Below are 72089 nucleotides of genomic sequence, written 5' to 3' on the forward strand. Positions count from 1 at the left end.
AGAATAATCCTAGAAATTAATGTAAAATAGTAAATGAGGTGAACTTTTTAGCGCGGTTCCGATGGTGTACTTATTTCTGTCGTGGGATGTATGTATCAAAATTTGTAAAAATTTGTAACCTTAACTGGTGAGATTGGTACTAGCATAACCGGGGGGGGGGGGGGGGGGTTAAAAAAATGGCTCTGAGCACTATGGAACTTAACTACTGTGGTCATCAGTCCCCTAGAACTTAGAACTACTTAAACCTAACTAACCTAAGGACATCACACACATCCATGCCCGAGGCAGGATTCGAACCTGCGACCGTAGCAGTCGCGCGGTTCCGGACTGCGCGCCTAGAACCGCTAGACCACCGCGGCCGGCCGGGGGGGGGGGGGGGGGGGTGGATATCCTAGCTTATAAGAGCGAACGGCCATCTTGGCCAGGGGTGAGTCGTTGGTCAGTCGTTTTGGAGGGTGGGTGGCGAGCAAGCCCCACTTGAGGGTGGCCTATGTGGTCTTTTGAGAATTCTTTTTCGTCCTGTTTTATTTCGACAAAGGGTATTGTTTAATAGTGTAAGTGTTGAAGCAAATATTTAGTGAACTGGAAGTGCTACGATTATTTGTGTGAGTGCGATTTACGAGGTATATATACATCGTCGTAAGTGAACATGTGGCGAACTGTGATTTCGCGCCAAAACTGTTAGAACAAAGAGGACAGCGGAACTTGTGATTCTGTTCGAACTATTTGAATAATTTTCGTTTTTAGCAGCCTGCATTACTGCTGTTGGGGGCTCGGAGTCACATTATAATTAAAGTAGAACAGTAAACCGTCTCACTAGTGCTAATTTCATTTTGTGAAAGAAAAGAACAACGCCAATAAATAGTGATTGAACTGTGTCGTGAAAAACTGATTTTAGTATAATAATCGCCTAATTCTTGTTCCCTAGCATAAACTTTACTTATGTCTGAGTGAATAATTAATTCAAAAACAATAACAAATGCGCGGGTGTGGAAGTGTACTAATGCACCAAGTGTGGAAATTATCCCCTGAGACTTACGTGAGAGCCAAAATTTGCAATAATATTTTTAACCAGCATTTGTATATGCACTTCTTCTTTATTATTTACCGCCCTGTCGCAACATTTGTATTTTTTGGTTAAATGTGTGTAACGATTTTGTAATTGTAATTGACGCATGCGATAGTACAAAGCGCCAAGTGGGCCAAGAGTAGAATATCGACAGCAGCGTCGTTTCTTGCATGTGCAGAAGATTCTAGGCGATAGATGGATCTACCGCAATTGTAGACCAATACCGAAGCGTGTGTGTGAAAGAGATGCAAATCATCTTCCCACATCCTACTGAAAGAAGAAATGGCAAACAACGTATGCTGACCTAGACTGTGGTAAAAATGTGGATTTGGCTGTATGTTAATAAACTGATGCCCTCATCTTCTGTCTTCCACTCATACTGTCTCCCACACATCATCATATTCACAAACTGGAATCATAAATGATGCAAGTGTAAGTCACAGAAAGAGTTTTATTGAACTAGAAAATTTACATTTTAGAACATTTTATTACAAAACTGTACTTTCCCAACTTCTTTATGCATTTATTTCTTTGACTGCTGGATTTGTTTTACAAATGCGTGGAATGCTTCCATTTGATCCGCATACTTACTGTTAGAACTTTCAAGACGAGTAAGCCACTGCTTGATATTACAGTATTTGTTCGGATCAAGTCCGGATTCTGGATTTAACTGAAAGAAAAAAGAAACAAGATTAGTGTCAATGTGTCAGTGGTTTGGTACCACAGAACAAAATAGACACACCAACAAATACCAGCACAGCAAGAAAGTTGAATTTCACTAAATAAGGCCTACCAGACCCTTTTAAGTGATACAAGCACTATGTGTGTGGTGCATTTGTAAAATTTGTGACTAAAGCTCTACTATTTATAACATGGAATTAGTAAACTCTGGCTGAAATCTGTATAACTTTTTTTGAGGCCTTTCAGCTGTTCATTATCTATTTCAATAGAAGTCAGTTTCCTTACGGCCGTACTTTTTTATTTATATTCTGATGTTTATCTCATGTACGTACAATTGATTTCAAAACAGTGTGGCCTCGTCAGGTACATGTTAGGCGTACTTCATGAATTGCATGCCGTTACTACTGTAACTGATCTTCTATCAAGGTAGGCGGCCGTAATGCGTCTTCCACACAGTTCGATAATTAGTGTCAGTGTATCACTCAGCTCCCACTCGATTTCGACTCATGAAACCCACTTAACAGGTACCTGAAGATGAGACAATTTTAAAATATTACGTCACAATTGACTGTATGTACATGAGACCATCATCAAAATTAAATTTAATAAATACAGCTTTAAGGAAACAGACTATCGCAGGAATAAATTGTGTAACTTTATTTTGAGACTAAGATTATTACAGATTTTTTCCTGTCTGATACTGTATTTCACATAAATACGGACGTGACTCTTTTCTATATTTTAAGTTTTGAAGTACTTAGCCCATGAGGTATCTTCATGAAATTTCGTCAAGCGGAATGATAGATAATACATGTGATACGCCTCTGAAGACATGCCACACACGTCGTCCCCGTGCGAATTTGCTAATATATCCACGTTGGAGAAGAACGATAATTTTATTTGTTACTGGGAGACTGCCACTTTACATATATGGATACGGCCGGCTTCAAGTTGTACTGCCTTAAGATAAGTTACTGAAGAATGAATTGGTCGTAGATGTGTTGCATGTATATATGACTACAACAGAAAATACTTAGAAAATGTACAACAATTAACACGGCTGCACTCCAGTTGGATCCAATGAAATGCAGTTGTTCCCTTTTTCCGTTGATGTGTCAGCTGAGAATTATAACAGTAAGGCAACATGGTAGACACGTTAGAGTACGGAAATCCTAAATAGCGTTCACAAGATAAATCGAAGCTATCGAGAGAGACGTTGTCGAACGAAGATGTGAACAGTGTCATTGTTGTGGATCATGTAGCCACTGACAGGGTTACTGCCCACCATTTGTTTCCACTTTGTTCGCATAGCTGTAAATGTCCTACAGAGTAACGCATGAACATGTAATTCCGTCCGGAATTATTTCTTGAATTGGGCAGGTTCATCAAAGAATGTCATCATTCTTATTTATCTACGTTTTGGATAGACACTCCAGCAAAACAGTCATCCCCAGGAAACAGAACGCTAATACCGTGTAACAACTCCTCATGTCTTGATAATGCTATCCGTTCGAGGATGAAGAGAGTCCATTCGCTGTTCCACACAGTCTCACACATTCTCTGTTGGGTTAAGATCGGAAGATCTAGCGGGCCAGTCGAGGTCCGTTATGGTGCCTAAGCATTCGTCAAAACAGCAAGGTATGCGCGCAGCCCTCTGAACATTGTTGTCGTCTTGGAAACGGGAGAGAGAGGACAGCATAGTCTTGAAGATGTAGAAGAAAGGGCAAAGCACAATTGGTTGAGAGTGTAGAAATAATCAGCCTGGTTCGTATTTACGGGAGTGAATGGATCATACATAGTCTTGATACGAAAACCTCGCCCACAACATCACAGAATCACTTCTGGCCTGAACTACGCCCGTCATCCCCAGTGTACCCAGCGCCTAATTGGGCCGCCGTTACAAGTGACTACTTCCACAATTTGAAGAGAGGAAGAAATCCACGAATCATCGAAACACACTACGTGAGTCCAGAGAGCTACTGTCTAGCTTCTTATTCAGGGGTTCCTCTTTATGTATTACAGAGAGCAATGGCCTTTTGTGAGTAACGTGACTCCGAATGCCCATTGGATGCAGCTCCCTTCACAATGTTCGTTCGGAAACTACTTGAGATACACCTATTGGGTTGGTGCAAACGTTCGTAGTGTTTTCCACAATTTTAATGAACACAATAGACACCCATAACAGAGACTTTAGCCACCTGTAATACGTTCTTCTTGACTATTTGCAACAGTCTGCTTACGGTGGGCTAACTTTTCGATTCCAAGACTGTAGAAATCACGTGGACTGAGGCGAAGAACTCGTCCAGCCATGTTCGGAGTGCGTTTTCATCCGGAAAGGAAATTCCTTGAAGGTTGTCGATAGAGAGCGGAAAAGGTGAACACTTCAGGGAGCAAGATCAGATGAATAAGGTGATTGCCGAATTACTTCCCATTCCAACTCCCGCATAGTGTTTTTTGTCAATCTAGCGGACTGCGGGTGGGCGTTATCGTGGACTAGCATTACTTCACCCAGTCTTCCTGGTCGTTGTTCTTGGATTGCGTCTGCAACACGTGTGAGTTGTTGACAATAGATGTCAGCAGTGATGGTTACACCTCGACGAAGCAATTCGTAGTACACCACACCATCGCGGTTTCACCAGATGCTTAAAATTATCTTTTATGGGTGAGCGCAGCTCTTTGTATAGGGAGTTCCTGCTTCTGTGGGCTCAACCATTCCTTTACTTTCCTTATTTTAACAAAAAGATACCATCTCTCGTCACCAGTACAATACAGGGTAGGAATGGTCGATGTTGTTCACGAGCCAACTGATGACGAGCAAGCAGAGATGTACATATGGCCACTAGCTGATTTTTGTGATTTTGGCTTAGAGCACGAGCTACCCATGCATCCCCCTTGTTTGCAAATGTCGCACGATGGTGGAGTGATCACAGTTCATCACATTTGCCAGTTCTGTAGTACTGTGACGTGGATAATTGTGGATTAATGTGTTTAAACGATCTCCATCAAACCCTGAAGGTCTTCTTGAATATGGAGAGAGAAAATCATTTTACTGCCATACTCCGTCCAATGGGCAAATGTTTCCAGCTGCCTCCGCTGCTGCCACCTCTCCGTTGAACTCAAACAGAAGAATATATCGAAAATGTTCCTATCTTTCCACTTGCCACTCCATTTTGTAGTATCCACAGCTCCGCTCACTGTCTCCAAATCGCGAAATGGCATTATGTAAAAACTTAAATAGCAACAGTGAGCTAGAGACAAAAAATTACAATCGATAAATAAACCCATGGCGATAGAATACCACCATGCAAAACAAAAACGCCACAAACTTTTACACCAGCCCAATACGTTCACCAACAGCAAAGATTCCTGTCGAATTTGAAACCAATTGCCACCGCGAAGGGGCGACAGTCGTCTCCAATCCCTGTGGGTTAGGATCCTTTTGCGACCAACATTCATACCCGGGTTATGTTGCTGCTAGTGGTACATCATACCTCGCACGATAAATTGGGAAGTCCACGCTGATACATCCAAAAATCGGGCATCTTCATTCACAGTGTGCATGGAAACGAGTAAATACCGGATGGATATAACTAAAGTGCAACTAATCACAGAGGTACATTGTGGGCTGTAATTGTCGTATTGAGGCAAAACTTCATAGATTTTCTAATGCGTTAACGCGGAACCGATGTACACTGGGGAAAAGAAATGGTTCCATATTTGGCCACCAAGTGCAAATTTAGCACTGTGAATAGAAGAAAGACGCATAGACATATTTTGATATCTAGTGGATTAAGAACAGGTCGTGGGCAAAAAAGGTCAAAAAAGTGGGAAGGGCATAAAGTTGATTCCGCTATTAACCACCGCTTGCACAATTTGTTCAACATGAACACCGGAGACGTCGAATGATGCTGTACAGCGCCAGATTTGCACCTAGTGGCCAAATTAGGAACTATTTTTTTCAGCGTAAACCTGTTCCGCATTAACGCATTAGCATATCTACCAAATTTCGCCACCATAAGGTAACTGCAGTCCACATTGGACCTCTGTGGGTAGCTTCATTTTAATTATAACCACCCGGAACAACAGCTCGATTCTGCAATTCTACCACGCCTCCAAGTCGACCCATCTTATTGAGCTGCTTCCTTATAGCCTACTAGTGCTTACACAGTATTTCACGGCCATTACTTACGTCAGTGGTGGACCGTCATTCTACCTATTCACATGATATAGTCTACTTTGCACATTATTTCATATGCCAGTGGAAGACCCACAGGCTGCCATGGTCGATGTTTAGGAATGAATTACTGCACATCTTATTTTAAATTACAGTCAATCACTCAGACGTTTGTCCGAAAAAGCATCACCAGAATCAACAACAGATGAAGTCTGCAGTGACATGATGTACACGTAAAGATGGCGCTCGCACGTCGTGATCAGGTAGGTCAGCGATTTATTGAGATGATTCGGCAGAAAAGAAGTGTTAATCTGTAAGTAATTGACAGAATGCTTCGTTGCGTCATATCAACGTTTGAATGAGCTCTAACTAGGTGGAATGGGAAATGGGTTCACCTTATCGTGAAATTTACGTACTCACAGGGCGTGCTGCCCCCATAGTGATCCTTATATGGAAACAATGTAAAGAAGAGGGCTGTACGAAGCATCTAGCATGCACAGAATTAATTATGTGACCGCAGTATTGAGCGACCGGCCACACACCAACATGGGTGAAGAGAATAGCACTGGTTTGGCGTAGGTCGTCTGTAACGGGTCGAACTCATTGACACGTAGGCCTATATTATTCAAAAACCTCAGAGAGCAACAGGTAGCTCAGCAGCATCATTCGTCTGTTGAGTGGCCAAGTGTAGTGTTTTAAGACTACTACCACTTCAAACTGTCCTAAAGGGATGGCTGCCAACGCGATAACACACTAACTTGTCGCCCACGATCTGACATTCAGCATTGTTGAGTAGCATCCCAGACAGAGCCTACAGTACCGAGTACTTCTTGATGATGACAATCTGAACATCCGACACTGCTTGAGGGAAGTTTTTAGAGGCCAAGTTACTGTGATCTTTAAGGGAACTTCACGTACTGTAATGGAATACGACAATGCTCTGACACGAGTCATGAGGAATGTGCAAACTTTCTTCGAAGAACAACGGGCCACATTCACCTGACATGTCTCCTGTCGAAATAATTTGCGATTTATATGAATATCCGAAAGAACAGACACCCTGCATTCACTTAACTGATTCGCCCCGATGGGCAATGAATCCACAACCTTCAGTGCGGTTGCACATTAACGTCTGAACTCCTGCGGGAATCTCCGAGTAGCGAGCATGAAGGACATGGACAGCGACTGTGGACAGGTGGCGCTGGCTGGGAATGTGGATCGACAGGGGAGCGTACCGAGATCTTCCACACATCTGCACTGAGCGCTGTGTCCGGGTGGTGTAGTGGTTAACGCAACTCCTTAGTGAGCAGGAAATCCTGTCTTCGAGTCTCGGTATGGCACAGATTTTCACTCGCCGCCGCTGATTCCGTAAAAAGTCCCAATGCAACTGATATCATCAGTTCATTCCCTTTGCTTTCGTTTCTCACCCCCCCCCCCCCTCCCAACCACCTTCAGATTACATAATACCTGCGATTTGTTTGTCATTATCCTATAGCAACCACAATCGGTGCAGCTTGACTTCCCAGAAACACGACGTATTTGAGCACCTACCGTGATATTTAGGGATTCTAATTTCAGCACATGGGATCTGGTGCTGTCTAGCCAGTAGCCATCTACCTGTATCAACTTCAGAACATTAGTTGCTCCTCTGCAATGTTTTGTGTCCTTCACTCTACAGCGTGACGTGTGTGAATATTAATTCGTTGATCAGCCCCATTACCTTCTTCTTTTTAACATGTGACAATCCAAGTTAGCCGCTTAAAGTTTTCGACTCTCTGGTTCCTCGGTATGACCATACGGGTCATAGTAATGACTCAGTTGTGTACAATTTGTTTTTGAAAGGCACGCGTCACGCACTTGATGTTCGATGTACAGCGCTTTCGCGTTAGATTTGGCAGTTCGTGCTGTGTAATACATATTTTTCTGCAACTGTACACGTTATAATTAAGAACTTACAAAGACCAGTACGCGTTTCTTGTGTTAAATATCCCCTTACCTCTAGCGACGTTACAGAATTAGCAACACAATAGTCTGCGAGGGTGACGTTGTCTCCAGCCAGCCACTGTTTACCGTCCAGCATTCTGTTCAGAGTCTCCAGACCATCCTTCGCTTTTTCGATGTCACTGGCTTCTACTTCTTTGCCATGAAATTTTGGCAGCTGTGAACAAAAAAGTTGGTTGAAACCTAGATTAAAATTCTGATCTTCCAACTGAAAAGTAATTGGTAAACACAAAATGGGCTATAAATCTGATTATGAACAACAACGGTGGAGAAACGCATAAGACAAAACATGTAATTTCAATGAAACCCTTACACAGCACAAAAATTAACTGTGGGTTATTGTCCTAACCAGGTAACTAAATATTAGGTGTCAAGTAGTTGTAGAGCTGAAATTAAATTCCACTACTTCAAAATTAAATCTGATTCTGCAGTAGGACAAATATGTGATGGGAAGAGCCTCACTGAAAATTCCATTGTTCTTGCATGAAGCTACGCGTTAACACGGTCTCGAAATTTGGCATGCAATTTAAAGGGATCCTGGTCGTATGCAAATTGTACCATGCAATCAATACCTTCACAGCACGATAGAAATGGTAACTTTACCAGTAATAGCGCTACTAAAGCAGTTACTAAACAAGCTTTTTTCTGAAATTCCTTCATCAAAAAAGAACCAATAAATTTTCGAAAATATCAGCTAAGAAGATTTGAGAATAAATTCAAAGAGGGGCTAAGGGAAATTAATGCAGTTTAATGAATGTAAAAGTTAAAGATATTAACGTACGGTGAGAAATGGGATGCATTTGTTAAATATTGCCGAAAGAACAACAGGCGCTAGGAGCAGAGTGGAAGTCTCTTAGATGCTAAATAGCTGTCTGGCAACATACATAAAGGGACATTGATGTGGGAAAAATAGGTGATCAAAAAGTGAAATGACAAAACAATGAATTGTTTGAGCGCAACAAAGTCACTGGGAGTTGAAGAGGTGCTACTGGAATTGCTGAAGTTGTCAGTCGATGATTTGATGTGCTACTGAAATTGTATGAACCGAGAGGTGTTCCATTGTACTGAAAGAAATTCGATAGACTTACTTTATCGAAAAAGGGTCTGTCGAAAAAATGAGAGTTACCGAATGAAAAGCCAGATGTTTTGCACTTAAAGCTGATTGAGTCTTACAGTATAACTGGGCGTAGAACTGAAGACACAAGATGTAAGTCACTTTGGTTTCACAAAAATATATTTGACGTAGAAGCATCTTATAAATTCAGTTTACTGATGAATAAAGTCAAGCTGGATTCCATTGATAACCGTTGTGCTCATACCCAAACCTCCAGATGTCAGACGCTAAGAATGGTAACAAACGTTGTAAGTCGATAGAGTATCAACCAAAACTCCGATTTAGTTGTATTATGTGCTATTGTCCAGCAGAACGGGCGTAAACGTTAATTAAAAGTAACACCAGAACTATGGAGCACAGGAAAATGACAACTGCGAGTAAGTATCCTGTATAGCTTCCGTAGAGAAGTTGTCAGAGTGTAAGATAGTCGTACCAGGGGTGCTGGGTTCAAACTTCAATGATAATTTTTTTTACTGTATTATGCGTGAAAGTGTTATATGGGACAACATGTACATGACATGTAAAAGGGCTGTTTGGAGTTTACAGCAATGTTCGTTTGGCAGTCTGCTTTCGCTTCGTTTGTTTGAAAGCAGTAAACCTCTGGCGTTCATTTAAGTTTGAGCGAATACACAGTCAGAACAGAAAAATAACGAAACAGTTGCATCACACATGTGGAAGAAATGGTAATAATAATAATAGTAATAATAATAATAATAATAATAATAATAATAGTAATAATAAAACTAATAGTAGTAATAATAAATAAACAAAACAGTAAGATCAATAATTAGTACATAAAACATTTAAAAATCAATGCAAATACAATCAGACACAAAGACACACACACACACACACACACACACACACACACACACACAGAAACAGTGTCATTCATTGAGGAACAAAGGCTTCACAATAATGGTTGCATACGAATAAGTGTGTGTAACAAATTACATATAACAGTTTCACGTGTAAACAGTTTAAAAAAAAAGAAATATTGTCATCAGTGGGGTTTCAACGCTCTACCAAATCACCCACACAAGATCTACGAACAATTACTCACAGATAAGCGTTTCCTGTGCTTCGTAGTTCTGGTACTTTTAATACAGATTTTAATACCATTTACGTATGTTCTACTGGACGATAGCAGACAGCACTAACTAAATCGGTGATTTGGTTGATACTCTATCGACATACAACTTTTGGCACTGATGTGGGTGTCTGACATCTGGAGGTTTGGGTGTCAGTTACTGTGAAGTGATTACGATCTGGGATGAACACAGCAAAAAGTCGAGTATTAACAAGCATTTTATTGCAGGTCTAGCTAGATTTCAACTACAAATATGGTTCAAATGGCTCTGAGCACTATGGGACTTAACATCTGAGGTCATCAGCCCCCTAGAACTTAGAACTACTTAAACCTAACTAACCTAGGGACATCGCACACACCCATGCCCGAGGCAGGATTCGAACCTGCGACCGTAGCGGTCGCGCGGTTACAGACTGAAGCACCTGGAACTGCTCAGCCACCGCGACCGGCTTTCAGCCACTGTACAACCATCATCAGTGTGTTTAGTTGAGAGTCATATATACACAGGTAATTTTACGAATGCTTTCTAGGTCTATATGATTCGCTACTAGACACACTGATGATGGCTGTACAGTAACTGAAATCCAGCAAGATCTGCAATAAAAAACAGATTGATATGCAACTCTTTTGCTGTGTTCATGTCTGACTATAATGGATCAAGTAATAAAAGCCAGGACCAATTCATCCCAATTTTGAATCTATAGACACTTCCCTAAAAAGTACAATGGATAAAATGTTCTGATCTTAACAAGGATGGAGATAAAATCACAGTAATGGCCTAGTAATCCAAAGAAAAGAAGTGGAAGCAATACAATTAAAAAAAATCAAGGAATATGACATCGTATTACGAGGATGTTCTGCTCAGTTACAACCTACCATCATTATCGTTCAACTGTTTATCGAAGACGTGGTAACGGAAGGAAGACACTGTTTTATAGGAAGCAGGAGGACAGGTAGAAGTGCTAGGGTCTGTAGATTCCATAGCGTAATTCGCAGAAATTAAGAAGAAATTTTAAGCAGAACGGATGGTATTTTCAGTATCGACAAAGTAGAAAAACCGTCAGAGGTTAGTGAAAGCAGAAAAACCTTTTTCAAAAATAGAAGCCAACAAATATCAAATATGGGCAAAAAATGAAAATTTAGAAACTTTATGTGGAGCACTGCAAGTAAAATGCCGACTGTGGAAGAAGATGGGAAGAAGTAACTGGTAGTATATTAAATGATGTTTTTGATGAATTTCAAACATTAAGTAGATTGATATAGTGTGACGTGAAGAGTTCAGAGCAGGTGATGAAAGAAATCAGTGGCAAAACCACTACTGCGAAAACTTGATTATGCGGAAAAATTTTAGTTGGTGCTAATTAACTGTATTTTTTTTGAATCATCAGTCTTCTGACTGGCTTGATGCGGCCTTCCACGAATTCCTCCCTGATCCAATTTCTTCATCTCTGAGTAACACTTGCATCCAACGTCTTCAGTTATTTGCTGGATGTATTGAAGCTGTATTATTCTACAGTTTTTACCCTCTGAAGCTCCCTCTAGCACTATGGAAGTTATGTCCTGATGCCTTGAACACACGTCCTATCGCCCTGTCCCTCCTTCTTGTTAGTGTTTTCCATATCTTCCTTTCTTCGCCAACTTGCGGAGAACCTCCTCATTTCTTATCAGACCACCTAATTTTAACATTGGTGTGCAGTACCATCCCTCAAACGCTTCGATACTCTTCTTCACCGGTTTTAACGAAGTCCATGACTCACTATCATACAAAACCGTGCTCCAAACTCACATTCTCAGAAATTTGTTCCTCAAATTAAGGCCTATATTTGATATTAATAGATGTCTTTTGGCCTGGAACGCTTTCTTTGCATGTGCTAGTCTACTTTTCATGTCCTCCTTGCTTAGTCCATCGTGGGTTATTTTGCTTCCAAGATAGCAGAATTACGTAACTTCGTTTACTTCGTGATCACCAATTCTAATGTTAAGCTTCTCGCTATTCTCATTTTTGCTTCGTGTCATAACTTTTGCCTTGTTTCAATTTACTGTCAATGCATTATTAGACTGTTCATTCCAATCAAAAAATCCTGTGATTCTTGTTTTCCTTCATTGAGGATAGCAATATGATCATACAATTGATATCAAATGGTTCAAATGGCTTTGAGCACTATGCGACTTAACTTCTGAGGTCATCAGTCGCCTAGAACTCAGAACTAATTAAACCTAACTAACCTAAAGACATCACACACATCAATGCCCGAGGCAGGATTCGAACCTGTGACCGTAGCGGTCGCTCGGTTCCAGATTGTAGCGCCTAGAACCGCACGGCCACTCCGGCCGGCAATTGATATCATTTCACTCTGAGTTCATATCCCGCACTTGAACCTTCCTTTTGTTTCCGTAGTGCTTCTTCTATGCATGGATTGAACAGTACGGACGAATGCATCCCTGCCGTACACTCTTTCTAATTGGAGAATTTCGTTCTCGGTCCTCCAATCTAATCGCCCCCTCTTTGTTCTTGTATATATTATACATTACACGTTGTTCTATGTAGCTTACTCCTATTGATGTTAGAATCTGGAACACCCTTGCACCATTTAAATTGTTGAACGCTTTTTACAGATCAACAAACCCATTGAACGTGTCTTTATTTTCCTTCAGTCTTGATTCCCTCATGAAGTGCACTGTCAGAACTGCCTCCCTGGTGCCTTTTTACCTTTCCTGAATCCAAACTGGTCGTCATCTAACAGATCCTCAATTTTCTTTTCCATTGTGCTGTATATTATTGTCAATAACTTGGTTGCATGAACTGTTAAGCTGATTATGCGATGATAGTTCTCCCACTTACCTGCTTTTGCTATCTTAGGAATTGTGTGGTTGATATTTTTTCGAATGTCTGATGGTATATCGCCTGTTTAATGGATTATACACAAAAAGACAAGTATCGGTTGGTTGCCGCTTCCTGCAGCGATCTTAGAAATTCCAATGGAATTTTATCTGTGCCTTCTGCCTTCTTTGATTTCAAGCCTACAATAGTGCTTTTACACCCTGACTAATACTGGATTCCATATGTCTTCTATATCAACTTTCCATCACGTAATCAGATAATTCCTCTTCTTAACACAGACCATGAATGTACTCTTTCCACCTTTCCAATCTCGCCTCTGCGTTTAACTGTGGAATACTCATGCACTCGTAATGTTACCACTGTTACTTTTGATTTCATCGAAGTTTGTTCTGACTTTCCTATGTACTGAATAAGTCCTTCAGATGATCTTTTCATTTTCGATTTCTTCACACTTTCCCTACAGCCCTTTATCATTGATTTCCCTGTATTTTCTACTTATCGCATTCCTAAGTGATTTTTATTTCTGTGTCACTGTCTTTCTCTGTATAGTTTTGAACTTTCTTTTCTCATCGACTAATTGAAATATTTTTCCTGTTACTCAAGGTTTCCTCGCAATTACTTTGCTGTAACTTAGGTTTGTTTGTCGAACATCTGTGACTGTTGTTTTTAGAGACTTGCACTCCTCTTCAAAGGAACTGCCTACCTTGCGCTTTCCTTCTCGCAGTATCCACATCTTTAACCAGCTTCGAACGCTTCTCGTAATTCCTCAGTAGTTCACTAGTTCACTATCCCACTTCCCTCCACAATGGTTCTTTTGAACTATTCTCCATTGCTAAATTGTGATCTGAGCTTATATCCGTTGCTGGGTGCGCCTTACAGTCCAATATCTGATTTAGAAACGCTGTTAGTAGTTAAAAACTTCATCGAATAACAACTGAAGCATGGTATTCCGCGATGTGTGTATGCTCTTAAATATGAGAGCATCATATTAAATAACTTCTTCTCTGGTGGGCCCGCAGCTTGCCTAGGGCCCTAATATGACATATTCTTCATACTTTTGACAAAATTAGCTGCAAATTATTTATTTCTCGATCATTACATAAGTTCGCAGCAAGCTTGTTTCGGCGTCTGTGCCGTTATCAAGTGTTCGTGTTGACATTACATTTATACATCATTTTATCTACGTCTATTCTACGTGCTATAAGATTTTATTTTACGTTGTACTTACGTGTGGGTGGAATGACGTCCATAAGTCATCTTGGAACGTAAGTTGGTTTATGTACTATGTTTTTAACATTTTACATTGAAGAATAATAGTGAAATTTGTGTTATTTGTTGACAGTTTTTGCAGATAACTTTGTAAAAAAGTATAAAGGAGATGAGACTGTCAGTTACGTTCTACCTAATGCAAAGTACCGGTCACCTATTAGTGGACTCTAATATGGGGTGTGTCCAACCTTCGCGTTTATGTCGGCTTGAACTCTGCTTGCGATGCTTTCAACAAGTTGTCCGAATGTCTCTGGAGAGATGTTAGCCCACTCTTCTGCAAAAGCCGAAACCAGAGAAGGTTGGACGTCGTGGTCAGGAGCGAAGTAGATGCTCTAACCCATCCAAGAGGTGTTCTGTTGGGTTAGGGTCGGAACTCTGGGCAGGCCAGTCCATCTCGTAAATGTTACTGTCCACAAACCATTGCCACACAGATGCTGATTTATGACAGCTGGTGTTGTCATCACACAAACGGTCAGCGTCTCCGAACTGCTCTTCTACTGTTCGCAGCATACGCCTTAAAATGTGTTCTTGTCCTTCCGCATTTAGCATTTTCATAAATGAAGCAGGAAGATCGCATTCTAACCACGAAAAACATCTCAGTGCTGTAACACCATCTCCTCCGCATTTCATTGTTGACACTACACACGACGGCACGTAACGTTCTTCAGGCAGTCTCCAACCCCAAACGCTTCCAAAGGACTGCTACAGGGCGTAGCGTGATTCATCACTCCAAATTATTCGTTTCCAGTTATCCACTGTGCAGTGGTGTCGCTCTTTATGCCACTTCAAGCTTGGTTGGTTGATCTGGGGTAGGGGGCCAAACAGCGAGGTCATCGGCCCCATCGGATTAGGGAAGGAAGTAGGCCGTGTCCTTTCAAAGGAAACATCCCGGCATTGGCCTGAAGCGACGTAGGAAATCACGGAAAAGCTACATCTGGATGGCCGGACACTGGTTTGAATCGTCCTCCCGAATGCTTGTGTTAACCACCGTGTCAACTCGCTCTGTTCACTTCGAGTTTCAACCTTCGTTTAGTTTTGACTACGGGAACGTGTGGCTTATGACGAGCTGCTGGACTGTTGTATCTCATTATTTCCAAATATTTATGCACAGTCATTGTGGTAGCCAGACTGGTAATATCACTTACGAACTCATGATTCATTCCTGCCACTGATTTCAAGTGATTTTTGGTAACCACTCCCAACTCCCCGCAATGCTCGACGGCTCCTACCCATCAGTAGATTAGGTCTGATCTTGGTTTAGCTGTGCCTGCTTCTTCGTCTTTCCAACTCACAGTCGTATCACCAAAAGTTGACTTGAGCAGTTTCAGAAGAGTTGAAATGTCCCTGACGGATCTGTTACTCAGATGACATCCAGTGACATAAGTCGCCGAACTCTTCTGACCGATCCATTCTGCTGTTACTGATTCTCCATGGACAACACTCAACTCCTCCTTTTAAACTATCAGCTCGACCTGTCGTGACGTCTAGTGGTCAGTACCACATTACAGAGGGATGTCCGAATACCTTTGATCAGACAGAATATGTGTTGCACAAAACGATTTTTATTTTGCAGACATGAAACTTAACGTAGAACGTGACTTCTGGAATGAGATCATGGGTAATACCAAAGATAGCGAGTGAAACTTGTAGTGAGAAACTGCAGGTACTGTTATGTCGTAATCCAGATAAATTTACACTCTTAACACCTGGAATGTTTGAATTCTGAAACATGCAAAGGAACGAGATACTGTTAGTGAAATGATATTAAAATAGGTACTTACGAATACTTTCAAAAATCTGGCGTATAGATCCTGGTCAAAAAACAGCCTTTGGTCAACGAGAGCACGTTTGCTCACGTCCTTAGGGTAGAGAGAGTCATCTTTTGCATACTTGGAGACGAGGTACATGGCGATGGCACGACTATTAAAAAAAAAAGAAAATATTGTTAGTAATCCTTTTACTCAACTTAATAACTTAAAGATCTACTTCTTGTCATTGTTACTACAGAAAATTCAGGAAAAATCTTGTGGAAACAAGTTTATATAATGTGTATTTTGCGTGACCTATGAATAGTGGAAACCTTGCCATAAGGCAACGTCAGCAGTGTAACTCCAAAAAGTATGGGATGGTAAATCCAAAAAGAAAAAATAATGACACAAAGAGGACAGTGGAGAGGCTAGTTAGTGTGAAAGAATAGAGCATTCAGTCTTGACACAGTAACGGAACAATTAATGATTTATCAAGGACAGATGAGGAGATCGCTGTGACTCGGGGGAGATGAGGTGGTTCTGACTTCAGTTATTAATTGCTTTAGAGCAACTGCAGTTTGATTTTGACGACCGGAGTCATCACAGGGAAACGACGGGACATTCTAGCCACTTACGGAGCAGAAATGAGACGAGAGCGGGTTTCATCGCAATAGACAGCTCTATGAAGCAGCTCATCAGATATAACAAAAATAGCCCTTCAAAGCAGCTCACCACAGGAAAATAACAGACGTCCAGCAGACAGTACATCCACTGGATTACGGCTGAACTCCCTCTTAGAGTTAGTTGAGCAGAGGTGTGATTTTTTACAGGACTCATTAATTCAAATAATTACTTAATTAAAATAGTACCAAGGACATATCAGTCAATCTGTTTATTGCTGGTAATCTAACGAGACGTTGTATCTGTTATAGATTACGGTAGTCCATGCTGATATGTTGCGTCAAGTGCAGGAAGCTACGAGTATTTTGTGCGTACTGCTCACATTATGGACCAGTGGCGGTGGTACGTATAATATACGAGATTACATGAAAACGGTCTACTGAATTGGAACAGTGGCTAAGAAAGTCGACTAGTATTCTAGAGCAGAGAGGTTTAAATATTGGTTGAGCCATTCAGATTCAGGTGTTTCAGGTTCCTTTGAGTTTTACAAGTTCCCCTAAATTATTTCAGGCAAATTCCACTTCAACGAGGCTATGGCAAATGTACTGGGTGGTTATAATTGAAGCGTAGCTACTCACAGAGGTTCAGCGTGGGCTGTAATTATCGCTTGGCAGCGAAACTTGTTAGATATTCTAATGCTTTAAAGTGAAAAAATTAGTTCCGGTTTTGGCCACCAGGTGCAAATCTGGCGCTGCGGTGGTCCATGTGCAATGGATTAGCAACGGCACGTGGGCAGGAAATGTCAAACAGATGATAAAGGCATTATGTTGATTTTATTTTTAACCGCCGCCTACACAATTCGCCGAATATGAGCACCGGAGACGAGTTGTTGCATCCGTAAAACGACGTCATCAACAGTTGCTCGTAGCACTTCCGGTGGAATCTGAGCGATGTATTCCTGTATACTGGCGTTCAGATAAAATAGAGACCGAACGTGTCCCTGGCAAACGCTTTATTTTAGATATCCCAAGAGCCAAAAGTCACGTGAATTCAGATCAGGTCATGTTGTAGACCATTCATCGGAATAGCCTTAGGAGATAACATGTTGGTGGCATGTTGCATTAAGCCGATCTTTCAATGGGCGAGTGACATGAGGAGCTGTCTCATCTTGCAAGAAGACAGTGATTTCCACACAGATGCGCTCTTCCAAAGCAAGAAGCACATGCTGTACAAGGAGATCTCGATAACGTGCAAACAGGGCCTCAGGGCGTATTCTCTTCAAAGAAGAGCCGAATGAGAATAACGGTGCTTCTGATTCCACAGCAGACAGTCACTTACGGCGTGTGCAATGCCTCTTTGTGCACAACAAGTGTTTTAACAGTACCCCAAATACGACAGTTCTGTGTATTCAGTGCTCCTTGTAGTGTAAAATGTGCCTTGTCGCTCCATAGAATATTGTCCGGCCACATGTCATCAGCTTCGATGCGTACCAGAAACGATGAGTAAATTCAGATTGTTGCTGCGGATCATGAGATTCAGCTGCTCCACCGTCTCGACTTGGGAACCTGTGTAAAATAGACCTCAAAACTTTTGTGCTGTTGACCATGGGATGAAGAGTGCTCACGACACTGCACGAGCAATAGCTCTACTCTGGATACGTGCTGCATGGCCAGTTACTAGCGACAGATACCTCGTCAACAGCTTCCATTGGGATAAGACGCCTTCCTCTTCCGGGTGTCACACCAAACTCACCCGTGTTTTCGAATTCCGTTATCTTCTTAAAACCACGTTATGACATCGGGCCTCTCCTCAGATTTTTCAGTCGGTGATTCTCCCTCAACGCAGTGGTTTAATAGCTGGCGGAAATACGAAACAGTTTCACTACAAGCGCACGGAATCTCCTCTCGATAGCGATACTCTTCATTCACGTTATGGCTTGTCAAATGACGGCACTGATGTCATACCATCATAAAAGCAGTGTACAGCGAAGATTTGCACCTGGTGGCTGAAATGGTAACTAATTTTTTCAGCTTCAATCGGTTCCACACTAATGCATTAGCATATCTACCAAGTTTCGCTGTCACACGATAGTTAGAACCCAGTCTGGACCTCCATATAATAACAGTAATGTCGTGTGACGAGGGCCTCCCGTCGGGTAGATCGTTCGCCTGGTGCAAGTCTTTCGCGTGGACGCCACTTCGGCGACTTGCGCGTCGCTGGGGATGAAATGATGGTGATTAGGACAACACAACACCCAGTCCCTGAGCGGAGAAAATCTCCGACCCAGCCGGGAATCGAACCCGGGCCCGTAGAATTGACAGTCCGTCGCGCTGACCACTTTTTTTTTTGTTAATCTCATTTTGTTCTACAGTGTACGTTGACTTTGTTCGTGGCGGACGTCTTATGACACTTGTTCTAGTTGTTCATTGATCCGTTCACTCAATTTTTTTTTTTTATTACAGAGGATAGCTAAACCCTCTGACCGAGCACACTGAGCTACCGTGCCGGCATCACTCAGCTACCGGGGGCGGACTGGACCTCCGTGAGTTGCTGCAACTTAGTTATAACCACGCGGTACTTCTCTACCCGTGCCTATTTGACATAATAATCTGTCTCTAAAGGCATTCAAGTGATCTGGACGTTCAGTACTAACCTGTCTCTGCTGGTGCTAGAGAAAATGACGGTTTCCCCTCAAAGTGATCTTCTTCCAAAAAAATGGTTCAAATGGCTCTGAGCACTATGGGACTTAACTTCTGTGGTCATCAGTCCCCTAGAACTTAGAACTACTTAAACCTAACTAACCTAAGGACATCACACACATCCATGCCCGAGGCAGGATTCGAACCTGCGACCGTAGCGGTCACGCGGTTCCAGACTGAAGCGCCTTTAACCGCACGGCCACACCGGCCGGCGATCTTCTTCCAAACAGCGTACATCTAACAGTGTTGTATTTCTTCTGAAATGGCCGTGACATCTTCCAACACAGCGAAGCACCGAACAGGAAGGATGAGTGTGATCCAAAGAAAGGTGAGAGTGTTAAGATCTACTGGTTAACTGCCGAAATATTCGCAAATTGACAGAGTTTGTTAGAGCTCCAAAACATCACTGAAGCTCACATAATACTAGGCATAGAAACCTGGCTAAAACCTGAGGCTGGCAGCAGAAGATCTTTAAGAAGAATTTAAGCGTGTGCCGAAAGTCTGAACGGAGGTGCACAAATATTCAGTCAGATTTTGATGAGATTTCATAGTTGTGCAAAGATTGGCAACTTGCTTTAAATGTTCAGTAATGTAAAACTGTGCACTTCAAAAACGATCAAACATGGTATTCTGTGAATATAATATGAATGAACCACAGCTGGAATCAAACACCCGGGAGTAACACTTAGTAGGGACATAAAATGGACCTATCACATAAGCCTAGTGGTGGGTAAAGCATGTGGCAGACTTTGGTTTATTTGTACGATATTAGAGAAATTCAATTAAGATAAAAAGGAGACTGCTGGAAAATCACTCGTGCTACTCGAACTAAAATACGCTCAAGTGTATGGGACTAGTGCCAAACAGGACTAACAGGGGATGTTGAACGTATACAGTGTAACCTCCCCACCGCAATTTTTAATAAGAAAGAAAATATGACAATACTTAATAGAAATGGGAGCCAAGTGTAACCTCCCCACAAAAATTTAGAAGTAATGAACAATATTTAATTATGAATGCTAATGGACACTGCTCTAAGCGCAACCTGCCCACAATCAAATGTACTGACAATGGCAACAAAATGTGAAATACGCAATCTGACTCAAATATAAATTCCTCATGAAAAATTAAAGTCCATTCAGTGATAAGAAAATTTAATTAAACCGAAATATCGGTCTTTGGCCCTGTGTAAAACAATCAGAATTAAAGTCTTACCTCAGAATAAATCGATGTCACATATCTGCTCTTGTTGTTGCGCACCGCTTGGAGGAACTGCATTGCAAATAATAATATTCTCTTTTTTTTTTGTGATTTTAGTGGAATTTTTCTTCAAAAAGAAGTGGAATGAAATGGTAAGTGCAACGAGATCTTTAGTTCAAAAAATTAAACTTTTGAGAAAATGCTTTTGAAATAAAAATTATTATTGGGAGACTTGTTGGAGATTAATTACAATAAATAAAATTTTTCATTATCTAATGATTATATTAATTAACAGTATACCTTATTCCTCATCTTGACCAGTGTTGCCGACCGCCTACATCACACAACCGCACTGGGCTGCTACTACTGACCGACCGCTCTGCATGGCGACTACAGACTGAGTACTGCTCTCAACTAGACAGAGCTACAGACTCGCAACGACTACTGTATTGCACTGGCCTACAGCTACTAACAGACTGAGCACCGCTCGCAACACTCGCGCGGTCAAGCGCATACTCTCTGGTCACAGATGCTACAATGCCTCGCCATCGCTGCTGCGTTACATACGTGTTTCATAACCCTCCACTGGGGGGGCAAAAATTTGGCAGCGATGGTGAGTCATTTGGACTTGCCAATCGCGGCAAAATTTTTCTTTAATTAACAAAATCCTACAACTTACAGAATATTTAAATGTTGTGCACACGCACTAAGTACAAAATATATCAGACAAAGACAAAATGTGAATACTAAACATAGTAGCAAATCAGAAAAAAAAGTATGTACAAATTTTTTGACAGATAAAGTGCACAGGCACTGAAAAAATTCTTTAGCATATGCAGAACAAATAAACAGACTGGCAAGAATAATTAGATGTAGTACATAAAGTAAATGTTGTGCACACGCACTAAGTACAAAATATATCAGACAAAGACAAAGTGTGAGTACAAAACATAGTAGCAAATCAGAAAAGTATATACAAAATATTTGACAGATAATAAAGTGCACAGGCACTGAAAAAATTCTTTAGCATATTCAGAACAAATAAACAGACTGGCAAAAAATATTATGTTGACAAGTGTACATGCACTGAAAAATGTCTTTAGCATTTTCACAACAAATAAACATAATGGCAAAAAAAAAAAATTCATGTCCAAAGTGCACATGCACTGAAAAATGTCTTTAGTATTTTCACAACAAATAAACATAATGGCAAAAAAAAAAAAATTCATGTCCAAAGTGCACATGCACTGAAAAATGTCTTTAGTATTTTCACAACAAATAAACATAATGGCAAACATCATGTCGACCAGTGACATAAGTGTACTCACACTGGAGTTTAGCGAATCGAAAAAATGTATAACCTATGAACATAAATGATGTTACCAAAAAAAATTTTTTCTTTATGTGACAAGAATCAGGATAGGAAAGGGAAGGATTGCATCATGGTTGTAGCACTTTAGATTGCACACAGCTGCTCTGAAAGTCCATATCTTTCCACAGTAGTACAACACCAAGTGACACAACTTGAAGTTCTTTTCCCATCAGAATTTATCAGTGTAGCCAAGACACTGAACTGTCGTAGTAATGTTCCATGTTTTCATTTTGGCAGTACATTAGGTACACCAAACAGTGGGACCATAATAATGTCTTCATCGCTCATGGTGGTGGACAGCATGTCGTGTCAACACCACACTCTTACAAGGCACACCAACGTAGAATTAGTGCAAAACCAAATATAGTGCTCCATGATCACTGGGATAAACAGGACAAATGGACATTGCAGTAATTCAGGGTAGTCAGCTTATGAGGTGAAGGACATCAAGTCACATAATATTGACAATTACAGTCTTCATTGATAGTTCGTGGCATTCATAGCCCAGTTATTGAACATTTCTGTACCAAGTATGTAGTATTACAGAAAAATGTTCATTAATTGTTTTACATAGAATCAGTAGCCTTCTTTTCCTGGTTACAAAATATTATGAAATAATCGCATTCTTTTCAGTTACAGAGTATAATTAAGAATCATTAACCTTCTCCTAATTACAGTTAATTATTCATTTGTCATTAATTAATCATTTGTCTAATTACAGTTAATTAATCATTTGTATAATTACAGTTAATTAATCATTTGTCGTTAATTAATCATTTGTCTAATTACAGTTAATTAATTAATCATTTGTAGCCTTAATTAATTACAAAGCATTATTAAACAGTACCATAGTTAATTAATTATGTGTCATTCCAATCTATTAAGAATCATTAGTCTTTTCCTAATTACAAAGCATTATGAAACAGTCACATTCATTTCAAATTACAAAGTATCAACATTGGAAACAAGAGCTAATCAATGGCATAATTAATAACAATTCGTGGAGTGACATTAATTATTGGCACTCAGTGGCCATCAAGTATTGAATAGAATAAAACATAGTTCATCATTCAGTATTATTCAGATCATTACAAAGTCATTATTAAAAATCAGTTAATTACAGTCAAATCATTAGTAATCACAGGCATTACAATAAACAGTGGCAGTTATTAGCTAGTGACAAAGCATTATTTTGAATATAGTCTCATTAAGAGGTCATTACTCGAGTGACATGCTATTCAGAGTTGATCAGTATTATTCAGAATTATCATAAACTAGTGACATTATGTGGGACTGGTAATACATTTTTTTTTTTTGGTAGCAATGCATTGCGTTGGGATCGATAATTAATTGCTGAGGCATAATACTTTTTGCTTTTGACCTATTGCTGCAAATGAGGATAGGTAACGTCATTCGTCATGAGTCAGCTGTAGCAAGATTATGTAACAAGGCAGTACATGTGATCACATTTATAAATGATAAACACAAATGGGTAAAAAATATAAAAATGCAAGTACTAGAACAGGTATAATAAGTAACAGGTTTAGTAAGTGTCATGAAAAACTTCTCCTGGAAAAAAATACAAAAACGGATTATTGACCTGAAAGAAGAAACGCACACTATGCTGAAAAGTAGTGAACTTCGAATTAACAAGTAGTGAAATGTGTATAAAATGTGTTCCATAGCTGTCCTTTCCAAAACTTTCCGTCATCCTACTATGCAATGTAACACCTGCTGTCAAAGCAAACTGCAACAAATACTTAAATAACTACGTAGCATAAATACATTACTTCAACATTATCCTCATCTGTAAAGAAAAAAAAACTTCATTATCCATATCATCATAACTTCACCATTATCATCACCTGTAAAGAAAAACTTCATTATTCATAATACCATTTCCTTCATCATTATTCATCAGTATTCATTATCATCTGCAAAAAATCACTTCATTACTCATTACATAATTATTCCTTATCACTAGCATATTTCATCACTAAAACTAAGATGTGTAGTTCAGTCTGACAGCCTGCATCAATCACCTTGTATTCTGAAAGAAAAAATTAGTTAAGACTGCTATTCTATGATGAGTATAGTATATTCTTGTTAATGTTTGTTAATCCTGATCCATTTACTCTTCCTCATAAAGTTATTGCATCTCCTTTCGTTTATTCCGAAGGTGAAATTCCCATTTATGTTAAATTTATTTCTTAGAATCATCATTCCTTTCTGAAATCGATGAACAAAGATTAATGTCTTGCATTTAAATCCTATACCCACTAAATAATGACTGGTTTATGGTGACACAATTAACCATACAGCATAACATGACAGAAAACGTAATATGTCCAAGACATTGACAGTGTTCGGATGCGAAAAAATGTACACAGAATAATACAATGCAGTAGCAAAAAAAAATGTGAAACAGTCACAATGTTGAGATGTCATAAGGCAAAAAAAATGTCAAAGTCGACTGGTGTGTGTTATATCTTAACTATTTCATAGTGCATACAAACAAAACTGGAGTACAGTCATATACACAAAAAAAATGGAAAATGTGCACGGTCTGATGTGTAACGACAAGAAAAGCGACCTGCTAACCTTACCTTGCCGGGCACTTGCCAAGAAAAAAATACGATAATCATCAATAATTAGTCACGTGAAATAATTGCATTAGTAAATGGCATCATAGTGTGTTGAATCATACAGTGGTTTCACTCAATAAACGGTTTAATGTTTGAGATATGGTGATTGCCTTTCGATTTTCTGGTTCTCAAAGTTTCGACGTGTACAACATTGGGGTGAGGGATGCTGCGAATCCGATACGGACCTGCGTATAGAAGTTCAAATTTACTGCACTTACCTTTTAATTTGCTGGATAAATAGTGTGTACGTACTAATATCTTCTGTCCAACGTGAAAGTCGCGGCGTGTACAAACCTGTTTTTGCTGTCTTCTCCGGCGCTCTGCGGCACGTTTGATGTTGTTCAGCGCAATGTCAATTATTTCGTGGTGTCGTAGGCGACGTTTTTTGGGGAATTCTATTAATTCTTTAATTTTGTTCGGTGGTTCAACGTTTTTCAGTATAACAGTCGGAGATAGCATAGTGGATTCATTTGGAATGGAATTAATTACATCTTGGAATGAGAGTATGTGTGTATCCCAATCAATATGTCTTTTGTGGCAGTATATTCTGCACAGCTTACCAATTTCCTTCATTAATCTTTCACAAGGGTTCGAAGAAGCGTGGTACTTGGATATATAGATCGGAGAAATGTTTCTAGCTCGTAACATGCGTGTCCATACACTACTACGAAATTGAGATCCATTATCAGAAATTACTTTCATTACATACCCTACATGAAATAGAAAATGTTTTACAAATGCTTTCGAAACAGTTTTAGCAGTAGCTTTGCGTAACGGAGTGAAAGTAACAAATTTTGAAGTGAGCTCAACAGCGACAAAAATGTAGCAAAAACCTCTGTTAGTTCTCGGAATCGGACCAAAAATATCTACTGCGGCCATGTGTCTTAATTTCACAGGTATAATGGGATATAAAGGAGGAATATGTGAAGTGGTGTCTGATTTAGCTTTCTGGCAAATTTTACAAGACGCTAAAACTCGTCGTATACGTTTTTCCATGTTGGTAAAATAACAGTTCTGTCTCAGTATAAGAAAACATTTTCGAGCTCCGTAATGTGCGTAACTTAAATGAGTGTACCAAATTAGTTTGTTAACCAGTTCGTCAGGAATGCATAATAACCAATTGTTGCTGTCAGGATGAGAGCGGCGAAACAGAATGTCATTGCGTACAGTGTAGTGGTTTCTAATCGTAACATTATTCTTATCTTGCGAAAGCTGTTTAATTTCTTTCCACACATTGTCTTTGTTTTGTTCTTGTGCTATGTCCTGCAATGACGATGAAATAAAATTTTCAAATGCAACTTGCTGAATGTACATGACACTGAAATTTGCTTTGCAGAAGTGGGTTGCTACGTCTTGCTGATTGTTGCTGAGAGAACGCGATAGTGCGTCTGCTACAACATTTTGTGTGCCGGGAATGTGAACAATCGTAAAATTAAATTCCTGTAAATACAGCTTCCATCTACTTAATCTATCGTGAGTGAATTTGGCTGAAAGCAAAAATTGTATGGCTCTATGGTCAGTGTAAACGGTGGTGTGTCTGCCATAAAGAAAATGCCTAAATCTCGTGAAAGCCCATACAACACATAATGTTTCAAGTTCTGTAACAGAATAATTTCGCTCAGCAGGTGACAAAATGCGGCTTGCAAATGCGATGTTTTTGATTACTATTGAACCATCTTCTTCAATTTCCTGGAAAATATGTACGCCTAAGGCGGTGTTGGAACTGTCGGTGGCAATGGAAAAATTTCTAGTAAGATCTGGGTGCGATAAAAGTGGAGCATTCAACAGAGCATGTTTCAGGTTCATGAATTCAGAGTGTGCTTGCTTATCCCAAGACCAAATAGTGTTTTTACCCGTTAATTGGCATAGTCTAGGCGTGTCTAAAGCAGAATGGTGAATAAATTTACGAAAAAAGTTAATTAAGCCCAAAAAACTGCGTAGTTGTTTCTTCGTCGTAGGAACGGTAATGTCACGTAGAGCTTGAAGTTTTTCCGGATCAGGTGCAATGCCTTCTGCTGAAATTACGTGTCCAAGAAATTTTATAGAAGTTTTCCCAAAATGCGATTTACTGAGGTTAACTGTAAGTCCTTGTGCATGGAAAGTTTGTAACAGTTGTTCAAGAATCAGATTGTGTTCAGACCAGTTAGCTTCTGCGATAAGAATGTCGTCTACATACGTCGTAATTCTGTCTTTAAGTTCTGTCGGAAGTATTGTGTTCAAACCGCGAATAAAAGCTGCAGAAGAAATAGTTAAGCCGAATGGTAATTTGCAAAATTGATAACAGTCGCCGAAACAGAGAAAAGCTGTATATTTTCTGCAGTTCGGATGAAGTTGAATTTGCCAAAATCCCGATTTCAAATCTAGTGTAGAATAAATAGCTGTACCATGAAATTTCTGTAAAAGTTCCTCTAGTGTCTGTGGTCGATCTGTTTCATTAATAATAATGTCATTAATGTGACGTGAATCAAGTACAAGGCGAAGTGAGCCATCTTTTTTCTTAACAATATGTAGTGGGTTTATGTACGGACTAACTGCTGGTTCTATAATTCCTTGGTCGAGCATATCCTGCAATTCTTTTTTAACTTGTTCTCTGTGAATATATGGAATGGGATAATGCTTTGCTTTAAATGTGTCGTGCGGTTTGACTTGAAATTCATACATAAAGCCGGACATAGTACCAGGAATGTTGTCAAAAACTGGAGCTTGCTGTAAAAGAATTTTATGTAATTGCGTTCGTTCGTCGTCTGTAGTTGCACTGCTCTCTTTAACCTTATCAGAAATCAATTGCATTACGTTGAAGTCAGCTTCGTCTGGAGTATTATAGTTGTGTACGTACGTATCCGTGAACAATGTGGGATTACAGTCTATGTCACGTGTTGCGGAAATGACCTCTGTGCGGTTAATTGTTTGTTCTTCCGCAGATAAAGAGTGCTGAAATTCTAAGGCCAATTGTATATTTTCATCCTTTAACATTAAATAAGAATTCTGAAAATCAATAACTGCGTCGTGTTGTACCAGAAAATTCGTACCTAAAATAACGTCTGTTGTCAATAAAGGAACAATCCAAAAATTAGAGTGAAAAGTATGACCTGCGATACAAAATGATAAATGTGTCTGTAATTTAACGTCTACTCCTTTACTCGATACTGCTCCTTTCACTTTTGTTTTGCCTAAAGGTAATGTCGGATAAGTATTCTCTTTGTTGCACTCATTAAAAGTCTCCTCATTTATTACTGATATAGGTGATCCGGAATCAATTACTGCTGAGAATTTCGATGAACCAATTTTAATTTCGATAATAGGATGTGAAATGGTTTTCTGAATAACTGGTCTTTCCTGTAAAAGAGTGTCTCTGATGTCGTCAAAAGTAATTACATTTTCGTGAACAACATTTTGCGTGTCTAAGGTAGTGCTTGTATTATTGGAAGATGCGTCCTGTACATTATCTAGTCAGATTCTATCTGACGTGTTATTATTATTAGGAGGATTCTGTGGCATTTCGACTATTTGAACTGTCCTATTACTTCTTCCAGGCGTGTTACGCTCTGGATGGTACCTACTGTCGGGTTCATTCATGAGAATATGTTCTTGCGTATGATTTTGCTGTTGGTATGACCGACTGTTGTTAGATGTTCGCTGAAAATTGTCCTCATTATTTTTACGTCTGTCGTAATAGTCATTCCTATACGGTGCATTACGATAGGAATTGAAATACTGTCTTCTTTGTACATAGTTGTTTCCTTGCTGACGTACGTTACTATTTGTTGGACCAGGGGCTATACGTCCACGCGGCGAAACATTAAAGCCTGGTTGACCTTGTGTATTCCATTGTTGGTTAGGTATGCTAACCGGCTGGTTTTGATGTTGTTGTTGTGAAACACCTCTATTGTTACTAAAGTGTTGTTCCTGTTGCTGAAAATTTTGACGGTATTGATAATTAGAATTTTGCCTGTTATTAAAGTTTTGGTAGTTTTCGTTCCTAAAACGTCTGTTATCTTTCCGATTGGAATTACGTCCCTGATCATAATTGCAGTACTGTTGTTGACCTTGGTTGTTACTCGAAAAGTTTTTGTTTACAAAAGAATAATCGGATTGCTGTACTTCCAAGAGCTGTAAAAGATCCCTGAATGCTGAAATGTTTTCTTTTTGCTGGCCTGTTAGAAGCGACACTCGTAATGACCGTGGTAATTTGGAAATGCATAATTGTATAAGTGCAGATTCACTGTACGGTTCACTTAGGTACTGATTTTGTTGGACCATATGCTCAAAAAATTGCGTTACACTGGGAAAATTTGAGTTCTCGTAGTTTGGCAAACTAATTAGTTGGTCTTTAATTCCGCGCTGTGTCGTCTTCGACCAGTACGCTGACAGAAAAGCATTCTGAAATTCCTCTACCGAGTAACACTGTCTCGCGATCGGTCTCATACGAGTTGCCGGTTCGCCTTCCAAAAAACTGCAAATAAATTCAAGTTTATGTGTTACAGGCCAAGTCGGTGGAAGAGCAAAACTAAACTGTTGAATCCAATCCAGTGGGTGAATCTGCGTTCTATCGTTTTTGAAAACCTTAAACTTTCTCACTGACAGAAAATGTTTGTAGTCGAAGTTATCATCTCTGCATGATGGAACAGGTTCAGGATCGTAAGAGTATCTATTGAACTGTGGTTGTTCGGAATCTAAGTCCCGTACTCTCTGCAGATTACCCAAATTATACGCGCTGCGTGAGTCTGACACATGTTCATAAAGTGGCGTCTGTTGTGTATTACTAACAGAAGTGTTTTTCATTTCTGTTACTTCTTGTTGTAAATTTGATAACTTCCTACGTAACGTGTTGTTAGATGAATCGATCTCATTAATAGTCTGCTGTAAATTTTGAAATTCAGGCGTTTGTATAAATGAAACCGGTGCAGTATCGTCTGATTTATTGTCATTAGTATTTTCGATAGCATCAATACGACTGGCCAATTCATCACATTTTTCAGTCAATATCTTAACCTGATCATCGGTTTTAGAATCAGACGCATTAATCTGTTTTTGCAACTTGCGCGTAGTTTCGCTCAGTTTTTTAACATCAGCTTTGATGACATCGCAATCCTGTGTTAGATCTAGTTGTTCGAATCTATCTGTCACTGTTTGAATATTTACTGTGTGTGTATCTGTTTTTGCTTTAAGATCAGAAATTTCATCCCTTAATTCCGCGTTCAATTGTTCTATGGTATTAATTTTGTCGGACACTGTGGTAATATTATTGTCTACATACGTCTTCGCTTTCGCGAATATTTTACGTTTGTCCTCTTGTCTTTGTGCAGTGATTGTTTCCATGACTTGTCGTTTTACTTTGTTTTGATCCTGAATAAATCTGCGGAAACGCGTATCACTGCTCTGTATGTGCTGATTAAAGCGCTCGTTAATCTGAGTGTTCTGCTGTTCGAATTTCGTGTCTATCTTTGCGTCCATAGTGCGCGAAAGTTCTACCGTCATTGCTCTAAACTCGTCCCGTAATTGTGTAGCTTTTTCAGAGCACTGTTTAGCGACTCCGCTAATTTCGTCTCTGAGTGTTTCTGTTGCGGCTGTTTGCATTTCCCTTAATTCTTGCGCAACAGACTTAATTTCTTCGCTATTTTTTTGTGAACAAGCCTCAATTTCCACGCGCAACTGTTCCTTAGTGTCATGGCACTGCGCGGCAACGTCTCTAATTTGTTCACTAAGCTGTCTGTTCTGTTCCCTAAGTTGTTTGACCTCTTCATTAAGTTTGTCTTGTTTTTCGTCATTTTTATCAAATCTTTCCTTTAAGTGTTTGTTATCTTCCCTAAGTTGTTTGAAATTTTCGTCATTTTTGTTCTTAGACTGTAGCATTATTGTCATAAATTGTTCCAAAGTAACATTACCTACTTTATTCTCAGTACTGTTTGATGGTGTATCTACAATTGTCGCGTTTTGTGTGACCATTTGGTCATTCTGTAATTTACAAAAAGGTTTATCAGTCGGATGTGCACTATCAGACACTGTTCCGGAATTAAATAAATCCGTTGTACTTTGTGTACCCTGTTCATTTTCATTAGACAAATTAGTCTGCACATTACTTGAGTTTTCCAAATCGGGTGTGTTAAGCTGGGTAGCGCTCATTACAATGGAGCGTCCCGCGTCATCAATTGTCGTCAAATGAACAGAAGAGACAATTGAGTTCGCTTGTTCATCATTAAGATAAAAGTCATCATTAATGGTTGTATTGCACTGATTGTTAGTGAACGCAGGATTGTCATCATCACACTGCGTGTCATAATTACTATCGGTCACGCTGTTCAAGTCGGTAATTTCATTCAAAATACCTCGCGATACACTATTCACAGTCTTTCGCGGCATTTTTACAATAGTCACAATTTTTCAGAAAATAAATAAGCACAATGCAAAAGCAACACACAAATACAACAGAGCAACAAATTGCCGTTGACCTGTAGAAAGAAAGTCACAAGTTAATAAAAGCGTAGCGCCAAATCCTAATTATACTTAAGCAAATAAGAGCAGATATCTGACTGTCGCTCAAAAGACTCTCAACGAAATACGATCCTGGAATGGGTGTCGCCAAGTGTAACCTCCCCACCGTAATTTATAAGAAAAAGAAAAGACGATACTTAATACAAATGGGAGCCAAGTGTAACCTCCCCACAAAAATTTAGAAGTAATGAACAATATTTAATTATGAATGCTAATGGACACTGCTCTAAGCGCAACCTGCCCACAATCAAATGTACTGACAATGGCAACAAAATGTGAAATACGCAATCTGACTCAAATATAAATTCCTCATGAAAAATTAAAGTCCATTCAGTGATAAGAAAATTTAATTAAACCGAAATATCGGTCTTTGGCCCTGTGTAAAACAATCAGAATTAAAGTCTTACCTCAGAATAAATCGATGTCACATATCTGCTCTTGTTGTTGCGCACCGCTTGGAGGAACTGCATTGCAAATAATAATATTCTCTTTTTTTTTGTGATTTTAGTGGAATTTTTCTTCAAAAAGAAGTGGAATGAAATGGTAAGTGCAACGAGATCTTTAGTTCAAAAAATTAAACTTTTGAGAAAATGCTTTTGAAATAAAAATTATTATTGGGAGACTTGTTGGAGATTAATTACAATAAATAAAATTTTTCATTATCTAATGATTATATTAATTAACAGTATACCTTATTCCTCATCTTGACCAGTGTTGCCGACCGCCTACATCACACAACCGCACTGGGCTGCTACTACTGACCGACCGCTCTGCATGGCGACTACAGACTGAGTACTGCTCTCAACTAGACAGAGCTACAGACTCGCAACGACTACTGTATTGCACTGGCCTACAGCTACTAACAGACTGAGCACCGCTCGCAACACTCGCGCGGTCAAGCGCATACTCTCTGGTCACAGATGCTACAATGCCTCGCCATCGCTGCTGCGTTACATACGTGTTTCAACAGAGAAGGGCAGCATGAATGGTTACAGGTTTGATTGATCCGTGGGCGAATCTCACAGAGACTTTGAAAGAACCGAACTGGCAGAATCTTGAAGATAGAAATTATTCCGAGAAAGACTACTAATAAAGTTTCTAGAGCCGGAGTTATATGGCTTCCAAAGGGATCGTAAGGACAAGATTAGATTAATTATAGAACGGACAGGGGCATTTAAGCGTTCTTCTAGCGCTCCTTGTGTGAATTGGATGGGAAAAACCGTAATAACTGTTGCAATGGGACCCTCTGTCATACCCTTCACAGTGATTCGCAGAGTATAGATGTACTCGTAGAGCCATGTCTTACTTCCATCATACTGTACAGGCAGTTTACCTTTGCCCTATGCTTCAGAGAGATAGAGAGAGAGAGAGAGAGAACTGCGCAAACATAAGTGACACGCGAAGCTAACGAACACTTGAAATGTTTTGTGCAATAGAAATTAAAACTGAAACCAGTCTTGTCAGTAATGATGATGTTTGATTTGTTGGGCGGGCGCTCTACTGCGCGGTCATCAACGCCGGTACAAAGGCCCAATTTCACGCAATCCAAGTTTTTCACAATCCAAACCAGCCACGGTCACGCATGATGATGATGATGATGACAACACAAACACTCGGTTCCCCGGCGGAGAAAATCCCCAACCCTGCAGCTAATCGAACCCGGGACCCCGTGATCCAGAGGCAGCAACGCTAGCCACTAGACCACGAGCTGCGGACAGTCTTGTCAATGGACTTCGCATTCTGTAGAAATCATTTCTTCAGCGTAGCCAACTTGAAAGAGCAATGCAGTCGCAGTTTGGAATAAGATAATTACGTTGTGAATATCTCTAGCATGCTGGAAAAAGATAATTATCGAAAACTGCCAATCTTCACGAATAATAAGGAAGACGATAGACTTTCTGAGGCAATAATCAATAGAATTATATGTGCCAAGACTACCTACGTTTCATTGTGAACTCATAATCCATGCGGAGGAAGCGAACGGTCTTTCGGACCTTTGCGAACATCATTGGATCGCCGACTAGGAGACAATCTGGTCAGGCGGACTTCCAGGAAGTTTGGCCGCTGCCGCCGATCCAGCTCGTTCTGGCTTTGTGAGCTTTAGCTTTGTTCTGTGGTTGTGTTTGCACCTGAGCTACCTATGGAACTGAGACATGCTTTAAAAAAAAAGGACAAATGACTCTATTCGTCGACACGGTACGGACAAACTGCTTCTGAATTGGCGAAATGAAAGACAAAATTGATACGAAAATATCGGACAACACCAACAACAAAGACAGTGGCTCGCAGTTTAGTGCGTACTACGATCTGGCCATGGTGAGGGTGCAGCATTGTAGTGGGACGAGACCAATAGGCCTATGTATTCTCAATTGATCAGAGACAGCTCATCTGAGATCACAGGCTTTAGGGCGATATTACAGAGGATCCTATACAGTTCGCCCTGACCGCACGGCCAGGACATGGAAACAAGTAGAGAAAGCTTGACAGTTTGCCTGAATATCAAACAGCCTGCCCTACTCTTCAGGGTAGGAAATGAAATGTGTTTACAGGATGAAAATATAAATAACAAATTAAAGGAACTCTACGGCAGCCAGTTACCATTTTAGATTAGCCGCAGAGCATTCTGCCGAAGTCTGTAGGGAATTTAACTATATGATGTGGCTGGAGACCCGTGAAATCTTTATATGAGTTATAGCCCAATGTCTACGTGGAAATACACATGTCGGAAATATATATATATATATATATACACTCCTGGAAATTGAAATAAGAACACCGTGAATTCATTGTCCCAGGAAGGGGAAACTTTATTGACACATTCCTGGGGTCAGATACATCACATGATCACACTGACAGAACCACAGGCACATAGACACAGGCAACAGAGCATGCACAATGTCGGCACTAGTACAGTGTATATCCACCTTTCGCAGCAATGCAGGCTGCTATTCTCCCATGGAGACGATCGTAGAGATGCTGGATGTAGTCCTGTGGAACGGCTTGCCATGCCATTTCCACCTGGCGCCTCAGTTGGACCAGCGTTCGTGCTGGACGTTCAGACCGCGTGAGACGACGCTTCATCCAGTCCCAAACATGCTCAATGGGGGACAGATCCGGAGATCTTGCTGGCCAGGGTAGTTGACTTACACCTTCTAGAGCACGTTGGGTGGCACGGGATACATGCGGACGTACATTGTCCTGTTGGAACAGCAAGTTCCCTTGCCGGTCTAGGAATGGTAGAACGATGGGTTCGATGACGGTTTGGATGTACCGTGCACTATTCAGTGTCCCCTCGACGATCACCAGTGGTGTACGGCCAATGTAGGAGATCACTCCCCACACCATGATGCCGGGTGTTGGCCCTGTGTGCCTCGGTCGTATGCAGTCCTGATTGTGGCGCTCACCTGCACGGCGCCAAACACGCATACGACCATCATTGGCACCAAGGCAGAAGCGACTCTCATCGCTGACGACGACACGTCTCCATTCGTCCCTCCATTCACGCCTGTCGCGACACCACTGGAGGCGGGCTGCACGATGTTGGGGCGTGAGCGGAAGACGGCCTAACGGTGTGCGGGACCGTAGCCCAGCTTCATGGAGACGGTTGCGAATGTTCCTCGCCGATACCCCAGGAGCAACAGTGTCCCTAATTCGCTGGGAAGTGGCGGTTCGGTCCCCTACGGCACTGCGTAGGATCCTACAGTCTTGGCGTGTATCCGTGCGTCGCTGCGGTCCGGTCCCAGGTCGACGGGCACGTGCACCTTCCGCCGACCACTGGCGACAACATCGATGTACTGTGGAGACCTCACGCCCCACGTGTTGAGCAATTCGGCGGTACGTCCACCCGGCCTCCCGCATGCCCACTATACGCCCTCGCTCAAAGTCCGTCAACTGCACATACGGTTCACGTCCACGCTGTCGCGGCATGCTACTAGTGTTAAAGACTGCGATGGAGCTCCGTATGCCACGGCAAACTGGCTGACACTGACGGCGGCGGTGCACAAATGCTGCGCAGCTAGCGCCATTCGACGGCCAACACCGCGGTCCCTGGTGTGTCCGCTGTGCCGTGCGTGTGATCATTGCTTGTACAGCCCTCTCGCAGTGTCCGGAGCAAGTATGGTGGGTCTGACACACCGGTGTCAATGTGTTCTTTTTTCCATTTCCAGGAGTGTATATATATTTATATTTGTATTACAGAAGTTCCCTTCTTCAAGTATTATCTGGTAATGATTTACATTAGATTTTACTGCTGTACTTAAAGCTTGTGTAGAGCAAAAAACGTGCTTGTTTAATCGGAAAAGCACACAATTCATCATCCCATCGTTGTGGTTGAAAGGTAAATGAGACTGTAGGTTCCAGTCTATACAAAAATAATTGTCGATGAAACTTCCTGACGGATTAAAACTGTCTGCTTACGGAGACTCGAATCCGGCACTTGGGACCATCGCGCACAGTGCTCTCACTGAGTGAGTCATCTAAGCACGTCTCATGACTCGCCTTCGCAGCAAGGTCCCTCCGGGCCCGGAATACAGTTTTATTCTGATAGGAAATTTCAAAGTAGTGTACACTTTCCTGAGAAGATTCATTCTGGAAAATTTTTACTAAATCAAAACTGATATAAACATTATCTGATGCTCACCTTTCGGAAATATACAGGCCGTTGTCATCCAATGCTGGGACTTGATGCTGGGGGAATTTCTGGAACAATTGCATCAAAATGTAGTAAGACTTTTATATTTAAGTTTAACACAGTAAAAAAGAGAAACGGCCAGAAATCGTGTGAATCGTAAAGCAACCCACTGAAAAATCCTGTCAATGTTATTGTAAACTGTCTGTTTCTATACTAATAATAAAACTATAAAACCGTTGTCTCAAGGCGCTAATCTTCAAAAATTTTCACTTTATCGTAGATTGGGACAATCGATAGGATTTATTTCACCAAAATTGGATCACAAAAAAGATATCGTGATTTCAGTTTATCTAAAATCGTCGTGTCTGTCTGTCTGTCTGTCTGTTTGAACATGCTAATCTCCAAAACTATTGAACGACCTTTCATGGGGTTTTCGCAGGTAACATGAGCGTAGCGTAGGGCGACTTATATGCTGTATTTGATCACAATCGCATCATGAGAAAAAAGATATCGTAATTTAAATTTTTATCTAAAATCGTCTGTTGAGTTTAATAGTTCAGATGTTTAATCAGTGCGGCGTAGTACGCCAAAGAACCAACAGAAAGCACTGTTAGTTTTTTTTAACACGGTGAGAAATGAATTTTCGAAAGTTTACATCAGTGACAGAATGAAATACTGCAACCTTATATCTACAAATATAAACTAACAGCTGGGATATACGGAACTACTGATTTCGCATTGTGTATTAAAAACTTAACGACATTACTTTGCTTCTTTAGATAGGTTAGGAGAAAAGAGCTATTAAGATTGCTTTGTGATTCAGGTGGCCACATATTACATTTTGATTTCTTTCTGTATACAAATAAAAATGTCTAGAAAACAGTCGAGTCTTTCAGAATACACCAGAATGGCTAAAAGACCGAAGAAGATGCAATCTCAAGAATCCAGTTAACATAGGCGAGACTTGCTATGGCTCCAAAACACCAGGCTTTAATCGCTCTTTGGAAACTCCTTCTGGAAGCAAGGCGCACCTTAACTCTGATCGAGAGCGTACTGCATTGTCTCACTCCTCAGAAACCCTCACTCACGGAGTCTTATAGTTACTCCTCTTCAAAGTAAAATATATAAGAGGAAATTTTGATGGGTGCAGGAGGGAGTTTTTATAACTCAAATCCCATTTATTCGTAACAATTTACCGTCTCACATTAAACATGTACATTTCCCAGTGATCTTATGTTATGGCATGACAATAACAGAAAACAAAGTCAGGCGCTGTATGTTGCGGGCGTGGGCCTTAGTGGCAGCTGCTTTTTGCATGGCCAGCTATATGTGGCTCTCTCCAGTGCAGTCTAGTGAAGCAAGTAAGTTGTTCATTCACGTCCCAAATCAAACTACTTCGAACGTTGCATACAAAGAAGTTAAAAACAAATTCCATGTGTAAGAAGTCTCAGGAACAGCTATAAATAAACATCTGGGCAATATCAGGTTTCTCAGCTAATCAGGAATAAAGGGAAGGACTTAGAGAAAGCAATTTATAATAGACCATTTACACATCTGTTAGACAACTGAGTATGTCACTGCCCCGCCTAGATAACCGTGCACGTTAGAACGATCCTTCTGGGATTTGGGGAAGCGCCGACCCAAGATCGAATATGCTTGGCGGATTAACGATGAGCCTGGATGTGGTTTTTAGGCGATCTCCCACATCCGACTAAGTGTATACTGGACTGGTACTGATATCCTATATCAAAAATGTTTTCGTACTTCCACATGGAATGACACTAGACGCATTCGGATGGGGTTCACAAAATTCCGTGCAGGGGTGGATTGACATACCGACCCTGTGAAGACGTGGGATAAACAAGCTCCTCGTGAGGCCATCATGGCCTAAGGGTGTCTACAACCGCCGTGTCCTCCCCTTACTTTCGGCGTCATGTGGATGCGGTATGGAGTTGTACTGTGGTCAGCACACCGCTCTCCCGGTCGTTATGCAGACCTTCCAGACCGTACAGCCACTACTAGTCGGTCAAGTAGCTCCACGAAGAAAACAACTGATAAGAGATAAGATTCACTGGTCTTGACGCAGAATAAGCAACGCCTTGGTACAATGTTTCGCTTTACTCACTCGTGATTATGAAGAAGACTTTAGGCCAGTAATGAACGACAAGTGGATGCAGCCAAACAGAACGAATTACGATTACACAGATGTACCCACTGGACAGCGAATATTTTTACGATGGTAAAAAAGTACCCTGTTTTCTAAACGTTTGTAATAGTTACGCAATAGGAGTATGCGCTTACCTCCAGCATCTCAGGCGTCTGCATTTCCTTGCTAAGCTCCTTCAGAACCACTACATTCACCTCCAACTCAACGATGGCCACTACCAGACGAACAAATCTACATGGAGGGCTCATCATGTGAATGTAGAGTGTAGGCGGAGCCATCGTAATGTTCTGCAACATAAAACGATAAAGTCAATTGTTTTGCAATCACTGATGATTTTTATAATAATAACAATACTTTAAACATAGCTGCGCTACAGCAATGGTTCCACGTAAATCAGACTAAGAACAGCCGACCAGTTGCAAAGGATAAAGTAATCTTTACCTAGGTTTCAATAGATATAAATCTATCTTCTTCAGAAGACGCCTGGGGACAATGAACATCGTAATATATATTAAGGTATGAAACATGAGTCAAGTTTTTTTTTTTTTTACTTTATTGTTATTTTAAAGCCTGTACAGCAGGCAGGCGGTCAGCAGCCTACTACGCTGCTCTTCAGCCATAGAAGGTACAATCAGCAAAAACAGGAGAAAAACATAAAAGTTACAAAATGGTGGGCAATAAAACAGGAGACACAGAGAAACAAACACGGAGCCGTTCACACTCGACGATAAGCCACACTGCAAACTGTTGAGACGACGCACAAACACTGAAGGAGACGATGGCACTGGTGAACGATGGAGTGTGACGGTAAACACTGAACACTAAACATGACGGCACACACGATACACTGATGGCGGTGATCTCCGGCGCGCGAATGTCCACTGAGCGTGTGCGAGTCCGGGGACCTGCCAAGAGGGCAACAGGGATGAGGAGGGGGAGAGGGGAGGAAAAGAGGATGCCATGGCTTAGGAGACGGGGACAGGAGGATAGGGACAGTGGAGGGGGGGGCCCGGGGGACGAGGGACGAGAAAAGGAGGAGGGAGGGAAAAGGGAGAGAAGGGAGGGAGGGTGCCCCGAGGAGCAAGCACAGGAGGAGGGTGGGAGGATCAAAGTTGGTAGGAGGGGTAGATGGAGGGGAGGAGGGCATCATCAGGGAGGGGGAGCTGGCGGAAGCCACCTTGGGAGAGGGTAAGGAGGGTGGAGAGATGGAGACCGGGTGGGACGTGGGAGTACAGGCGTGGCAGCGGGCGGGGGTGGGAGAGGATCGGGGAGACGAGCGGGTGAGGAGGATCGAGTTTACGGGAGGTGTATAGGATTCGTATCCTTTCGAGGAAGAGGAGGAGGTGGGGGAAGGGGATAAGGTCATACAGGATCCGCGTGGGGGAAGGGAGACGGATGCGATAGGCAAGGCGGAGAGCATGGCGTTCAAGGATTTGGAGGGATTTATAAAAGGAAGGGGGGGCGGAGATCCAGGCTGGATGGGCGTAACAGAGGATAGGGCGGATGAGGGACTTATAGGTGTGGAGGATGGTGGAGGGGTCCAGACCCCACGTTCGGCCGGAAAGGAGCTTGAGGAGACTGAGTCGGGAACGTGCCTTGGCTTGGATTGTCTGGAGATGGGGAGTCCAGGAGAGGCGACGGTCGAGGGTGACGCCAAGGTACTTAAGGGTGGGGGTGAGAGCGATGGGACGGCCATAAACGGTGAGATAGAAATCAAGGAGGCGGAAGGAGGGGGTGGTTTTGCCTACAATGATCGCCTGGGTTTTGGAAGGATTGACCTTGAGCAACCACTGATTGCACCAAGCGGTGAACCGGTCAAGATGGGATTGGAGAAGGTGTTGGGAGCGTCGCAGGGTGGGGGCAAGGGCAAGGAAGGCGGTGTCATCGGCAAACTGGAGAAGGTGGACGGGGGGGTGACGGCGGCGGCATGTCCGCCGTGTACAACAAGTACAGAAGGGGGGAGAGGACGGAGCCTTGGGGCACACCGGCGGAGGGGAAAAAGGTGTAGGAATCGGTGTTATGGATGGTGACATGGGAAGGACGGCGGGAGAGAAAGGAACCGATCAGACGAACGTAGTTAATGGGAAGGGCGAAGGTTTGGAGCTTGAAGAGGAGACCGGAATGCCATACGCGGTCATAAGCGCGTTCGAGGTCAAGAGAGAGGAAGATTGCGGAGCGACGGGAATTGAGCTGTTCGGAAAGGAGATGAGTGAGGTGAAGGAGAAGATCGTCGGAAGAGAAGGACGGCCGAAAGCCACACTGGGTAACGGGGAGGAGGCGGTGCTGGCGGAGATGCTGGTGGATGCGGCGGGTGAGGATAGATTCCAGGACCTTGCTGAAGACCGAGGTAAGGCTGATGGGACGGTAGGAGGAGACGGCGGACGGCGGTTTGCCAGGTTTGAGGAACATGAGGATACGGGAGGTTTTCCACAGGTCGGGGTAGTAACCGGTGGACAGGACTACATTGTAGAGCCTGGCCAGGGTGGAGAGAAAAGAGACAGGAGCTTCACGAAGGTGACGGTAGGTGACACGATCGTGACCAGGAGCGGTGTTGCGTTTGGTGCGGAGTGTATTGATGAGATCCTGTGTGGTGATGGGGGCATTAAGGTCCGTGTGTGGAATGTTGTCCAAGTACTGGAAACCAGGAGCGAGGGGAGGGACAGAGGTGTCAGTTCGATCGCGGATATCTGGGAACAGGGAGTAATCGAACTGGGGATCATCAGGGATGGAAAACACATCGGACAGGTAGGAGGCAAAGTGATTGGCCTTACTAAGGGCGTCAGGGAAGGGGTGATCATCGTGGAGAAGAGGATAGTAGGGGGAGGATTTAGTTCCGGTAAGGCGACGGAAGGCGGTCCAGAACTTGGACGAGTTTATAGGGAGGGGAGCATTTAAACGGGTGCATGTCTGTCGCCAGTCCCGGCGTTTCTTGGCCGCCATGAGTCAAGAATAAAGTTTAACATATATTAGGAAAATATTGTATTACAAGATGTGAGAAAGATTCTTAGTACTTACAGTATTATAACAACATGAAGTGATATGTCCTTATCGTTTAGGCAACATCTGCATAGTTACATTAATCATATAAAATATAGCCCTGACAACAGGGTTTGTCAAACAAATAAAATAGGTACATAGAAGTTGCAGAGCGCCTAAGCGACTGAGTAAAATCGGCCAGCGTAGTAGCACAGCGGCCAGGGCAGGTGGCGCTCATGTCGCGAACTATGTGCCGATAGGCGTACTGAAGTAACATTTGAAACATCAATTTTAAATGCGTTCTTAAATAGAGTGATAATAAATAAATTGCCAAGCATTTGACACTCCCGTTATGACATTGTGGGAGGTATAGGAACAATAACGTAGATACATACATCAAAAAGACAGGTGGCGCTTCCGCCGTGAGTTACATGTAGTGGTTTATATAGCCAAAATATAAAGTTATATTACCATATTAGTGAAGCCCATAGAACGTATATAAGTCAAACCATCAAGAACAATCAGTAATGGCTTTTAAGAAAATTACGAGACCTGGTCTACAATCCAGTTACTGTGTAATATATAACATTAATGTTAGTAACCTCAGTAGTCTATTTCCTCAGGAAGCTATAATGCACTTTCAAATCCTCCAGTTTACTATCGTTTATGTAATGTGTTCTTTTCACGATATATGGCTGCCACTACAGCGGCCCTCATGTAATTTTCTCTTATTCTATATTACGTAGTAACTGGATTGTAGACCAGGTCTCGTAATTTTCTTAAAAGCCATTACTGATTGTTCTTGATGGTTTGACTTATATACGTTCTATGGGCTTCACTAATATGGTAATATAACTTTATATTTTGGCTATATAAACCACTGCATGTAACTCACGGCAGAAGCGCCACCTGTCTTTTTGATGTATGTATCTACGTTATTGTTCCTATACCTCCCACAATGTCATAACGGGAGTGTCAAATGCTTGCCAATTTATTTATTATCACTCTATTTAAGAACGCATTTAAAATTGATGTTTCAAATGTTACTTCAGTACGCCTATCGGCACATAGTTCGCGGCATGAGCGCCACCTGCCCTGGCCGCTGTGCTACTACGCTGGCCGATTTTACTCAGTCGCTTAGGCGCTCTGCAACTTCTATGTACCTATTTTATTTGTTTGACAAACCCTGTTGTCAGGGCTATATTTTATATGATTAATGTAACTATGCAGATGTTGCCTAAACGATAAGGACATATCACTTCATGTTGTTATAATACTGTAAGTACTAAGAATCTTTCTCACATCTTGTAATACAATATTTTCCTAATATATGTTAAACTTTATTCTTGACTCATTCATTCGAGGGTTGGATTCCCTCACTTCTTCGTCGACGAGTTTCACTGCCTGGGCTACTCTCAGGGTGCACCCTCGACGTGGAAGATCCCCACCCTTGCCTTGCCGTCTGCTCGTCGTCAGTACTGCTCGCCGCCGCCTGCCGGTGCTCGCCGCCTGCCGGTGCTCGCTGCCGCCGCCTGCCGGTGCTCGCCGCCGCCGCCGCCGCCGCCGTCGTCGTCGTTTGGTTGCCGCCTGCCGGTCCTCGCCGCCGCCGCCTGGTCGCCGCCTGGCGGTGCTCGCCGCCTGCCGCCTGCCGCCTGCCGCCTGCCGCCTGCCGCCTGCCGCCTCCGCCGCCGCCGCCGCCGCCTGCTCGCCGCCGCCGCCGCCTGGTCGCCGCCGCCGCCGCCCTTCTCGCGCGCCGCCACCATGTCCCAACCCACCACCACTACCACTATCATTTTCACCTCTCCCTCCGCTGCTCCAACCACCATCACATGGAGCTCATCCTCCACCCCACTTCCCGTCCTTCCTTCTCTCCCTGTCCACCCCACCCCTGCACCACTTTCGGCTGTACCCACCCCCAACTCCTCTTCCCCTATCACTGTCGCCCCATCGACAGCTACTGACTTTCCGCCGCTCCCCGCACCGCCTCCGACAGGCTCCAAGCCAGCACGGATCTCTGCTCGACGTTCCACAGTCTCAGTGACACCCACGCCCCCACCGTCTGCTTCTTCCGCTGCTCAGGGTGGTCCTGCCCCCCGCCATCTCCCCCTGCAACCCGTCCCCCTGCCCCCTCCCCACCCAGTGGTGTCCACGAAACCTTCCAAGTGCCCGAATGCTGACCCTTCCCCCGAAGTCTCCTCCAAAAAAACCCCCAATCCCCGTGACCCACCCACTCCCATGGACGCGGCCCCGACCCCCACCCCCGCCACGCCTGCCACCCACACCTTTGTCCTCTCCAATCCTGACCCTCAATTCCTTGATGCCCGCTCCCTCACTCTCGCCATCCGGAAATACTGCCCCAATGCTCCCATCTCCCAACTGATTCCTCGCAAGGACTCGGTCCTCATAAAATCCCCCAATGCTTCCTTCCACACCGACCTCCTCTCCCGCATCCCTCGTATCCAATTTGGCCAACGTGCAACCCTCACCCCCTACCACACCCCGTTCTCTCCCCGTCAGCCTCAACCTCCCCGACGTCCGCCGACCTTCACCGCTGTGATCACGAAGCTTAGCCCCGTGATCACGGAGGCTGAGGTGTTGGCGGAACTCAACTCCCGGCCCGACATCGAAATCCGCTCGGCCCGTCGCATCTTCAATGATGCCGGGCCGACTTTTCTCATGCGGATATTCACTGAATCCTCCTCCTCCATTGACCGCCTCCTCACCGAGGGAGCCCTCATCTACAATCAGCGCCATAAGGTGGACCCCTCCCGTTCCCCTGTCCAATCCTACCGCTGCCAACGCTGTCTCACCTACAATGACCACGTTACCTCTGCCTGCAAGAACCCCCCTACTTGTCCCCACTGCAAAGCCTCCCACTTCCTCAAGCATTGCCCCAACCTCACCTCTCCCCCCTCCTGCAACACTTGTAATGAACCACATCCTACCTACTCCTCGAAGTGTAAAGCGAAACCTCCACCAGTAACCCCTGAGCTCACCGTCCCTGTCCGTCCTGTTGATGACCCCATCCACCCCAACAACTCGCTCCGCCCTCCCCCTACTGCTGAGGACATCATCCGTTTCACCACCATTGTGCTCCAAAACATCCACCCCTTCCAGCGCTCCCACACTCTTTCCCAAATCGCCGCCGGCCGAAGTGGCCGTGCGGTTAAAGGCGCTGCAGTCTGGAACCGCAAGACCGCTACGGTCGCAGGTTCGAATCCTGCCTCGGGCATGGATGTTTGTGATGTCCTTAGGTTAGTTAGGTTTAACTAGTTCTAAGTTCTAGGGGACTAATGACCTCAGCAGTTGAGTCCCATAGTGCTCAGAGCCATTTGAACCATTTTTTTCCCAAATCGCCCTCGCTGCCCGTTCCATCTTCCATCTTACCACCTATGCCACTTACTCCCACAACCAGGCCCACTTCACCTTCACGCCCCTCACCACCCTCATCTAACTCTCCACTCGCATGGTACAACAACCGTACCGTATCCTGTACCACAACATTCGCTCCCTGCCCACCCACAAACTCCTCTTCCTCCACACCCTACGTCAGCACCGCGTGGATGCCTTCGTCCTCAATGAAACCTTCCTTCAGCCCCGTATCTCCGTCTCCACTGCCCCTTACACCCTACATCGTACCGATAACCCGTACCCTCTGGCACGTGGCGGAGTTGCTATAGGCCACCTCAAGCACCTCCCTGTCCGGCCCCAACCTCTCCTTAACAATCCTGCCGAGCATCTCACCCTCAGCCTCTTCTTCCCCGCCCTTACCATCACCTGTGCCACCATTTATGTCCGCCCTCGCACCCCCATCCCGTATGATTTCCTGGCCCACATTGACCGCACCTTCTCCACCTACGTGATTGCCGCCGACCTCAATATCCACAGCCGCGATCCTGCCGACCTCCGGCGGTGGCATCAGTTTCTCACCACTCTCCAGGGAGACCTGGTTCCCCTGCCCCAGCACACCTGGCCCGAATCCAACACCACTCCTGATGTAGTACTTGCCTCTCCCAACCTCCTTGGGCGCATCACCGCGGATGTCCTTGACCTCATTGGCAGTGACCATGCTCCTGTCCTCCTCACTATCTCTAACGGTCGCCATCCCCGCCACGCTCCTCGCCCTGACGTCCCTCCTAAACTTGTCCATGATTACTCCCGTGCCAACTGGGATGCCTACCGGGATTCCATTCACACCCAGGTTGACAGCCACGTCCTTACCCTCCAGTCTCCTGATGACATCTCTCGCACTGCTGCCTTCCTGCACCAGACCTTGTCTGATGCCGTCGCCACCCATATCCCCACCAAAGCCGTCCACCCTCACCGCCCCGCCCTGCCTCCACAGGCCGTCCTTCTCCTTCGGGAGTCCCGCCGCCTCTACTGCTCTTTTCTCCGCACTCGTGACCGGGATACACTTACCCACCACCGGCAATTACAGCGACACATCCGCAACCTGCTTGTTGCGAAGAAACGCCGAGCCTGGTGCCAGACATGTACCCACCTCAACACCACGCTCCCCATCAACTCTTCCAAGTATTGGTCTGCTTTCCACCGCCTTACTGGGAACCGCCCCACCCCCCAGTACCCTCTCCTCCTTAATGACCGTCCCTTTCCTGACAACCTCAGTAAGGCCAACCACTTTGCCTCCCACCTCTCTGATGTTTTTTCCGTCCCAGATGATCCCCACTTTGATTATTCCCTCTTCCCTGATGTCATGGACTGTACAAATACCTCTGTTCCTCCCCTTGCTCCTAGCTTCCAGTACTTGGGCCACACCCCACCATCTGCACTTAACACTCCCATCACTACACAGGACATCAGCCTCACACTCCGCGCTAAACGCAACACTGCTCCCGGCCACGACTGCGTTACCTACCGCCACCTCAAACACTGCCCTCCCTCCTTCCTTTCCCTCCTTGCCGCCCTCTACAATGTCATCCTTGCCACTGGCTTCTATCCTGACCTGTGGAAAACCTCCCGTATCCTGATGTTCTCCAAACCCAATAAGCCTCCATCTGATGCCTCTTCCTATCGTCCTATCTGTCTCACGTCGGTGTTCAGCAAGCTCTTGGAATCCATCCTTTCCCGGCGCATCCATCTCCACCTCCACCAAAACCACCTCCTCCCAAACACCCAATGTGGCTTTCGACCTTCCTTCTCTGCTGATGACCAACTCCTCCGCCTCACTCATCTCCTCTCCCTCCAGCTTAACTCCCGTCGCTCCGCCATTTTTGTCTCACTTGACCTTGAAAAGGCCTACGACCGTGTCTGGCATCCCGGTCTCCTGTTTAAACTCCAAACCTACGCCCTTCCTATCAACTACATCCGTCTGGTGGCCTCCTTCCTCTCCCGCCGCCCCTCCTACGTTACCATCCATCATGCCAATTCCCGCACCTTCTACCCCTCTGCCGGTGTGCCCCAGGGCTCTGTCCTCTCCCCTCTCCTCTACCTCCTGTACACAGCAGATATGCCCCAACCCCCCCCTCCAGTGCACCTCTTGCAATATGCTGATGACACCGCATTCCTCGCCCTCGCTCCTACCCTCCAACGGTCCCAACGCCTTCTCCAGAATCACCTTGACCTTTTTGCTGCATGGTGTAACCAATGGCTCCTGAAACTCAATCCTTCCAAGACCCAGGCAATCATCGTAGGTCGTACCACTCGCTCCTTCCGGCTCCTGGATTTCTCCCTTACTGTCTGCGCACGTCCTGTCCATCTCACCCCCACCCTCACCTACCTTGGCCTCACCATTGACCGTCACCTCACCTGGATCCCTCATCTCCGATCCATCCAATCCAAAGCCCACAACCGCCTCCGCCTCCTCAAACTCCTCTCTGGCCGGACATGGGGGTTGCACCCCTCTACCATCCTCCACACCTACAAATCCTTAATCCGTCCCATCCTCTGTTATGCCAGTCCTGCCTGGATATCTGCCCCCCCCAAATTCTATCAGTCCCTCCAGATCCTTGAGCGTCATGCACTCCGCCTCGCCTTCCGTATCCGCCTCCCGTCCCCCACGCGGCTCCTCTATGATCTCATTCCTTTCCCCCATCTGCTCCTCTTCCTCGAACATATCCGCATCCTCTACACCTCCCGCCGTCTTGAACCCCCTCACCCCCTGGTTGCTCCTCTCCTCTCCCATCCTCGCCCCCTGCCCCGTCTTCACCGTTGTGTCCCCCCTACCCTCCATCTCTACACCCTCCATCTCCTTTCCCAAGGTGGCTTCCGTCAACTCCCCCTCCCGGATGATGCCCTCTCTCCCTCCATTTATCCTTCCTATCAACTCTGATCCTCCCTCCCCCTCCTTTCCTCTGTCCTTTCCCTGGGCTCCCTCTTCCCCCCCCCTTCCGTCCTGTTTCCTCCCCACTACACCTCTCCCTACCTCCCTTCGCCCCCCCAGTCCTTTTGTATTCCCCTCCTCTGCCTACCCCCCTCCCTGTCGCGTCTGCCCCCACCCCTCTTATGGGTCCTCATCCTCCATCAGCTCCTTTCCCGGTTCCCCCCCCCCTTCGCTTTTACTCTCCTTTCCCCCTTTTTTGTTTTCCCATCTCCTGTTCAGTTTCCCCCCACCTGCTCTCGACTGTGGTGTCACCTTTGCCGACTTTTTCGTGCTGTGTTCTAGTGACTCTTCAGTGTTGTGTTGCGAACAGAAACCATGCTGTCGCTGGGTCTGCGTTTTATATACTTTGCGAACAGAATCCAGACTGTCGCTGTGTTTTTTTAATTGCCTATTGTTTCCCCTGTCTGCTCCGTATGTATTTTTTTATTCGCTTCATCATCCCTCTGTTGTTTGTTTTCATTTCCCCATTTTCTTTTCACCTTGTTACTCAATGAGTCCCCGATTTTATCGCCTGTTTTTTATTATTATTTATTCTCCTGCTCTTTGTCAGAAAACCTGTAGGCTGCAGAGCGGCGTCCTAAGCTGCTGCCAGCCCGCCCCCTTCGGGGGGAATTGAAATTCAATAAAGGAAAAAAAAAAAAAAAAAAAAAAAAAGATTGACTCATTCCACACCTATAAGTCCCTCATCCGCCCTATCCTCTGTTACGCCCATCCAGCTTGGATCTCCGCCCCCCCTTCCTTTTATAAATCCCTCCAAATCCTTGAACGCCATGCTCTCCGCCTTGCCTATCGCATCCGTCTCCCTTCCCCCACGCGGATCCTGTATGACCTTATCCCCTTCCCCCACCTCCTCCTCTTCCTCGAAAGGATACGAATCCTATACACCTCCCGTAAACTCGATCCTCCTCACCCGCTCGTCTCCCCGATCCTCTCCCACCCCCGCCCGCTGCCGCGCCTGTACTCCCATGTCCCACCCGGTCTCCATCTCTCCACCCTCCTTACCCTCTCCCAAGGTGGCTTCTGCCAGCTCCCCCTCCCTGATGATGCCCTCCTCCCCTCCATCTACCCCTCCTACCAACTTTGATCCTCCCGCCCTCCTCCTGTGCTTGCTCCTCAGGGCACCCTCCCTCCCTTCTCTCCCTTTTTCCCTCCCTCCTCCTTTTTCTCTCCCCTCCTCCCCCGGGCCTCCCCTCCCCTGTCCCTCTCCTTCCTGCCCCCGTCTCCTCCGCCATTGGCATCCTTTTCTCCCCTCTCCCCCACCTCACCCCTGTTCCCCTCTTGGCAGGTCCCCGGACTCGCACACGCTACGTGGACTTTCGCGCGCCGGAGATCACCGCCATCAGTGTCTTGTGTGTGCCGTCGTGTTTAGTGTTCAGTGTTCACCGTCACACTCCATCGTTCACCAGTGCCATCGTCTCCTTCAGTGTTTGTGCGTCGTCTCAACAGTTTGCAGTGTGGCTTATCGTCGAGTGTGAACGACTCCGTGTTTGTCTCTCTGTGTCTCCTTTTATTGCCCACCATTTTGTGACTTTTATGTTTTTTCTCCTGTTTTTGCTGATTGTATCTTCTATGGCTGAAGAGCAGCGTAGTATGCTGCTGACAGCCTGCCTGCTGTACAGGCTTTAAAATAACAATAAAGTAAAAAAAAAAAAATCTTGACTCATGTTTCATACCTTAATATATATTACGATGTTCATTGTCCCCAGGCGTCTTCTGAAGAAGATAGATTTATATCTATTGAAACCTAGGTAAAGATTACTTTATCCTTTGCAACTGGTCGGCTGTTCTTAGTCTGAATAATAACAATTATAAAACATTCTTATCATCATTAAAAACTTCATCCATCGATCACTGCTCTTGTTGACCACACGCTTCCCCCAACAATTTGCCTCCAACTCCAGCGTTCTCCACCCCCGTTTCATTCAGTTACCTGAAATACTCAGAAAAGTTATATCATATTGCTATTTACCCCAAGAGAGCAGTCTTGGCGTACCAACAGGATGTGATTCCTAGTTATTCCCTAAGTTTGAGGACTTGGCAGTGACTTTTGAAGCACCTTGCTTCACGGGCAGCACAGTGGATTGGATTGCTTCTCACAAAGTCAGTAATCCAACGTCCATCTATTGCATGAAAAGACTTTGTTCGTTCAGTGTCATTAAGCGAAAGGAGATGTACCAAAAATCTACCAGCATTAAGGTATTAGAGTTACATGTCCGATGGAGTGCCGCTCCAGGGTATGAAAGAATTCTTTGTAACAACGCTTCGAGCTTCTACTGTACACTGATATCAGTAGGACAATTGTTCCTGATTCTTATACAGAGGGGCCCAAAAAATGTATCCACTGTTTAAAAGTCCATAACTGACAAACTAATTGACGGAGTTGTCTCGTCTTTGGTAGTGTAATAGTTTGTAGTTCCGGCAATCACCACACAAGCATTGTATTGCGCTGTTTTGTTTTATCAGATGACAGTCGCCAGATAGTGTTTTGTTCTTAGTTGCACCTAGTTACTCGAGTAAACATGGCTGGCGCAAGGCTTACATTCGATGAAAAGAAGTCACTTTTGAAGTGGTATTTTAAGTACTAAAACATTAATGAGGTTCAACAGCAATGGCGAAATGAGTATCAAACAGAGCCACCAACACGTTTAACGATTCGTCGCATTCGAGAAAAATTTGAAGCCGAAGGCTGTGTTAAAGATGTACACAAACAACGATCTGGACGACCTGTAACAGTAACAAGTCCAGCTAACTCCCGTCGTGTGTTACAATTCACTCGTTCACCATAGATGTCTGTGAGACAGTGCGCCCGTGAAACTGGAGTAAGTCACTCAAGTATTCGGCGAATTTTGAAGACAGCAAAGTGGAAGTGCTACATCCCACGATTGCTACACGCAATGAACGAGGACGACCCAGATCGTAGAATGGAATACTGTGAGTGGTTTACTAACATGGTGCACTACGATGAAGAGTTTGCAGAGATGATTGTGCGGTCTTATGAGGCACAGTTCAAACTCAGTGGTACAGTAAATCGCCACAGTTGCATCTACTGGGCCTCTGAAGATCCGAACGTCCATGTAGACAAAGCCGTGAATTTGCTAGGAGTAACTGTGTGGTGTGGGTTGTTTTACCGGGGCTTGATTGGGCCATTCTTCTTTGACGGCACGGTTACCGGTGAGGTGTACCTTCAGAAGCTTCAGACATCCATTTTACCAGCCATCCGAGACCTGTATGGAGACGGAAGAGTTTACTTTCAACAAGATGGTGCCCCAGCCCACTACCAAAATCGTGTTAGGGCGTATGTCGACAAAAATCTACCAGGAAGATGGATAGGCCGTAGAGGTGCTGTGGAGTATCCACCACGTTCCCCAGACCTAACTCCTCTGGACTTTTGCCTGTGGGGAACACTAAAGGACGTCGTTTATCGACAAAAGCCACGCGCATTGGATGAACTTCGAGAATCCATCGTACATTCATGAGCAAATAACCAATTGAACACGTTGCAGTCAGTAGTTCGTGCTGCAGTCAGGCGGTATCGTTCGTGTGTGGATATTAATGGTGACCATTTCGAACACCTACAGTGATATCTTTAAGTTAGACTTCAAGCTACACTTTCACCAAAAATCAGACAACTCCGCCAATTAGTTTTCGGGTTATGGACTTTTAAACAGTGGACGCATTTTTTTTGGACCCCTCTGTATATTTACAGCCCAAGTCATTGCGATAATAGTGGCGGTAACATTTGTTAGAAGAACTGAAGTAACACAACAGAGCGAGGTGGCGCTGCGGTTAGCACACTGGACTCGCAGTCGGGAGGACTACGGTTCAAACCCGCGTCCGCCCATCCTGATTTAGGAATTCCGTGAATTCCCTAAATCGCTTCAGGAAAATGCCAGGATGGTTTCTTTGAAAGAGCACGGTCGATTTCCTTCCCCATTTTTCTGTCATACTAGCTTGTGCTCCGTCTCTAGTGACCTTGTTGTCGACTGGACGTTAAATACTAATCTCGTCCTTCTCTTCAGTAAACAAATGTTTTTGTTAAAATACTCGACATGTGTAGTGAAAGTGCTGGAAGCCAATAGATGGTCCAGGAAAGAGAGCAACTTCACTGTTAACATTATACAGCGGATTATAGAAAGTAGAGACCGCAGTAAGACAGTAGATGTCTGTGTTGAAAGCCACTGTTGTACATCTGATAATAAGAAGGCTCACCAACCAGCAAAGGAGGCAACGTCTAATCGGTTATGTCTTAATATGAAGCTTCTGCATACACAGTATTATATTTTCCTAGCGTTGAGAACACAGGCCGAGTGGAATAATCAATCGAAAACTTCAAAATGCGTTCCGGCAAGGAATTACGCTGAAATGCAACCTGTCCTCCCGACCAAGACCAGGTATGTCAAAACGACCAGTACCACGATTTACGTGTAGAATTAACATCAATGCATCGGCATTTTATGACTGTTAGGATGAGTCGGTCGAATATCTAAACCATCTGTTGCTCTCTTGCACCAAGTATGAACCTGAGAGGGAAAAAATTATCAAACTGTTGAGCTATTCACATTTTCAGTTTCCACAGAAAATTATTTCACTTTTCAGTGAGAACAAGGTACAAATTCTTATACCAGTCATTCAGTTCATATCGAAATGCAATTTTACTACGTACTTTTGAGTGTAATTTAATTTATAGCAATAACACTTAGAGAGATTATATCCTGTTTTAATATGTGTTTTATATGATTTATGTTTCAACACATATTAATCCGTGTTGAGAATTCCAACTGGTTCACTTAAGTACGTATTCTAAAGAACTGACCTTAAATATAAATACGAAATGTAACTCATTTCATATACAAGAAAGGTAATTTTAGTTCGCAGCTATCAGTAATCAATAAGGATGATTGTAAGGTCTGTTGGACCAAATGTCGATAAAGTAAATAAATAATACCAGTAGACTACATGTAAATTTGTTCAGTGTCTCAACTCACTTCCATCTTTAACATGTGCAGTGATTCGCTTCTTTACCTGTCACTTTTTTCAGACTTCTCACTTGTAATTTCTCGGAAAATTCAAGTACACTTGAGTGAATGGTGTAATTTTAGAGCTTTATCTGTCGCCTGTATTGTAAGCCATTCTACAGCGATTAAAAAATGTTGTTTCCTTGTTCTGTTTCGTCCTTGCAATTATCGCCTGGCCTCTGTGGCTGCCTAGCCACGCACCACTGCCGCAAAATGTTTCTACTGTTCTGAACTCTAATCTTAATTCACCTGCATGTCGTCTTGATCCGACATAACAAAAAGACTCGGAATGCGTCACCCTGTGACACGTTGCAAAAACAGTCACTGCAGAAAGCAGTATGCAGCTGATAAACGGCGGATTAATTCGTATGTCGCAGTTTGATTTTACAGTAATCCTACGGCTATATAAGCCTTCAATCGGCCCAGTGAAGTTAAGCGCCGTTTGCTCTTAGCCTCATGATTTGTTTTTACATTCAGGCGTGTGTTAGCTTGCTTCCCCGCGTTTATTACAGTTTTCGGGCTTCTTCTAGCGGTTTGTACTACTTGATAGCTGCGATAAAAAGTTCTGTGCGCATGTCATCGTATGGGTACCTGCAGAAGACTATGTAAACGACTTGTCAATCGTGCAGAGCACACACAAAATTAACCTCTTGCACGTAAGCATATTCCGTTAAAATTAGTTTCAAGTATTTTATGGAAGCAATTTTATTTACTTAAACAAGTTTCGGTAACTGATGAATAGCTGATCCACTTGGTACAAGTTCTTTAATTCTATTCCACGACCGGTTTCGGCTTTAATACTGAAGCTATTTTTCTGATGGAAATTGAAAATTGTGCTGTGGTGAAGAAAGTCAAATGATTTTGCTCTGTTTCAAAACAGCACGCCGCGAGGGTTAGCCGCAGGTCGCAGGCGCCTTGCCACGGATCGCGCGGCTTCCCCCGTCAGAGGTTCGAGTCCTCCCTCGGACGTGGGTGCTTGTGTTGTCCTCAGCGTAAGTTAGTTTAAGTTTGATTAAGTAGTGTGTAAGCTTAGGGACCGATGCAATTTGGTTGCACAGTAACTTAACACAAATTCCCAAATTTTCCAATACAGCACAATTTTCAGACTCCACTAGAAGATGACTTCAATACAAAAGCCGAAATCTGCCATGAAGTAAAAATAAGGAACTGTTTAACAAATGGAGTGGTTACTCATCAATTCAACACACAGTTGCGGAGCAGCAATGTTCTCCGAAGATGGAGGTCATTCTCAAAGCGAATTGTGATGCGGTTTCAAATAGAGACAGATGCAACAATAACAATATTGTGTTTTCGACTTAAAATTTGCATGCATTCATGTAATTTCTAAACAAGTTGTGTGCATTAATAAAATATTAGGAACACCAGAAAGTAATGACAGTTTTTGTATTAAACTCAAACGGATACAGTGTTAAAAAGTTTTCATTTTTAATCAGTGACGTAATCGCCCTCTTTATCAAAAACATTTTTCCATCTAGTGTGCAAATTTTCAATGCCTAATCGATAACAATGCTTTTGAGCAAAACATCTGGAGATGCCATTTTGGACCACTTAGAAAACGTTATAACCGTCGGAGTACATAGATATTCGATTGCGCAGTATCGGGCATGTGTGACGAGTGAGGCAAAACCTCCTACCCAAACTGATTAATTTTTTCTGGGGTTCGACTTCCGTAGTGCGGTCTTGCATTATCATGTTGCAGAAATCGCCTTTTCTCTTGATCGTCGGGCGGAACCTTTCAGTTAAAGGTTGGTTTGCTCGGTCCATTTGTACACAGCAAAAGTGTACATTCACAGTTTGTCCAAGTTTCAGCACTTCAAAATGAACGACCTCGTGAAGACTTCGCCAAACACACAAAAGTGCCTTTTTGGGATGTAGTCCTGGCTTGGCTGCACTCGCTGGCGATTCGCCGGAGAAAGACACTGCCTTTCTTGTGTTTTACGGTTTATCATAGAAGATCCATGTTCAATCTCCACTGATCAAGCGATCAAAAAATGCTTCTATACTAGCTCGCTGAAGTAATAAGTTACATGTTGTGGATTGGTTAGCTTTGTTTGATATTACCAACCTGCTTGCAAATGTTACTGGATGGTCGATTAAAGTTGGTTACGAGTCTTTGACAGTTCCTCGAGTGTGTGACTCAGATTTGCTTTCACTTCCGCCGTTAGCAAGTCGTTGTCCACAGCTGTCGGTCTTCCTGAGCGATACGAGTAGGAAAGATCAGAATTGCCGGATTTGAACTTAGAAAACCAGATTTGGCGTTTATAAACGCCTAATTCACTAGGAAAAACATAGCAAATGTTTTCAGTAGCAGCTGTTGCGTTACTGCCCCTGCAAAATTAAAACGATGGAAGATATGTACCTCTCCTGGTATTTGCTGGCTATTTCACCACAAACTGCCAACAAAAAAAAAAAAAAAATTAAGAGCTAATTATTTAAGAGTAAAAGACGAGGCTATGATTGTTTTGGTTGTGGATGAAGTACCACTTGGCTGTGCCCGTCTGACTTCAGAATGCGCTAGGGGTTTACGTAAAGTCAAGGGATTGGAGTTGTGCGTGTTTCTGTGTGTAACTTGTGTTTGTACGCGTAAAGAAGTAACTCTAACCTTAAAATGTCTTTTGCACGACTTTGAAGTAAACACTGAGCTGATAAATGATAACGAATATTGACATGCGCAGAAACGACATTACTTTCCGGACACACTATTACTTAAAGTTCGTGAGATCAGGTTTCACACACCACATCGTAAGAATTATCGATGCTAATGATTCCGTACAAAAATGTTCTTGAAATCTTAGGAAACAAGGACACAAGTATTGTGATCGTGGAAAGTCGATTTGCTCTAATCACTCCAGTCACCCTTCCTCACTCACATAGTAGATGCAAGTACGCTACTCATAGTGAACATCCAAACACTTCTATACACATCCATACACGTCAATATTTTTCTTACTGCCTCGTACCCGTGGATGTCACCTATTTAACTAAAAGTCTATCCTGTTATGTTTCATGCACAAGAAAACTAATCAGTTCCTGAATTCGTGATCAACGACTGTTCTGACGCCACACTCACTCCTCTCGTAATGGAATAGTGGTGGGTCATACTGTTACCCAGAACAAAACGTTTGTGTGCCTCATGTGGCGATCATACTACAAAGATGACGTCAACGGAATTTATGAATGTAACGATCGAGTGTGTTAGCCCCTGAAAAAGAAATGTAGGACCGCCGATGTATGAAGTATGGAGTAAAGTAACACCATCTATATTTCTTCCACTGTTGTTGTTGCTGCTGTTGTTGTGGTCTTCAGTCCGTAGACTGATTAGTCGCAGCTCCCCAATGTACTCTATCGTGTGCAAGCCTCTTCCACTCCGACTTACTACTGCACCCCACATTCTTTTCAAGCTGCCTACTGTACTCGTCTCTTTCTTCTCCGTATGTAATTTTTACCTCCCAAACTTCTCTTAAACACGAAGCTGATAGTCCTCTGATGTTGTAGAATCTGTCCTATCAACAGATCCCTTCTTTTAGCCAAATTATGCCCCAAAATTCATTTCTCCTCGTTCCATTCAGTACCTCCTCATTAGTTACGCGATCTACCCATCTAATCTTCAGCGTTCTTCTGTAGTACCACATCTCAAAGGTTTCTATTCTCATCTTGTCTGAACTGTTTATCTTACACGTTACACTTCCGTAGAAGGAAATACGTTAAGTAGCAAATTTATTTGGCTTAGGCTCGGATGTCAGCATTGTCTGTGAGAAGACGTAAGAGCGGTACTGTCTGAAAAAAAAGGCGACATCAACGTAAGATGGAAAGGAAATTTAACAACCTGTCAACAAAAGGCCGCACTACGTCGGATACAACTGGGTTGGGAAAAAGAAATTGGCTGTGAGGTTTTCGAAGGCACCTTCAAGGCATTCGCCTTTATTGATTTAGTGATCTATCGGAAAAACTAATCTGAATGTCCGGACGAGGAACTGAATTAGGCCCGTCCAGAGGGAGAGTAAAGTGCCTTAATCAGCGCGACGTCTCCTTCGGTAACACCGATGCGCTTATTAGGTAATGACCTATGGTAAAATTCCTGAATGCTAACTGTGACTTAGAAATGCCCAGCTGCTGAAGATTGCTTTTAGGGATGGAGCAGCAGATATCAGCACAGTTAGACACAACATCTGTACGTAAGCAGCAGAGCAAACAGCGTCGACCGATACGAAGCACAACGGCCACCACATCACTGAAGTGATCGTGCCAAACATACCACGCCCCTATGACATCGTGTGTTCCAGATAGCAAGCGACGAAGAGAGCCGCATGTATCCGTCGATGAAAGCCGTGATATTCTTATTACTGCTAACAGTCTCATTTAAAAGCGAGCGCGTTTTGAATGTCGTAACTGCGCCGACAAAGATAAGGGACAACGAAAACAGTAGCCACAAACTTGTTATACTAATTCAACATGAAAGGAGGAAAAATGTTAATAAATATTGCGACGGAACACGAGACACAGGTTCATGGCTTTGAATGTGAATCGAAGATGCAGTCGATGGACGTATATCACAAAATATCGTCGAAGAAGAAAAATTTCGGAACTGAGAAAACCGGCTTAGTGATAGCTAATGTTGTCTGCGATTAGGAAAATATAGTGCTGATGGGTGTTAGGAGAAGGGGTAAACGGTCATATTTACGCAGCACATAAACAGTCTCAAAAACTGGAAGTATGTTTTCGAAGTGTTTTCGAACTTGTTATACTAATTTAAGATGAAAGGAGGAAATATCTTAATAAATATTGCGCCGGAACACGAGACACAGGTTCATGGCTTTGAATGTGAATCGTAGATGCAGCCGATGGGCGTACATTACAAAATATCGTCGAAGAAGAAAAATTTCGGAACTGAGAAAACCGGCTTAGTGATAATTAATGTTGCCTGCGACTAGGAAAATATAGTGCTGATGGGTTTTAGGAGAAGGGATAAACGGTCGTATTTAGGCAGCATATAAACAGTCTGAAAAACTGAAAGTATGTTTTCTAAGTGTTCTCACAGTAAAATCCTTCCTTATAAAAATTGAATAGGAGTTCTTACCTCATACATTATTCAACCTGATCCTCTAATCATAAGGCTACCTAGCGTTCGGTCCCCAAGAGGAAGAGCGACGTTGCCGTCTCTTCATAGAGATGGATGTTCTGGATAATTCAGAAGACCGAGTGCTGTGGTGCACAGGTAATGACGCACGGTAAAACCATATACGAGGTTCTTCAGAATAAACGAGACACTTTCAAGTGATATTAGAAAATATTTGTATTGAAGCTAGGTAGTATACGATTAAACGTATGGCAACACCAACTCAAGAATTTTTTGTGCCATGTTCACAAACGTTCAGTGCGTGAATCGTTAGTCACCCCGCACAAGTCCAGTATGGAGTCCAAATCGGCCCACGCTCGCCGACAGGTATTCTCATCGATGTCAGTCACAGCTGCCCTGATATGTCCCTGTTACGTCAGCCATGGTGTGGGAAAGCGGAGGTGTGAAAACAGTGCCTTTGATGTAGCGCCACATGTAAAAATCACACGATATCAGCTCCGGAGAACTTTGAGGGCCATGCCAGCAACCAGAGGTTTCCAGAAATTCAAAACCGATACATCGTCATATTGGCTCAATGTCCAAGAACATGCGAACATCATTGTGGAAGTGCAGAGGAATACCATTCTGTTGACAAGTGAAAGTGTCACTGTCCTCTTGCAATTGCGACATGAAACACGCGATATGTCTTCTCTGTTGTCTGTTAGCCATGTCGTTGTGGATCAGTGCAACAAAACAAACTTCTTGAGTTCCTGTCTCCATGCATGTAATAATAACTTATCTCCACACAAAATTGTTTTACAGTCACTTGAAAGTGTATTGGTCATTTTGAAAAACCACGTATTGTCGAACGGCGGACAAAACCTGTTACAAAGGACGGAGATTATTCTGAAAACTGATCAATTACTAGTGGAGGTTGTAACTACGTTTTGCGTAAATTTTATTTTTTTCTTCTGAATTAAAGAATTCGACTAGTAGGCGTTGTTTTCCGTGATACGCTCGCATTTCTACTGAGGCACAACCAATAGCGATACTTTTAAGTTTGGAAGTTTCCCTTTGGCGTAACAACTGAGCATCTACGCCTCTATAGCGCATAGCGTCCTAAGAATGACAGACTCGTCTCATAAATTCTAGAAAAAAATAACAGAGGAAATTACTCTTCCAAAAATCGAAATAAAGAAGTCTAAAACCTTAAAAATAACTACGAGAAATAATGAAACTCAGCTCAGCTAGTTTGCCCTTGACATAAATTCTTGAAAAGAAAGGTCTTTTTTGACTTCTCACAGCGGCGTAATGCAGTAGGACCTCAACGGTGAACGTCATACCGCCACACGGCTTTGCATAATTCGCGCACATCTTATGCACTATGCTACAAAGAAAGCGTTTGTATTTTAAGCGCAATGTTGTTCATGAACAAACGAAATTTTGGCAGGTGTTGTACATACCAAATGAAACTGGAAGGAAAGTTCTGCCGTTCTTCCACTGCTCTCTGCGAGATCTGTAAGCGACTCAGACACCGACGTTCGTTTTATATCTGAAGAGTTGCGTTGACATCCGGTGAGTCACTGCTGGTGTGATAAAGGGAGAAGCACTTTCACACGCTTCAATTCGTACTGCGCTACGATGATGGAGAGATATCACTGTCATGTCAAATACATGATAAGCACACAATTACAGAGAAATATCATAGAATTTCATATCTAGCCACACTGTTTAGTTAGGGTTCTTTCTTGATTTTAGTGTGAATGTCTCTTGCAGAGATAATCGCAGGAAGGTTAATACTCCGAACGAGGTGGTCAAGCGACGAGATGATGGACTGGCAGTCTGGAAGATGGTTGATAAAAACCCCAGTCAGCCATATAAATTCAGATTTCCCTTGTTTCCCTAAATTGTTTAAGGCGAATGCCGGGATAGTTCGTTTGAAAAGGAGACAGACGGATTTTTTCTCCTGTGGCAGTTAGCGCTCCGTCTGTAATGACCTCGTTGCCGACAGGAAGCTAAGTCTGATCTTCTTTCTTTCCTTAAAGACGAATATGTAAAATGTTAGTGAAAACTACAATGCAGCTCATACGATTCTCGCAGTTTCGAAAGATTTTTGTCTTTCACAGTCGCGCAAACATAAATTTGAAAGAACTGTTATACTGGGGTTAACATATTTTTTGTGTCCAACCCAGGACATATAACCATATTTTTCCGTCCAACATGGGGCATATTTTTTAAATTACTTGGAAGTCTTAACAGTTTACTCAAATACTAAATTTCATTTATGCTGTTGTATTTTTTACAGGACATGACTTTCCTCTGAAGTGGTTTGTTTTAATAACATCATAAAATTCACAGCAAGAAAGTTCTGAATTAAATTTAACGTTCGGCAGCTGTTTAAGAGTAGATACTGAAAGTACATCGCTTTCTGCAGACCCGATGTTCCCCACGATTGAAAAACCTCTCCCAAGTGGAGGAAAACATCGTTAATGCCAGCTTCGTCTTTAAAAAAAATCTTAAGTTTGGTGAAGCAGTAGCATTAATAGTACTCTTATGTTTAGCTCTTTTCACCTAGCGTTTAATATCAGCCTTTCCTTTGTGTGCAACAGAAAATTGTACTACATAGTGTGCAATAAACGCGTTCATTGTTACTGTCCTTAGACAATTTCAAGCATTTGTACTCCTGTTGCGGGTGTATATTAAACACACAGCTTATTTTCCCACTGCTAAACGATGAGACAAAAACCCAATAGTAGGGTTATTTGACACACGGAAACAACGTAAACACATTGCTCTTGTTGTGTTGCCAAATGACTAACGCTAAGCGAAAAGTTCTGAGGGAACCGGTAAGATATCGGCGATCACTCCAAGGTCGGGTTCGCAGCTCGTGGTCGTGCGGTAGCGTTCTCGCTTCCCACGCCCGGGTTCCCGGGTTCGATTCCCGGCGGGATCAGGGATTTTCTCTGCCTCGTGATGACTGGGTGTTGTGTGATGTCCTTAGGTCAGTTAGGTTTAAGTAGTTCTAAGTTCTAGGGGACTGATGACCATAGATGTTAAGTCCCATAGTGCTCAGAGCCAGAGCCAAGGGCGGCTAAGAGGTACGGCCGTAAGAGAGAGTTTAAATACGCGATGTCGAACACACAGGTCTAAAATTTCAAAAAAAAAATCCTCGCCAGTCATAAAACGCTCACGCCCCAGACACTTTTGCCACCCTCGACATCTTAAAAAACCAGGCCTGTACGGGCTAATTCCGGACGTATGGAAGCCAATGCTTAACACCAGGCTTAACACAACGTGTGTGGAGCAGCAAAGGCAAGTAGTGGTAATTAGCTACAGGGATAAACACTTATAGACTTTGTTATAATTTATTAATGACAACCATAAATCAGAGCGCCTCAGAATCAATTACAGACGAAACATTTGCGCTCAAATTCCCTGAACATCACTTGATAAAATCATAAACCAAATATCGCTTTAGAAAAAGAGACAGTATATCTTACACTAAATGCTTTCTTGGAGAGAACTTGATAAACACAACTAATGTTGCCTCACAATAAAATAAGCACACAGGGCCAATCAGCAAACGTGCCGGGTGGTTATAACTAATGGGTAGCTGCTCACAGAGGGTCAGTGTGGGCTGTAATTGTCGTATGGCTGTGAAACTTGGTAGATATTCTAATGCGTTAATGGGGAACTGATTCAGGCTGAAAAAAATAGTTCGAATTTTGGCCACCAGGTGCAAATCTAGCGCTGCGTATTCAAGGAAGACGTATAGAAATGCTTCCATAGGTGACGGATTAGGAACGGGACATGGACAGAAAAGCTCAAACAAGTGAGAAAGGCATAATGTTGATTTTATTAGTAACCGCATTGAACAAAATTTGTTCAATAGGAGCATCGGAGACGTCGACGAGATGATGCACCCGTAAAACGACGTGATCAACAATTGCTCCCAGCAGTTCCGATGGAATCTGAGCAACGTGTTCCTGTATATTAGCCTTCAGATGAGGTAGAAACTGAACGTGTCTCTGGTAAAAGCGTTCTTTTAGATATCACCAGAACGAAAAGTTACAAGGATTCAGATCAGGTAATCTTACAGGCCATGCGTCTGAGAAACCACTGGAGATAACACGTTCGTGGAAGGTTGCGTTAAGCAGATATTTCGCTGCGAGAGCGACATGACATGTTGCCCCATTTCATGAAAACAGTGGTTTCCACAGATCTGCGCTCTTCGAAAGCAGGAAGCACGTGCAGTACAAGGAGTCTCGATAGCGTGCATACGTCACGGTACATCTGGAAGGCCCTTTGGGTGTATTGCCTTCAAAGAACAGACCGAGATAAAGATGCTTGTGAATACGCATCACACCAGCATGTACGGCGAATTAGGTAGTTCTGTGTATTCACTGCACCCTGCAGCGTGAAATTTGATTCGTCACTTCGTGGAATATTGGTTGGCAACATGTCATCAACTAGGTGGCGTAGCTTGCCTTAGACGGGCCCTACAACTGGGTGGCCGGCCAATGTGGCCGAGCGGTTCTAGGCGCTTCAGTCTGGAACCGCGCAACCGCTACGGTCGCAGGTTCGAATCCTCCCTCGGGCATGGATGTGTGTGACGATCTTAGGTTAGTTAGGTTTAAGTAGTTCTAAGTTCTAGGGGACTGATGACCTCAGCTGTTAAGTCCCATAGTGCTCAGAGCTATTTGAACCATTTTACAACTGGGTGGCTTAGCTTGCCTTAGACGTGCCCTATGTAAAAATTTGTCGCTGGGCCCTTTTACCCGACAGTGGCGAAGCTCAAATGGAGGGTAAAGATTTTCTACAAAAAAACAAGGACTCTCATTGTGAATAAAATAAACATTTATTGAATAAATATAAATTACATAGTTAAGTAATTATTCACAATTCATGCTCCTAGGCATCAAATTAGCCTTTTCTCGGCAAACTTAAGTGTTATATCATCCATAGCTGGAGACGATTTTAGTTTTTCGATATGTTCTGCCTCTTCATTTGCAAATGAGAAGAGTGTCATCGGTTGTAATACTTCGAGTGTATTACTAAGATCACAGAGGCTTTGAAATCTTTGTTTAGTTTGAGAAATTAATATATCTAAACAGCAATAGTACACACTTACTTTGAAGTACGGTCTCGGGTCTCGGGTCTGAAATTCTTTCATCTTCTGATAACTTATCAAAATATCGCGTCATCATCTACCGTCTTTTATTTTTGAAAACAGTTGTTACCGCCCACTCTTTTGCTAGGTCTCTGGTATTGTTTAGCAAACCGTTGAATGAATTTTGATTCCTTATTTATTTCAGTCTATTCAAAACATTGCATAAAAAGTTCTCGGTTTACTTGCCGACTCAGATTTGGATAAAATCCCAAGCTTTCGATGACCATCTCCGTCATCTTCGTCAGTTTTACCCCTGACGAAGAGGACGGAGGTAGTCATCGAAAGCTTGGGATTTTATCCAAATTTGACGCGGCAAGTAAACCGAGAACTTTTTATGCAAGGACTCCGTCGCGAAAGACTTCGTAGTCATATTCAAAACATTACTCAGTAAAATACTAGTTTTCTGTAAGTCATTATTTTTATGATGTAGAGCCTTAGAAATTGGATTAACGATTTCAAATAATGAATTAAAAAAGGCGACAAGCACTATAAAATCGTAGTTCCCTAAAATATTAATTATAGCTTTACTTTCGTCATGCTCGCCTTTTTTTAATGGGAATTAAATTTATCTGGTACAAAGTTTTCATTATTAATGAATAATTTTCCCTTATAGCTGATACAGTGTCGTATCTTGAACATTCTAGCAGGGCATACCTTGTTAAGAGTAATTTTATACTTTAAATAGGCTATTTATCGTTACTCAGTATTGACCAGCGTTTTATATTATTGCCAAAAAAGGTGTATATTTATTTCCAAATTGTCGAAAAAAAGACACTTCACGAATACGTTTTGCAACATCATTTAAAATTAAATTTATTGCGTGTGATGCACAGTGAGTATAATCGGCATTAGGCGCATGTTCTTTTATAAGGGCTTGTAATCTTCCATATAGACCCGACATAACATTTGCTCCATCGTAACTCTGCCCTCTGTAATCTGACGAACCCATTCCATATTCTTTTATAGTATTTAAAATTTCAATTTTAAGCCCTTCTGCACTACAATCAGCTACTGATATAAATCCCAAAAATGACTCATACAGTTTTATTTCTTTAGACACACGATCATTATTTTCTACTATCGAGGTATATCGAAAAAATACAGAAAGCTGGTCAGTTTTTGACAGGTTTTGAGTTGTATCCAAAATAATCACCATAAATGAAGCTTTTTTTAATTTGTAAAACAATATTTTCTTTAACTGCAGTAGCAAGTAAACTAACAATCTCATTTTGAATCGTGGGGCTTAAGTCATTTATTTCACCTTTTGGCTTTAAAAGAAGTTCTTTTAAAATAGGATCATAATTCGATAGTGAACGTAAAATTGACATGAAATTTCCAGATTCCGAATTATGGCCTCTTAATGGGAAATTACATGAAACTAAATGAATTATGACGTTAATAACACGACGCAGTACATCTCGCCAGATAGTAACTTTACTGTTGATTTCACTTTGCAGTAAAGTAAAGATGGTATTACTTTGTAACCAATTCTTACAGGACAGAGCAGCTTTAATGTACTGCTATTAGTTTTCATGGTCAAATGTACATTCTGTAAAATTGCTTCCAACTGAAACACCGTTAAAAACATCGTTGACCCATGCGGAGGAGTATGATTTGTTTTGACCATCTGCAAACAACCTCTGTTACTGACAATACGGTTTGTTTAAAATATTAAAATGATATAGCCATGGCCTTGAAAATTTTATACCAGCCTTGTTGAAATATGAGTAATGATAGGTTGAACAACATCGCTTTGCTTCTGGATCCTTTGGAAACGGTCCTTGTGGTTTAAATGGGCCCAATTAAAAAATTATTTTACGTGCACATTCAGTAAGGCTGTCACCAAAGATATATTGTGAAATTCCTCAGACTTATTAAGATCTTCGGTATGGGTTTCTTCCATTTTTCGTGCCTCTGGTCACCAAGTGGTTCCAGATGAATCTAAAAATAAATTGAAGTAGTTAGAACTGAGGTTTTTTGGAGAATACTCAAAACTGTAGGGTTAAAATGTTAACTAAGCAGGTGTTTAATTTTTTAAATTAATCTTTATACCAGGCTTTGTGAACCAACATTTTTTCATGGGCCCTTTTGATGACGTGTCACAGCGGACCATATTTTGTAGCTTCTTCAAAGATCACTGCGGTGTGGGGGTTGCGAGGTGCAGAAGGCGGATAAACAACGGTGCGATGGAAGGAGTGAAATAAATAGACTTAATTTGCGCTATCTTATTCAGTGCAAGCAAAACACACACATATACACCATTTTCCACCGCTATGGTGGAGATTCGATGAATACAATTGGTATTTCGTGGAAGCACTTTCTTTTCAGAGCCACTGATATTCGTATGTGGTACATTTTTCTACCAAAGAATATGACATTAAAGTATGCCGGTTTTGATACCGATATTTCATGAATAAGAGAAGACTGACAATTAAAATACGCTACTTATTAAACTTCTACTATCCCGGGAGGTATCCTTGAGGCGTTGAAAAGTAATAAGCAATGTGCTAGGAAAACTTCCCTCACCCGTCTAGTAATATTAGAAATTAAACTTAGCACTCAACATAGCGATAATAACAACAATAAAACATACACGGCGTGACTGATACTGCAGCGCAGCACAAATGATCACTGCGTAGATTGGCTGATATTTCAAAGCAACACGAAAAGTTCTAAGTATCACGGGCGAGATTCATTCAGAACATAGGGTAGGGTGACCAAATTATTTTCGGTGAAAACCGGGACACATTCAGCTGGGTGCCAATGGACACCTCATTCCACATGAACCCAGGTTTCTTAATTTTAAATATTAATGTTTTGTTGATATATTTTATTAACCTGATTATTATAACTAATAAGAGGATACAAAAGATTGATATAATCTAGATCATCTGTATAATTAATGACATTTAATAAATGCATACAGTAATAAAAAAATGTATTACGATTTTAAAAAATTTTACAGCCATTCAACTTTTAATCAATTAATATTAACATGAGCTTCAATATTACTGAGCACTTGTAGATGGAATTGACTGTCCTTGGAGAAAAGAGTATTTTTCACTGCCTCCAGCCTTCTTGATGATGTCTTTGCTCTCTGAGACACAGTGATAAAACTCGGCACAATCCATTTTGTAGTTGTACAGGATCTGCAGGATTGCTTCAAGAGAGTCCACCTCCATTCTGTTTCTTTCATCAGTCCACTGGATATTCGTGAACGAAAATATTCTTTCCACATTGGCATTATGGGCTGGGATTGCAAATAAATACCTTGCAATTATTACCAACTCAGAGTAATGCTGAAGACAGTCACAGCTTTTAAAAAAACTCACCCACTTCTCATGATATTCCAATGGTGTTTTTTTTGTTTTTTCATCATTCCACTTGTGAAGACTTTCTTCAACGAAATTTGCTAGTAGGCCGAACAGATCAAAGAGAATGGAATCATCGATTTCAATCTCTTTACTCTTCAAATAAGAAACTGTCTCTTCAACACTTTGCCATTTTGGCGCTCTCTTCAGAAACATCCAATCAAACACCGGCGATGAGGGTAAATATGAGGCGCTCCACTTGCTCGATATTCTACACAAGTGTCATAAAACTTGTTAACTTCTTCTCTAAAATTCCTTTCCGCTGCTTCTGATACTTCTGCTCTTTTAAGGACAGATTTAACATTAAAAGAAATGAACTTCTGTTCTCTCCTCTTAGTAACAGTTTCCAGATTATTTTTCAAAACATCATTTACCTCTATTACACTTTTCGTGCTTCCCTCAATTTCCCTTATCCCATGCTGCAAAGTGCTAAGCTGACTGTGAATGAACCATAAGTAGGCTTCACTTAAAGGGTTACTGAAAAACTGAACCAATATTTTGGGGGCTTTGTCTTCATTTAGGAATAAATCTTTTAACAGTTCAAACAGGCGGATTACTCTTTCAACTGCAGGAAGCAGTGATAACCAGCGAGTTTTTGAGTGACACATTACATTCATATATTCAGTTCCCACATAATCACAGAACTCCTTAAGCCTCTCTGTTCTAACAGTATGTATGTAAAAGTGTGAGTATACCTTCATGACAATAGTTTCAACATCACAGCTTAAACTGTCAGCAGATGTCTGCACGCTATTGTGTAAAACATGTGCAGGGCACCCTATGCCTTCAATGTTTTCATGCAATGTTGCCTTTAATTTGGTAAATACGTTGCATTTGCCTTGTCTTTTTAAACCACCAAAGTTTGTGTTGGTGTTGTCTCCACAAAATGTTACACATTTATTTTTCTCAAGATCAAACATTTCGATAGTATTCATACAAAATCTTGAAATTTCGTCAGATGTTTCATTAGGTAGGGAACTCACCTTCAAAAGTTTGGTCTCAATTCCCTGATTAATATCGAAAAACTGAACAACAAACGGAAATATTTTAGTGGCCTTATGATTGCTGGCATCAGTGGATATCCCGTAGAAAGAAGACTTTTTGATATATTCAAGGCTTTCCTTTACACTCTGGGGAGCAATAACTCCTTTCACTAAGACTGACACTTTAGTTCTTGCTGCACTAAACTTTTTTGCAATGGAAGAATCATCAAACATAATGCTGTTAAGCTTATTAGTACAATCACTAGATCTATAAGTTTGGTGATGTTTTACCGTGTGGTAGGCTAGTGTAAGCTCGGCTGCTCGAACTTTCGTCTCTTCACTTGACTGATGTTTCAAAAAATAATTTAGTAGAGTTTTACTGCAGCTCGGTGCACTGTATCTGTTAATGTGTTTCTTTGACCTGATGTGATCAACTATGTCGGAAAGTCCACCATGACTAATACTAATAAAACAGTTACATACGGAACACTCTGCTTCGTAATCAAAACGACCTTTCTTAATGAAATTCCATTCCTTAGAATAAGAGTCACTGAACTTGCAGGCACGTTTCGGCATTGCGTTTCACAGTACTGCAGCAATAACACCACTAATATGAGAAAAAACTATTGCAGTTTGTCTGACAAAACATCAAGTACTACACTGTTCTGACAATGAGTGTGTGAGTAAGTAGCGCGACAATCGGACGGTTTCATAGCTCTGTTACAATAATACAACCTACTACTTGTTGGCCAAAGTACCGTTCAAAGTAAATTATTGCCTGACTGTATCAATACTGCTACTGTGATTACCAGTATGGGAAAATGGAGGTTTTAGACAAATTAGCTAAAATATATTAATTTCTTGTGTTGTATTTCCTTTAATGTAGCGAAATCCCAAAAATTTGAGAAAGTTGCACGAAATGTATTTAAAAACTGAATTCCGGGACTTTTGAGCGTCCCGAAACAAATTTTCGGGACACGGGAACACAGGGATGAAAACCGGGACAATCCCGGTTTTCCGGGACGTTTGGTCACCCTAACATAGGGAGATCGTCAAAATGTGAACAAACTAGTGGGGCACAGGGCTTAGTTTGGGCCGGAACAGGCCCGAACGGCGTTTCCGCACCTCCGAGGGAAGATTTTTTTTGGAATCGAGTGGATCAAGATCGCACCGAATGTTGAAAGTAGTACACTTATTTTAAAACGTAATGTAAAATAGAATTCGCCACTGCGCAGGCACCGGTGAACGTAAAAGTGATTGGCCGGTGTGTTACGAAAGAGTGTTAGCGATTTGTTTACAAAAAACATTCCTCACGAATATCAATTTCCAATAGCTGCAAAAACGCAATTTGCCTTGACTGATCTCTCTTTATTGGTGCTCTTCCCATTTGCAATTCTCTGTGAGTTTGGTGTATATTGAGAGATATTTCTGTTTGCTCATGTTCACTTCTGCAAAGCGTTACTTAACGTAAACTGCAGTGTTCCTGTCCTTTTTCGATATAAAATGTGCCTTTCTTTTCTTTGATGGGCTATTTCCTAATAGTCTCCATTCGTGGCAAATGAATGTTGTAATAAATAGTACGTAAGCATATTGACCTATGATGTATTCCAAGGCGCATCAAGACTAGAAACAAATATTTCTAGCAGCTCTAAGACGAAATTAATGGTCTTGGGGGAATATGTAACCAGCAAACTCAACACATCGGATATACCATCCTGATTCAAACGTTTTCGTCTACCCTTTAGTCCATAAATTCATTGATCTTACTCGAAAAATTCGATTATCCTCCTAACTTATAACGAAATTTGCATCGGGCCAGTTGTCCCAAGCAACTATTTTTTTGCTGTTGGAGGTATCAGGTCTTATTTTGTTTTCATTAAGCGTGACAAAGCGCAGATATTTGTGAAACATAGTTTTTAACATTTGGTTAAATGTACCGTACACGCTGATAATCGCAGCTCCGGACCTACAATACTCTAGAAACGAGTCAACAATGGGTAGTTAGCTCTGTAGTTTCATTTCTTGCATTCATTTCGGAAAAATGATTACTGTAACATTGGAAGTTTGTGTTAAAATGAAATTTAATTACGCTCTGGACTGAAAAAAATGGTTCGTAATTCGCCTTAGCCGAAATTCGTGTTAACCGATAAAATTAACTATTAGAACTAATGTATTCCTACCTGGACCAGTTTTTTTTTTTTGCCTTAACCATGAGATCGTCTTGGGCGATTTCGCTCTAAGGGATTAAATAGTAATACCGTATGAAACTAATAAAAATTTTATTTTATTAAATGTGTAGTTAATAAAGTCTACATTGACTGATTTTATTTTCCATCGCCCTTTCCACACCAAATGTGCTGGTTGGAAGAGATCTCTTCCTGATATGAGCTCACTGTCGTAAACAAATTAAATATATCACCATATTTTTAATTGTGTAAGATAAAAAATTTATTTAATTAATGCACACTGCACGAAGCGCGTAAAATTAAAATCTATGTACATACACCTAATGTGGGAAAACTTATGCACATAAAATTATGGAATGTATTTTCTTATGAAGGTGCGTACTGCGTATCTACAAACTAACGAACAAGCTGCTGGTTTGCATTCACCTAGCACACTTTGTTCGACTAGACGATAGACCTAGATACAACTTCTTACACGCCGTTGCTCTCGAGCGACATGCATCGGAATGGCACCCTTAATCTAACCCTACGGTTTGATACCTCAATTCAAATATGATTTGTATGTTGTACATTTCCGCGATGACGTATAATAATATTTACGACACTGTGTCTTACGTTACACAGTGTAGAAAGCTACTTGACGTGACCTAAATTATAAACAAGAAGTATTTTTTTCCGAGGAGATAGGTAAGGTTTTAGTACTTACCTTTGCAAAGTAAATCACTCAAAAAATCTGATTGCTGAAAAAAATGAAGAAATTTTGAGCAATTTCTTTATAACTTCCTCGTTCTTCTGAACTTCTTCTTTTCGTAGTTCCACTGGGGTAATCTCTCTTTCTTCCACTCATCTGTTGAACAATTAAACTTATTAACTAGATTTACAACGTTTGAACGTCATGAACCACTTGCACAGTTAGAAATATACGTGTATAGATTGTTGTCACTGAACTGAAAGCGACAAATGCCGTAATTTTTGTTATCTACTGATGTGCGCCGCGGGAAATCTGAGACGTTCAGTGATGCCAGCATTTGGACACCCGTTAATTCAGCGTTTAGGGTACGGCGTAAGACTTAAGGTAACTTGCCAGTGAACGGCTGGAAAAGCAGTAAGAATTTTCATAAAGTTTATGAGGGTCTAACTACATAATGTGAACTCTGAATACAAAGAAATTTTAGAACAATGAGAGTGTTTTAAAGATGAAGATTTTGGTATAAGAATAATCAGAAAAGTTTTGATATAAACTTTATGATATAAACGTATATGCCAGTCAGTAATTTAAAAGTTTTCCTGCCAGTCTATGTTTGGAGTCTTCAGACTTATTAACTACTTTTCTTAGATGCTTAAAACTTTGTGCGCACATTGTTATCTAAAAAGTAGATTACAACAAATGATTTCAATCAATAGTTTTTATACTATATACTGCAGAGAAGGCCCACACTTTGATGGGGACGACAAAATTGGATCAGTAGCTTTAGGAACACTAGCTCACAGAGCAGATAGTACATTAAATCACCTGGCACGAGCTTAGCAATAATATAATAACACCCCCAAAGGGGAAAGTTAACTGTAGGACACGCCAGGACGGAAGTATATTACAAAATAACTGCCCCTAAGACAGTCATACACAAAACAACATCAAATTATACACTTTCTGGGATAGCATTGAAGAGAACAACAACAAGGGACCTACACCACGCATAGAATTCACTGGTGTACTGCCAGTCCTGTCTTCACAGGAACCACGATGCCAGGCGACGTTCGCCCACTCGGCACAGGACCGATATCGGGGTGCTGGTGACAAGTTGGCGCTAGAGGCTGGCTCAGGCGTGGCCCCCACGCCAGACTGTCACACTGATGACAATTGCGTCAGCGCTGCGCAGCCGTCACAACTGCTTTCCCTGCTCGCTGTCTTCCTCGTTAGGTCTTCAAAGATTGACCATCTTCCTCCAGCTTCTCCGTGGCAGACGCCAGACTGCGTGGTCGGCCCACGTTGTGGTATACGCGGCACTTGGAACAGCCCTTTCTGTCCGCAAGAGCACTTACAAGGGGACCGTACCTGCTCATCATCAAAGATTTCATCCAAATTCGTGGTATATGCTGGACTGGGCCAGAAATGGAAAAGTGGCCAGGTGTGAGTAGGATTTGCGTAGTGAGGATTCTGTGCAAACTTAATTATATGTACAGCCAGTTAATCCATTCAGAGAATCGAGGACATTGACGATTTTTGCCTGTTATCGACACTGATACTGGCAACATATCGGTCCTGACTTCTGACAATGTTTTAATTTCAAGTCGGATAACAGATGACAAAAGAACAATTTTTTCGTATGACATAACTACAAATTAACAATTCTGGATGTTCCCCTTTACTTGTGCTATGAAACCTTGCTTCCTGTCGCATTTCATGATTCTAGGTCAACGGGAAGCGCCCTGTAAGTTCTGATGAATGAGTTTACGAGTCTCAAAATCTGTCACATAAATGGATGTGTGTTTTGACTGCATTGACTTAGAAGATTAAGATCTTTCACCGCCAAGGGACCGCCGGCCAGTGTGGCCGAGCGGCTCTAGGCGCTTCAGTCTGGAACCGCGAGACTGCTACGGTCGCATGTTCGACTCCTGCCTCGGGCATGGATGTGTGTGATGTCCTTAGGTTAGTTAGGTTTAAGTAGTTCTAAGTTCTAGGGAATGATGACCTCAGATGTTAAGTCCCATAGTGCTCAGAGCCATTTGAACCATTCTTTGAACCGCCAAGGGACCATAAACCTTAATACGCTACATAAATTTGAACTTGGTACGTATATCCGTTCCTGAGCAAAAGAGTTGTTAACAGTCAGACAGACGGACAGACGGACAGCACAGCGGTCGTATGAGGGTTCCGTTTTTACAAACCGAGGCTTTAACCCTAAAAAAATATAAAAAAAAAATAAAAAATTCTGCCGCGGATCGGGCGAGGCATGTTCTATTTGTGTTACCGTAGAGTCCAGGCAGCGGTTGACGCTGTGGGAAGTCCCCACCCAGGAAGGTTAGGCCGCCGACTTGCCACTGTTTTCAGGTGACGTTTCTTTAGACGACTTGCGGGTCGTTGATGAAATTATGAGAACAACAGGACAACACAACACCCAGACCCCGACCAGAGAAAATCACCGAGACGGCCGGG

At 42.5% G+C, this 72089-nt stretch overlaps 1 protein-coding gene across 1 annotated transcript; it reads right to left on the reverse strand.

Moving 5' to 3' along the window:
• Positions 1 to 1500: 1500 nt before the first annotated feature.
• Positions 1501 to 58784, reverse strand: LOC124777626 (glutathione S-transferase D5-like). The gene is made up of 6 exons (XM_047253100.1): positions 58686 to 58784; positions 37949 to 38101; positions 35657 to 35715; positions 16022 to 16160; positions 7921 to 8082; positions 1501 to 1739 (listed from the first exon to the last, which is right to left on the reverse strand). The coding sequence occupies exons 2-6, from the start codon at positions 38090 to 38092 to the stop codon at positions 1593 to 1595; spliced, it is 651 nt and encodes a 216-aa protein (XP_047109056.1). The 5' UTR covers positions 38093 to 38101; positions 58686 to 58784; the 3' UTR covers positions 1501 to 1592.
• Positions 58785 to 72089: the final 13305 nt, after the last annotated feature.

The sequence above is a fragment of the Schistocerca piceifrons genome, chromosome 2, assembly GCF_021461385.2.
Source record: "Schistocerca piceifrons isolate TAMUIC-IGC-003096 chromosome 2, iqSchPice1.1, whole genome shotgun sequence".
NCBI classification, from domain to species: domain Eukaryota; kingdom Metazoa; phylum Arthropoda; class Insecta; order Orthoptera; family Acrididae; genus Schistocerca; species Schistocerca piceifrons.

Excerpts from the sequence above, each read along its gene's own strand:
- LOC124777626 (XM_047253100.1), bottom strand. The coding sequence starts at position 38,092 with ATGGCTCCGCCTACACTCTACATTCACATGATGAGCCCTCCATGTAGA. Across the intron at positions 8,083-16,021 it reads CCAGATTTTTGAAAGTATTC|CTGCCAAAATTTCATGGCAA; the intron begins GTAAGTACCTAT and ends TTTTGTTCACAG. Across the intron at positions 1,740-7,920 it reads ATTCTGTAACGTCGCTAGAG|TTAAATCCAGAATCCGGACT; the intron begins GTAAGGGGATAT and ends TTTTTCTTTCAG.